Source organism: Sapajus apella, unplaced genomic scaffold, assembly GCF_009761245.1.
Source record: "Sapajus apella isolate SASKATOON/1434 unplaced genomic scaffold, GSC_monkey_1.0 scaffold252, whole genome shotgun sequence".
In the NCBI taxonomy this organism is placed as follows: Eukaryota; Metazoa; Chordata; class Mammalia; order Primates; family Cebidae; genus Sapajus; species Sapajus apella.
Genome location: NW_022437192.1, coordinates 4,531 through 55,541, shown reverse-complemented (window position 1 = coordinate 55,541; position 51,011 = coordinate 4,531). Strand labels below are relative to the sequence as shown.

Below are 51,011 nucleotides of genomic sequence, written 5' to 3'. Positions count from 1 at the left end.
AGCTCCCATGGCCTGCACAGGGCTTTGACCCATCCGAACCTCATCCTGAAAACCGACATACTCAGAACTTTTCTAGTTCTTCGTAGTACTCAGAAACCAAAATTTATCCCAGGACCAGATGCTTCCTCCTCTCAAACCCGCATCACCACTACCCAAAACGAAAGTCTTGATCATTCCTAGTGTTGTCGTGTGAAGGACTGAAGTTAAACCCAGAGGAGGACTGCTCCTGTTTCCTAAGAGATCCCCAAAAAGTAAAAGGGCGAGGATGTTGGAAACACAGACGAAATGACCTACGGAGAGTAAAACGCACGATCTGGGCCAGAGTTTGAGATGATTATGGGTCCCTTCCTCTTCCTCTTCCTTCAGTCCTGCTGGGGACTGGGTAGGCGGATGGGATCAGGTGTCTGTAGGATTTTCCAGCCGCCTCGGTGGGGTAGGTAGAAGGCAGTTTTGCAGGAGGCGTGGGGAGTAGCCCGCTCGACCACCCGGCTGCCCGGCGCGTGGCTGCGCAGCTGGAGGGCGGGCTCTGGTGTAAGGGCGGGAGCGAGCCAACGCCCGGAGCGCGGATTCCAGGGGCGCGCAGTCAGCCCTGGCCCGGCTCCCCCATCCAGTTCCCCCGGTCGCCCGCGAGGCGCCGCCGATTACATAAACAGCCTTCACCTCCCTAAGGAGGGTAAGACAGAGGGCTGGGGACAAGCAGGCCGAGACCCGCAAGCAACGCCCCTCCGGACGTTTATTCAGATCACCCGGGACTGCCCAAGTTCTCTATTTACAGTTCTCACAGCCCTCGTCAAGGTCATGGACTTCGCGCCTTTTATCTTGTTTCCTTTCATTGTGTACAGATTTAACTTCCTTACTAGAAAGGGAGATCTTTCTCCACTGTTTTAAGTTGATTTTATACTTCCTGGCTCTACCAACCCCTGACACTTAGCACAAACCCTGGAATGGGGTAGTTTTTAAATAAATATTTACTAAATTAAAACCATGTGTTAATTTCTCTTTTCCCGCAAAAGACTGATGTCTTGGAAATCCCACTCAGTTTTCGTGGACCAGCTCCACCTGGCCTCCTCCAGGAAGCCTTCCCTGGCAGGCTCCACCTCACCTCCTCCAGGAAGCCTTCCCTGGCAGGGGTCCTGACTCTTCTTGTTGGAAGTGTGCACACCCCCAAAGCCACTACAGCCATCTCCCTGCAGCACTTACTGCAAGTCGACTGTGAAGTCCTGAGAACAGAAGCAGTGTCTTTACTCATTTTCGTGTCACTCTCCCACCCTCCTTGAGCAGTACAGAGCCTGGTTCCTAAAGGGATTTAAATGAAGGAAGGATTCAAAGTAAATGAAAGAATACTTTGTGGCAAGGTTTAAATTTGGGAAGGTCTTCCAACCTGGACCTTAATTTAACCTTGAACTATGACCACACTCTACTCAGCTGTGAGGGATAGGTGGGCCCTCTTTAGGAGCCTCTCAGAAGCACATTTACTTAAAGAGTATCATGAAGTCAAGTGAATACGGAACCCTTGCCAAGAGCCTAGATTTCCATTCCCCCGTCCAAAGTGTTTACTGCCCCTTCACACAGCTATGACAGTACTAACAACAGGTTTACAGAGCTGAACAGTTCACTAAATGGATTCAGATACAGTACATCATTCCATTTGCTTCTCGCAACTGCTTGAATTGGGTGTCATTACATTCCCACATGCCAAATATGGCATGACTGTTCGAACTCAGGTCTTTTAACCCAAAGCACATGCAAAGTTGTCTTGAAAAGATAAAATCCCATAAAATACATGATAGAATGGTTATAACAAATAATAACCTTTCCACGATAGTTCCTTACACAGTCACACACACACGCACGTGTGTACAGACACACACACACTTATCCCCTATATTAATTTCCTAGGGCTTCCATAACACATCACCATATACTGTGTGGCTTGAAACAACAGACACATTCTCTTACAGTTCTGGAAGCAAGAAGCCTGAAGTCAAGGTGTCAGCAGAGCCATGCTCTCTCCAAAGGGTCTAAGAACGCTTCATTGCCTCTTCCAGCTCCTGGTATTTGCTGGTGATCCACGCCATTCTGTGGCTTGCAGATGCATTACTCCAATCTCTGACTCCATTTTCACATGGCCGTCCCATCTCCCCTGTGTCTGTGTCAAAATTTCCCTCTTCTTATAAGGGCCCACCCTTATAAGAAGGCCTGATTTAAACTTGATGGTAAGACTCAATTTTCTTTTTCTTTTTTTGAGACAAGGTCTGGTTCTATCACCCAGGCTGGAGTGCAGTGGCACAACCTCGGCTTACTGCAACCTCCACCTTTCTGGCTCAAGAGATCTTCCCACATCAGCCTCCCAAGTAGCTGGGACTACAGGCACACACCACCATGCCTGGTGAATTTTTGTGTTTTTTGTAGGGTTTTGCCATGTTGGTCAGACTGGTCTCAAACACTTGAGCTCAAGCGATCTGCCTTCCTCAGTCTCCCAAAGTGCTGGGATTACAGGGGTGAGCCACCTCAACTGGCCAAGACCCTATTTTTGAATAAAGTTACATGCATAGGTACTCGGGGCTAGGACTTCAACATGTGTTTGGCAGACACAATTCAACCCACAACTCCATAACCTGTCACCCACGGGAAAGTGAGGACATAAAAAAGAAACAATGGCGTTGGAAAAGAGAGCCAAGGACAACACTTGGGGGAGGCTAAGGTGAGGAGAAAGATAAACAGATAGTGGGGATAGAGGGTGTATTCTCACGGAAGGATCCAATTTGAATATCTGGCCCGGGAGACCAAAGAAAGGAGAAAGACGGTTTCCAAAAGGTAAGAGGAGCAAGCATGGCGGGAGTGGAGGAGTCCTTAGGAGGGTGGAAGAGCTGCTCTCTAGTGAGGGAGAGTAAGAGCCACTCCACTCTTGGGGAAATCCAGTGAAAACTGGGGCAAGTGTCAAGAGACAGAGGCCCATGGCACTGCGCCCCTTCCCCTACCAGAGCGGCCCCTTGAGGAGCCAGGTGTCTGTGAGCTCCCAAAGAATATTCCCACTGAAATTTGAGGTCATGAAGTCATCTTGTCCCCCTTTCCCAGACTTTTTCCTGCTGCCTGTTTTCTACTCATGTTGCTATGAACGCCCACCCAGTCACCCAACCTAGGTGTTCTCCTCAACTCTTTCTTCTTCCTCATTCTCACAGTCCTTGAGGCCCCAAAGTCTTTGATGTTAGCACCTACCACAGGACTCCACCCACCTTCCTCCCGCACTGTCTAGATCGGCCCTCACCTGGATTATGACAATGCCTTTCTCATCTCCCTGCCTCCGGACTTATTCTGCCCAATCCACCTCCCATTACCCAGGCCAAAGTCTATGCTTTTCTAAAATTTTATATTGAAAATCCTCTGACAGAAGATGAATGAATTTTACAGTGACCATCCAAATACCCGCCACCTAGATTTTGTCATCAGCATTTTACTCTACTTGCTTTATCAAATATGTTTCCATTGATCCATTCCTTCGTCCATCTATCCATCTTATGATTGTATGCATTTTAAAGTAAGTTGTAGATATTCAAATGATTTTTAAAAATATAATCTGGTCATGTTAGGACTTTTTGGACTTTCAATAATGCCCGCCCTCCCCCTCCCCCGCCCCGGCCCCAGATTCTCTAAAGGATAAAGCCTGAGCTCCACATTGGCGTGCCTTCAGTGTAACCCTTGCCCCTAACTGTTTCCCATTTTTCACTCTAGAAAGGCCAAATTGCCTAAAATTCCCCATTCACCACACTGTTTACATCTCCCTGACCCACTTTCATTGTTCCTTCTTCTTCACTTGTCCTCAGCCTTCCAGGGCCTCAAACGCCTCCCTCACTGAAAGCCTTTCTTGAGCCCTCCTCCTCTCTGACACTAGTTTAGGCACCTCCTCTATGGGCACACAGCAGTCCCCAGGGAACACCTTAATCACTGCACCAATCGCCACAACTCAAGATGGTCTGTTTCTGTGTGTTCCTCACCTCTACCCCAACTGAGAGCTTCCTGAAAATCCAGGGATCCTGCTTTATTTGCCTATTGTCCTTGGCACCTAGAACAGTCTGTGGCATGTGTGGGTGCTTCATAAATATTTGTTGAGTGAACGCATGACTGGTTCTGTCCTTTCTGAGAGTACCTCCTGCCTTTGTACCAGCTTCTCCCACACAACATGGGGCCAGATCTTCAATGTAGATCCCAGAGGGTTAAGAAGGAAGCAAAGAACACTGAGTGTTATCCGTGTTTTCCAGCCAAAGATCCCCCAGGAACATAACTGCCACTGAACACGCTGGGTTTATTACTCCTTGCAGCAAGGGAGAACGCACCCCATAGGGAGTGTGGGCCATCTCAATAAGAGTGTTAGGAAAAAGCCTATGACAGGATTTGGGCTTTGGCTAGGTGATTTGGGGGAAGGTCTAAGGAAGTGGGGGTTTGCTCTAGATTAAAGCTGCTCAAAAGTAGAGCAGATACTGTGAATGAATATCCAAATAAATATTTTCTGTAGGGAGGGGAGACTAGAATGAGGGGAAAACTGTAATTGGTAAAGAAGTAGCAAACATTTCTTTTAGCCAAGAGAAGGGGTGTTTGGTATTTTGTGGGTGGCACAATGACCTTTTTATGGGTCCGTGCTCAGACAAACTTATGAAGCAGGCTTGCCTTGTCTCACTTAATCAAGGTCTAAGAGTAAACTTGCCTGAGATTGGTATTCTGTAATGTAGTTTTTGCCTAATATGTGAATAACATGGTTTAGCTGTGAGGAATTCTGGAGTTTATTTCCAAGGCAACTACCTCCAGAATCCAGGAGTATAATTTCAGGTCACATGGCCGACAGTTTCAGCCCCCTGCAGTCACAGACCCCTGGTCCAAGTCCCTGGTGGCTCTGAGTTGTGGGGAGGGAGGAGCTGGGGCCTCTTTCAGACTTCTACCTGGACACCCCTTGTTCTGCCAGGGCAAACACTCCGCAGCTTGTTTTCTTGTTTGGCTGTTTTTGTTTGTCATCCTGCCTGGTATCATAGCCTTCTGGTGACTCCTGATTCTACTCATTTGAGCCCTGAGGAAAACCTATTAGATATGAATTCTTTGCTGGTTTTGTGACACTGGCCTCTGACTAGACGGGTTCAGCTCCCTGGACCCCAAGGGCCTTGTTGTCTCTGCTCCCTGCCTTCTGGGGTAATGATCTCACCCTTGCCCTCAGTTTCGGGGTTCCAGTGACTCACTGCAGAATAAATCAACAGCACGGCAGATGCCTGGCACCCGAGGGCTCTGAGGACACTCGCTGAGGATGTGGGGCTGTGACCTTTTGTCCTTCAGTCTGGCGCTTCTGTCTGACTTAGTGGTTCCCCTTTCCTGACAAAGCCTTTAATATTTCCTTCAAATCAGACAGCCCTGAAGTTGCTGCCTCCTGCCTTCATTATTCCTTTCTGTGCAAGGCTGAATTGATTCTGTTCTGAAATGTTTCTCATCCCTGCCCTTCACACACATACTCACACAGTGTGTGGGTTTCTTTTTCACAGCCTCTTGTCTTGTTCTTCCCTTCCTTTTGGATCAAATCTGCTTCTTCTTCTTTTTTTTTTTTTTTTTGAGACAGAGTCCTACTCTGTTGCCCAGGCTGGAGTGCAGTGGTGCAATCTGAGCTCACTGCAACCTCAGTTTTCTGGGTTCAAGGGATTCTCCTGCCTCAGCCTCTTAAATATCGGGGATTACAGGCGCCTGCCACCATGCCCAGCTAATTTTTTTGTATTTTTAGTAGAGATGAAGTTTTGCCATGTTGGTCTGGCTGGTCTCGAACTCCTGACCTTGAGTGATCTGCCTGCTGCAGCCTCCCAAAGTGCTGGGATTACAGGCATGAGCCACTGCACCAGCCAAAAGTCTTCTTTAGCTACGATCTTCCTGAATCCTAGTTTGATTTGGTGCTTCAGGACACATTTCTGTGTATTTGCATATATAGTTTTACACACATAGAAATATATGTGTGTGTGTGTGTATTTTTGAAATAGCTATAGACCAAGGACAGTGGGAATAGTGACAATGTTTTTGTGGGACCAAGTGAGATTGTGGTTAAAAGAAAAAGCTATATCTTTCATAACAGCAAATAAATAATAAATAATGCCTAAAATTAGAAGAGCAAATAGTAATAACATAATCCTTGTATTCACAGATGTGAAGGTGAACACCAAAACAGCTAAAAGAGTTGAAAGTAGCAGAGATGGGGGTGAGGGCTGCCGTTTTAAAGAATTAACCCATCTAATTGTTTAACTTTTTATTTGCATGTGTAACTGCTATTAAAATCTTGAAAATAATCGAATTGTGTTCTGTGTTCCTTTCTTTCCCCGACAGCCACGTCAAGATCTGTTGCCCACTCACTTCCTCAGCCCAGCTTTTCACCCTTGCTTCCTGTCCCGGGACTTCGTTCCCAGGGTCCAGCCTTGTGCGGCCCTCGGGGTGTCTCCTACCTGACTGCCAGAACAGTCTCTACAGCCTGTGTCATCAGAGTGTTTCGCTTCCACTTGAAAACTCTCTGAGGCTTGCCTAATGAACCAGGATTGAGCTTTGCCCTCAGTATGACCAGCTCCATGTCCCTCTCAGCGCCGGCCCCAGGCATGCAGCCCGCACCAGGCTCAGAGGCGCCTCCTCTCGGCTGCCCTGGCTCTGTACTCCCTCTGACCAAAATCCTTCACCTGTATGTGTTTCTTTACTGTGGATCATAATTTATAGTATATAATGTTCTGAGCTGACTTTTTCTTTTAACCATAATGTTTTAGATCTTCTTATGTCAGCCCAAACAGGTCATCTTCACTATATTTAACTGCTACATGAATTAAATTACATAATGTATATAAAAGCATTTTGCATGCCATCTGGCATGTAGGAAGATTCAAGTATTTCCTTATCTCATGTAAGTTCCTGTCACCACAACATAAGGGCAAAACACCCTTTTCCTCCTGTAACACTATAGTTGTAAGATTCCTCCTCAACTCTTATTAAGCTGTGCACTGTACTTTTCAAAAAAATTGATTTTTTTTTTCATTGAGACAAGTCTTGCTATGTTGCCCAGGCTGGTCTCTAGCTCGTGGACAAAGTGATCCTCTTGCCTTAGCCTCCCAAAGTGCTGGGATTATACGCATGAGCCACTGTGCCTGGCCCTATGCAATGGTTTTAAAGAGATCATGAATTTAATTAATGTCACTGTTCTCCCCAATATTTCCTCAGCTTTTCCATCTAGTTCCCTACACATCTCTCCGTTGTGGATATCAACTCCTCTGAGCTCTCCCATACACTCTGCTTGCTTGCTTTAGCCTGAAATGCCCTCTGCCATCCCCTTCCGCCATTCGCTGGGGAAATGTTTCCTTTCTTCCCAGGCATCCCCTATAAAAGCTTCCCTAGGCTGCCCTCTCACAGAGGAGCCCTCAGCCTATGGGCAGCCCCACCCCCTTCTGGTTTGCACCACCCATATCAGTCCTTAACCACAAGATCATTCTTTTGAAAGCAGGCTGCCTTAGTATCTTCAATGTTTAGCATATTGCCTGGCACATAAAAAGTGCCCCATATATGTTTGCTGGATGAGAATCTTCAACTTCTAAACATCTAATCTCATTTTTCTATGTCATATACCACATACAGAGGCAGCTGCCACTGTAGTATAGAGGAAAATGTACATTCTTACTAGCTGTGTGATCTTGGGCAACTCACATCACCTCTCTGAGCCTCAGTTTCTCGATCTGTGTAATGGGTGTAGTGATATCTATAATGAACTAATGATGAAATAAAATATATGAAGATACTCTAAAAATGTAAAAAGTATTACTATTAGTCTTTCTTCAATCTCATTTCAAACTTTCCATAGTTCTGACAAAATCCTTTCCTCACGCCCAGCCCCTTCTGTAAGATCACGTGTCTCCTCCCCACTCCTGGTCCTCATTCCTTTCTGATGTTGTTGCTTTGCCCTCCCATTCCCTTCCTCTGACTTAGTAAGGCTTGCCTTGATCTTGCCTAATTCCTCTTCAGTGTCCACTTCTCTGTAGCCTTTGCCTTTCTCCTTTCAGCGTAGCTCTATCTTCACAGCTTCCTAGAAGCCATCCCAAGGGCTTTTATGGGTTCCTTTTCATCTGCTTCCTTGAAGCTCCTCCCTGCTCCTCCTGGGGTACATGCCACCCCGGGGGCAGGGGAGCCTGGCATGGGTGTGGATAACTCTACCAAGCACTGGTTTCAAGGACGCTCACAAAGGTGCTCAGAGATGGCAGATAAAAGGGCTCGAGATACCATGTGCTGTGCAGGGAGGGGCTGGATGTGGGGAGCAGGAGAGTCCAAGGCAGGTCCCGGGGCCAGTTTTCCTTCCAGAGATTCAGGGCAGGGCAGGACAGAGCTGGAGGGGTGTGTTTGGGAGATGGAGAGGTAACATCTGAGGCTCAGGAGGCAGTCAGAGGGAGTGGCTCCTGAACTAATTGGCAGGCTGGATGCCAGCAGCGTGCCGGTGATGTTTTGGCGACTGGTCACCAGAGGAGAGGAAGGAAGGGAGGGAGGGAGAGTCTGTCATGTGGGCCAAGACCCAGAGGCACATGGGGCCTGCTGTCGGCTGGCTGTCAGCTCGTCAGGCTTTTCTAGGTCACTCTGCGTTGCTGCCTCCCTCGCTGGGTTCCCCTGCTCTGCCGTGTGCTGCCTTTCATGCCTCTGGCTTGGTTTCTCTGACTCACAGTCCTCGTCCGGGTCACTCTCCTCATGTCTCTGCGTCCCTGGCAGTAGGGGCTCTGCCACTGTTGGGGAAGAAGCACTTGAGGCCCAGCATGCAGCTTTGATCTGCATTCTTCATGGCCCCCAGTTTCCTCCCTGTGACTGGAATGTGACACAGGCTCCTGGAGGAGCTAAGAAAGTGTAAAATCCTTAACGATTTGAAATTACAAAATTATTGTTGTGTTAATATGAACTATTCTTGTTCTTTCTGCTTCTGCCACCACTCCTAATGTCAGATTCGCTTGCACTGGGCTGCACAGTTCACAGCGCTGCTGGATGGTCAACAGGCCTCCTGGCTTCACACGTCCAACATGCCACCCCTGACCTTCCTGCCCAGGCCAGCTCCTCACAGTTCTTCCCATTGCAGTCACTGGCAGCCAAATTCGTTAGTGCTTCTTGCCTTCTCCTTTGCCCTCTCGCCCCAATGCAGAAACTCATGTCCAGAAATCAAACCCTTCCCACCACCTCCAACCCCTGCCAGACTCACCTCAGCCAGTACTGAAGAAAGTCCTGCCAGTGACTTCTCTGACTTCCTGCTCCACGCCTATGCTCCCTGTGCTCCAGCCGCATGGCCTTATGTTAAATCCCAAACACATCAGCAGCTTCAGCTTCACAGCCTTTGCCTCTGCCTTTCCTTTCATCTGGATGATCCTTCTTTCAGGTAAGCACTTGATGACTTTTCTTACCACCTTCAAGTCTTTGCTCGAATGGAATCTAATGAAATTGTAACTCTGCCTACTCCATCCAGCACTTCATCCAGCACTCAGGAAGGCCCATCGTCTGAAGTGGTATTTAAGGAGAGACCTGAGAGATGAAAAAGAGATCATGATGCACAGAGAGGAGAGAAGAGAAGGGCATTCCAGGCACAGGTGATAGCTTCACATCAACCTAGAGGCAAGAACAATTTGGGCTAATTTAAGCGAAGTTGGCACATAGTGAGCTGGGAGTGAAGATGGTACAAGATAATAATGAAGACTTAGTCATGGAATAAGCAAGAGTGCAATGGGGGAGACCCAGGGCCACTACTTGCTAACGGCATTCCCCAGAGTTGCATAAGGCAGTCATCCCAAAGAGAGAAAGCTATGCCAGTATTTGTATCTTTCTTCCCAGCTATACATTGCTTCATGGTACCTGCCATATATTCCACTCACTTATTTGTTATGAGCTGTTTTCCTGACTGCAGTGTAATTCCCATGAGGGCAGGTTCCTGCCTGTGTGATCTTCACTGAGTCCCCGGCTTCCAACACTGTATCTGGCACATAGTAGGTCTTTAATCAGTATTTGTTGAATGAATATAAATTACTTTTTCATTCCTAAAACAATTTTTTGATGTAAGTATAATTGTTTTCACTTTACAGTGTTTCTAAGTGTTGTCAATTTTCCTTCATACTGTGTAATTTCTTATCTGGTTTAGTCAAAATGGGCAAAGGCTTCAGTTTTTTCAATTTAAAATGAGGAGTTTGTACTAAGGGATTGCCCATTTGCTGGAGGATGATGCTGGCTCTTTCGTCCAGGGCCTTCCTCGATGCTTCAGTCCAAGTTCTTTTCCCGCTTCCAGCCTCACCTCTTCCTGGGGTCGGGACAACAGAGGTTAAATGGTTTAAAGGCCACTGGGAGACTGTGGATCACAGAAGCACAGGAATTCTTCCATTTCTAGCTGCCTACACTCCATCCATCTCACTGGCTGAGACTCCGATTCTGTTGAGGAAATAGGATGACCACAAAGCCAAAAGAAAGGACAGAGAATATGAAAGAGAAAATGATGAAGGGGAAGGCAGGGAGGAAGGAGAGAAGGACGGAGCAAACAGGTCTCAGTGCATGTTAGGGGACATTCTGCAGAGGAGAGGCAGTCATTGTGGACTGTTGTCCAACTGAAACAAAACAGCTCATCACTTTGTCCTTACCCCCTCTCTTGTGATCCCATCTCAACATCCAAAGCTCATTAAGAATGTTGCCCATTTCTGTAACAGCACTTGCAATGACATGGTTGTCCATTACCAAAATTAGAAATTCGTCTCGGATTTTCCCCTCCCTCATCACCCAAAAGCCACTTCAACATTTCTGTCAATTCTATCTACAAAATGCACTTTAAATTGGGCTGCTCATTTTCATTTTCTTTTTTTGAGATGGAGTGTCACTCCCTCTCCCAGGCTGGAGTGCAGTGGTGCGATCTCGACTCACTGCAACATCCACCTCCTGGTTGAAGTGATTCTCCTGCTTCAGCCTCCTGAGTAGCTGCAACTACAGGCGCATGCCACCACGCCCGGTTAATTTTTGTATTTTTAGTAGAGATAGGGTTTCAGCATATTAGTGAGTCTGGTCTCGAACTCCTGACCTCAGGTGATTCACCCGCCTTCGCCTCCCAAAGCACTGGGATTATAGGCCTCTCTGCTGGCCACCACACCTGGCTGGACTGCTTATTTTCAGCTCCACTGGAGCCCACTAACTCAAGCCATCATCCTTTCTCACCTAAATTACTGGCATAGTTTTCTCTCTTTGGGATGATGGCCTTATACAACTCCGGGAATGCAGTTCGCATGTAGTAGCCCTGGGTCTCCCCCATTGCACTCTTGCTTATTCCACGACTAAAACTTAAGATTTCGCTTGCTCTAGTCTCTGCCTAAGTATTCATTATTATCTTGTGCCATCTTCACTCCCAACTCATCATGTGCCAACTTTGCTTAAATTAGCCCAAATTGTTTTTGCCTCTAGGTTGGTGCAAAGCTGTTGTCTCTGCCTGGAATGCCCTTGTCTCCCCCTCTTTGCATGATGACCTCTTATTCATCTCTCAGGTTTCCCCTTAGATATCACCCCAGAGGATGGACCTTCCTCAGTGTCCCCCATTTAAATTAAGGACTTCTGCTCTCAGTCTCTGTGCTGGATATTTGTCAAGATGTCAGATTTATCAAATAAAAGTACAGGATGTCCATTTAAATCTGAATTTCAGATAAATCATAAGCAATGATTTAGTATAAGTATGCCCCATACAATATTTGGGAGATATTTATATTAAAAGCTTGTTGTTTTATCTGAAATTCAAATTTAACTGGATGTTCTGTATTTTATCTGCCAACCCTACATGTGTGGATTGACTTCATTTTCCTTCTGTTGAAGAGATTGAAAAGTAAAAACTCTATTTTTCAGAATTTTTGGAGCTAGGATTCTGGACATGAATTAAGTCCTTCCAATTAAATGTATGCATATGAGATTTGAAAGGCAAAAGTGAGGTGGTGGCCATTTTCCTGCAGAAGAGTGTGGATGAGCCCCAATAGATATGAGATGTGCATCGGGCAGCTGGGCCAGTGGCCGCTATGCCAGCAGTAGCCGCAGCATTACTGACCTATGGTGATTGACCTTGAAGCCAAGAGTCCAGTTAGGACTTCCTGACTTCTTCTTTTCTTTCTTCTTTTTTTTTTTTTTTTTGAGACAGGGTCTCTCTGTTGCCAAGCTGGAGTGCCGTGGCATGATATTGGCTCACTGCAACCTCTACCTCCCAGGTTCAAGTGATTCTCCTGCCTCAGCCTCTCAAGTAGCTGGGACTACAGGTGCATGCCACCATGCCCAGCTAATTTTCTTATTTTTAGTAGAGACAGTGTTTTACCATGTTGGCCCGGATGGTCTCCATCTCCTGACCTCGTGATCCACCCACCTCGGCCTCCCAAAGTGCTGGGATTACAGGTTTGAGCCACTGCGCCCTACCGACATCCTGACTTCTAATCCTCCAGCCCTTTCAATGATTTTCTTATCATTTAGTTCTTTGCATTAAGTCCCTTGCTTCTTAAAATACCTAGAGTGATTTCCCCTTCCTGCCCGGAGGTTTACCTGATACAATTCTCCTCCTCTTGTACTTCCACAGGTTCACTGTGTGATTGTTTAGGATCTCTGCTGGCCACAGACTCAAAGCTGCCTGAGGGCAGTGTCTGTTAAACATCATTATACCCCAGTATTGCTGTGCATGAACTTCTCAGTTACCTCTGTTTCTTGTAGAGCTGGGCTTTGACTCTAGACATATCACGCGTGCTCAGTTAATATATCTTTAATTGAAATAGGTTCCTAAAAGACAGGAAGGAACCTGCTTCTGCATTCTTGAGGGATGAGGATCAGAAAGTTTTCCCTACTTACACACCAGCTAGACCATCTCTCTGGGTATCAATTTTCTTATCCATATTGTAAGGGCTGGACTACACATTGTTAGTGTCCCTTTCAACTCCAACATTCTACAAATCTATGATTCTTTGAAGTCTTTAATAGAGGTGAGAGGCAGAGTCAAATTAGCTATATTTGGTGCACTTACTAGAGAGCCTTGTACAGGTTAATAAATAACTTGTTTGGAAAACTTATTCTCCCTGATGGGGAAGTGGACATGGAAATTCGATGATCATCTTGAATGTGAATAATGTGAAGGGGGATGTTAATTAGAAAAGAAAACTGAGAGAAAAGACTACTAGACAAAATGAGCCTCAAAATACACAAATCAGGCTGAGTGTGGCAGCTTATGCCTATAATCTCAGCTCGTTGGGAGGCCAAGGTGAGAGGACTGACCAAAGCCAGGAGTTTGAGACCAGCCTGGGCAACACAGGCAGATCCCATCTCTAAAAGCAACCAATCAATCAACTGGACCATGTAAATACCACACTTAAAGCTCCTCAGTGGCATTCCTCTGCTCTTAGAACAACTCCTTATCCTGGTCCCTAGGGTCCTACACAGCTTGGCTCTTAGTACCTTTTTAATCTCACATCAAGCCATTGTCGTCACACTTCATACGTCTTCAAGAGCTTTCCCAGCTCAGAGCTGCATCTGCTGTTGTTGCTGTTGAGAGGGCTCTCCCCCAACCCTTCTCACTGCCGGCTCCCTCTCATCAGTCACCTCCTCAGAGGAGCTTTTTCTAACATCCTATTAAACGTAGTACACACCTCCTCCAGTTAATTCCTCTTATATTACCACTTTGTGTTCTTCAAAGCACTGATTACAATCTGTAATTACCTTGTTAATTTATTTGTTTACTTGCTTATTGTTGGCCTTTTTCAATGGAATCTAAATTTCCAGAGGACAAGGGACTATGCTTGGCTTGTTCTCCACTGTCCCTAACTCCTAGAACAATGCATGGTACATACTAGGTGCTTAGTAAATAGCTGTTGAATAATTAAGTGAATGGATGAGTGAATGCACAACACTTAAAAGGAAACTGCTAAGGGCTTGGTGAACAAGAAGGCTTTGAGAAAATTGAGCAGAGGAGAACAAATAGTGAATGTTTAAGGGAGAATTTAAATGATGGATAGAAATATTAGTGACATTGAGAGGTAGGTTGTTAGAAGGAAAGAGACAAGTGAGCACCTAGGATGAACTTGAAGGATGGGCAACATTTCAGAGAATCTGTTAGCCCTGAGCAGAGATTTAAAAGAAGAGAAAGGAAGGAGGCTTCCAGGAGGGACAGAAAAGAGAAAGTAAGTCTCAAATGAAAGACATTAATATTTAAGGAAAAGAATACTACAGGCTTTGGAGCCAGGAGGTTTGAATTTCAATCCTGGCTCTTGCCATGCTGTTTGAGCCTCGTCAAATTCCTTACCATGCCAGAATCCCAGGGGGCTCACTGTAACATGGCGGGACTCGGTCTCACAGCTGTTACAGGGTTAAATGAGAGAATGGACGATGAGGGTGACATTTCTACATCGTAGTCATGTATTTGAGTGTCAGGATTAATTGGATTAATCTGGCTGGATCTTCTTCCTCTATCTCTGCCTCAAGCCACCCCTCCTAAAACTGCCTTCCCATCAGGGCAAGTTTTACTCAGTGTCCTTGGAGTAGTTGCATAGGAAAACTTCTCTGCTCTAATAGAATTTCCAGTTCTGTGAAAGCACATTGTAAACATCCAAGTCCTTAAAAAAAATGAGTCATTATAGAAACAATCAAGATTGAAGAAAATCTTTGGGAAGCATAGTGAGTGTGAACTGAGAAAAATTCTGATCTCTTTCATCCGGATTTCTTACTTCCAAGGCCTTCTTTTCCCAATCCAGTTTTCTTCCCAGAGGTGCTTCACATTCTTTGCTCAGGTCTTTTCACTTCTCTTCCACTCAAGACAACCTTCGTTTCATTCATAGGTCACTTCCTCCTGGAAGACTTCCTGAAATCATTTCCACTTGTCCTTCAATATGTCAACAGAATCCTCACTCACTCTTCCCCCCTCACTGCACCTTTATAATCTGGTAATGACAGATTTAAGTTGATGATGGATACACCTTATCTGCCGTATTACACGCCCTAATTCGTTAGTGGTAAATTTTGTTGATGAATGGGTACACTTTACCTGCCTTATTACACTTCCTAAGGGCAGGGACCATGACTGTCCTCTCATTAGTTTCCCAAACACCTCTTCATACTTCTCTCTCCCTCTTGAAGATTCTAAAAACTTGCAGGGTTTTGAAAAGCATGAGGATGTTACTAATATGGAGGAGACACAACGAAGGATAAATAAAAGGAGCGAAGAAAGAAGAGGAAGAGAAGAAAAGAAAGGGATGGGTCAAGACCTCCCCCACCTCTAACATTCCCTAGTGCCATGCACGGGTACCAAGCTGTCACACTCCACAACACCACAAGTAGGAATCCTGGAAGGAGTTGGAAAGAGGTGGGAACAGTCATTGGGGAGGCACCTACATTAAGGAAGGAAGATGTGGATCCTAGCAGAGAGACAGGATCCCATCATGATCAGCTGGAGCAAGCAAAGCCAAGCCGACACACATAAAATCACACCCGCCCTTCCAGCTCTCTGGAAATAGAACGAACTTGGAAGGTAATTAGGGGATCAAGTTTAGAGTTGTTAGGGATTATGGAAAGGGAGGGAGAAGTTATTGAGAAGTGAGATGTTCCCTGGCAGAGTCTGTCTCCAAATGCCTTTTCCCTTACCGGTGTCCTGGAACCATTAGGTATGAACTCATTGTAGCCAGGACGTAAAGGCGGAGCTGATCCTTTGTTAGCAGGAATCCTCATCATCTGGTTATGGAAGGCAAACGACAACTAGTCACGAGCTTCCCAGCCAGACTGAGTACCATATGTCTCATATCACATGAGCGTTTCCCAGCACTGTGCCTGGCATATGTCAGTGAGGCATGACTATTGATTGAGAAGGATCTGAAGGTCTAAGCAGAGTCAATCAAATGACCCTCTCACATTGTCCAATCAGTAATGAGCAATTCAACAACTGGCCTAAGTTTATTGAGACTCACTGGGTGCCAGGTGCTGTTCTAGGTGCAGGGAAAGCAGCAGCAAACATGAAGGTTAGTTCTGTTGGATAGAGACAGATGAAAAGTTGGTAAGTAGATTACTGCAGATAGTAATAAATACGAGGAAGATACTAAATCTGGGTACAGAGATAGTGAATGCCTTTGAGAAAGACCACTTGAGATACATGTGGTAAAAGAAGTCCTCTCTAAATGTTACCTTTGGATTGAGACATGAGTGAGAAAATGGGTAAGCCATGTGAAGCTCTGAAAAGCAGAGGCCCAAGCAGAGGGGGCAGCAAGTGCAAAGGTGCCACAGCCGCACCAGCAGCGGCATGCTCAGGGAACAACAAATCGAAGGCGTTGCAGCAGAGCATAAGGAACAAAATGGAGTGACAGCTATCATTCAAGGCCATGTACACCTATCATTCAAGGCCATGGTTTCCCTGTTAGCTAAACACTGAAATCACCTGGAAAGCTTTTAAAAGTCCTGACATCTGGGACCCATCCCTGGAGTGTCCGTTTAATTGGTCTGAGGTGTCACTTGTGCATCAGGAATTTTAAAGTTTCCCAGATGATTCTTTTTTTTTTTTTTTTTTTTTTTTTTTGAGATGAAGTTTTGCTCTTGTTACCCAGGCTGGAGTGCAATGGCGCGATCTTGGCTCACCGCAACCTCCGCCTCCTGGGTTCAGGCAATTCTCCTGCCTCAGCCTCCCGAGTAGTCGGGACTACAGGCACGCGCCACCATGCCCAGCTAATTTTTTGTATTTTTAGTAGAGACGGGGTTTCACCCTGTTGACCAGGATGGTCTCGATCTCTTGACCTCGTGATCCACCCGCCTAGGCCTCCCAAAGTGCTGGGATTACAGGCGTGAGCCACCGTGCCTGGCCCGCAGATGATTCTAATGTGCAAATGAAGCTGTTAAGCACTGACAAGCTCATGAGGGCCATGGCAAGGCACCTGGGTTGGTGACAATTGAGACTCTTGAGGAGACTCAGAGACATTTCTCCAGTACTTCAAGCCCAGATCCAAAAAGGTCTTGAGAGGCTTTGGAGTCGGGGATAAGCCAGGACAATGAAGTAATCCAAAGGAAAAGAGATAACAGGAGACCCACAAGAAGGTCAAGAGAGGCAGAGAATCCAGAAAATGTGACAAATTGGAAGGTGCAACAAGAGAGTGCGAATAGACACAGAGAGCCAGAGACTGGAGGAGAAAAGGCAAACTTGCCTATTAGTTTCCTAATGATACTGTAACAAATTACCAGAAACATAGGGGCTTGACACAATACACATCTGTTACTTTACTATTCTGTAGTTCAGAGCATGAAATAAGTTTTACTGGGCAAAAATCAAGGTGTCAGCAGTGCTTGGTTCCTTCTGAATGGTCTGCTGGAGACTCCATTCCCTCATCTTTTGCAGCTTCCAGAGGCCACCCACTTCCTTAGCTTATGGCTTCCTGCCTCTGTCTCCAAAGCCAGCCATGTCAGGTCCATCACTTCTCATGCTGCTATCTCTCTGGTTCTCCTCATCAGCCTTGGTCCTCCACTTTTAAGGACAGTTGTTATTACATTGGATCCATGTGGATAATCTGGAATAAACTCCTTACTCTAAACTCAACTGTTTAGCAATCTTAATTCCACCGGCGCCCTTAATTCTCCTTTTCCAAGTAAGGTAACATATTCACAGGTTCCAGGAATTAGGATGCAGACAACTTTGGGGGACCATTATTCCTCTTACAAAATAGATTTCAGTCATAACTGTAGTCTTATGCTTGGGTATCTGTGTGTTTTCTGAGCACTGAGCTGGAAGGCTGTTCCAAGATGAATGTACTTGTATTTGTTTGTGCAGGTTTGTTTATCGGGGTGTCATATTTGAGTGTCTCCCTGATAAGTATGAGGGAGGAAGAAGAGGGGTGCCTGGTGGGGGTGTCTAATGAAGTCCTGCTGCTCCATAAAGACTTACTGCTGTTATACTGTTGTTCTTATTAATAACAAAACTAATGATAGTATCTGCCTCTTTGCCTGTTTCCTTTGAGCATGTCCATCTAATGAGCATGTCCATCTTTGAGCATGTCTGTCTTTGAGCATGTCCATCTGTTCCTAAATAACACTGGACATTTATCCCAGTGATATTTGGTGTGTATGAGGCTATTCATACACAGGATATATATCTGTGGTGTTTGTATTACATGAGTGCTTTCATCTGCAGTTTTATGCACATTTGAGCATTTGGACATTGATGGATGCAGACACATGTTATATAACTGTGGGTGATCATAGTTGTAGACATCTGATGTTTGCTTATGCACAAACCCCATGAGTATCCAGTCAGCTAGATCTGGCACTGAAAGGGTAGAGAAGCTAGGAAGAGACAGGAGCAGAGAGGAAGAGGATAGGTGGGGAGAGGAGCAGGTAAGGCGAAAAAGACAGAGATGGAAGTGAGGAATGAAGGCACAAAGGAACATCAGAAAAAAAATCAGGAAGCAGGAGGGAGTCCCAGGGATCTGCCAGCGAAAAAGGTAGGGTTGAGTCACAGCAAGAGCACAAGTCAGAAGATGACAGGGGTAGGCTCCACTTCTGGTCACTCCCTTGCTATGTGACCTCAGCTATTCCAGCTCCTTGAGCCTCAGTGAACTACCAAAGTGGAAACAGAATACCGGGTACATTCCAAAGAAGGAGGGAAAGATAAAAATGACAATAAAAACACACACAGGGAAAAATAGAGAGAAAGGATCAGAAAGAGAGACCCAGGAAGAAAGTAAGGAGAGCCCCTGGGAGCTGGCCAGACGTAGAGCGGTGAGAGCTCTGCTCTGACTCCGGGGCCAAGTGTGGGCGCCTGCTCCCCACCCCTTACCCTAGAGCTTCAGAGTGCCCTTAAGCCCTTAATAGGTAAGGAAGGAAGACGGAAAGGCGAGAGGCACCGGGAATGACAACCACACATCAACACTCAGAGGCTTGCCAAAGCCACACAAACCAGGATCTGTGCTTCCGGCCCCCAGCTCCCAGAGGTAGGCGTGCCAGCCACCTGGAATGACTCACACCTTGGCAATGTGGGCGCACATGCCAAGAGCGAGCCTGGGCTCCCGGCCCATGCGCGCACCACATGCATAAAGTAAAATTGGGGCTCTTGCGTTGGGGGGTCACAGGGGGCTACCCTCCCCCTACAGGGCTACCCCGTCCCCAGAGCGCCCTCTAGTGGCAGCCTCCTAGGCTCGGGGACCCAGGTGTACTATTCTCCCCTCCCTCCTCCCCCAAACCTTACTCGGGAAGCGGGAGAACCAGATGAGGCGTTGCGCAAGACCTGGTGTTTACCTCCCGCAGGAGCCTCCTCCTTCCCTATAAAGCCTGATGTGGCAGAGAGATTGGCCGAGACTGAGACTGGTTGAGGAGAGAGGCAATCCCAGAAGAGGGTCGGAAAGTGGCAAAAGTTAATGCGGGAGACGGAGAGAAGGGCATCTACACAGCAAGCAGCAGGGGCGGCCCGCCATCTGCGCGCTCGAAGGCGGTCGCGGTGGTCGCGGAAAGGGCGGCGTCCAGATACCGGCTTTCCATGGATGCGCCCGAGCTGGGCCCAGGGCTGGTGGAGCGTCTGGAGCAGCTGGCGACGTGTCCTCTGTGCGGGGGCCCCTTCGAGGACCCGGTGCTACTGGCGTGCGAGCACAGCTTCTGCCGCGCGTGTCTGGCCCGTCGCTGGGGGACCCCGCCGGCGACTGGCACCGAGGCTTCCGCCACCGCCTGTCCCTGCTGCGGCCTGCCGTGTCCCCGCCGCAGCCTGAGGTCTAATGTGCGGCTGGCAGTGGAGGTGCGGATCAGCCGCGAGCTGCGACAGAAGCTAGCTGAGCCTGGGGCCCTCGCGGGGAGACGCCGAGGGGGGCGCATCCCCACCATGGGCTCTCTGGACCCGTACGGAGAGGTGAGGCTGGGCGCGCGTTGCGAGTGCGGAGTTGTTGGTGTAAGGGAGAGGTTCCTGGGTTCCCCCGCAAAGCCGGGAACGGCATCTCCGGAGCCGGAGCCCCTGTGGAAGTTTAGGCAAAGGATGGGGTGGGGAGAGAAAAGCAAAGGATGAGGGGGCGAGGTCTGACCCTGGCTCCTCAAGGTGCGAGGCGCCGGGAAGGACGAAAGAGGAGTTGACACTTGGTTCACAGGGGAGGAGGCTGGATGGATGCCTGAGCCTTGTGAGAGGGGCTGGGGAGAAGAGATTGGGGAGGCAGAGAAGGGGTACTGGATAGAACGCGGAGAGCCCTGGAGTTGCCGCGAAGAGCGCGGGAACTGCAGGAGTTTTGACAGGGCCGCTGCAGGCGCCCGGGAGGAGGAGAGCTGGCGGAGGGGAGGGAGCGGCGGGCGCAACGGGGAGCCGACCCAGGTGAGGGCGAGCGGGGGTCTGGGAGGATGGTGGGCGAGGGCAGAATCTGCTTAGAGGAGGGGGAGCAGGAGGTTGGGCCGGTTGGTGGGTGGCGGAGAAAAAGCTGGAGAGGAGGGGACTGATCAGAGGATGGAGGAAGTGGGGAGCGCAGCGCAGATCCAAAAGCCCCTATAGCGTCGTGGGGGTTGGTCGCGGACTCTGGCTCAGGCTAAGCTGTGTGTTGTTTGTTATTGTTATTTCGGCTCCTCCCAGGGCCCCAGGCAGGAGCGCCGACGGGTGGAGGCGAGGTGCGGGAGAACCGTCCTTGCGGCCTCTGGCTCCTCTCCACATCTCAGTCTGAGCACCCACCTAACCCCGCGCCTCTCCTGCGCCCCGGCTTCTTGGCCACCAACCAACCCCATTCCCTTGCCCGACCCCTGGGCGTCTGAGATTCCTGACTGGCTTCTCCCCAGCAGCCAAGCTGGTCTTGGGTCTTGCTTCTGCCCTTTGAAGTCTTCATAGACCTAATTAGTCTGAGTGTAACTGGCACAATTAGGCAAATTGTTTCTCTCTCCCCCCTCCACCTTACCGGCCTACTCCAGCCATTAGCACTGGACAGTGAAGTGGAGGGGTCTGCATCCCCGTGTTTGGAGGAGAGCATCCCGCGCCCTCTCCTGGCTCCCATAGTACTCTGCAGATCTGCTGGGCTTTTAGGGACACACTCAAGCCCAGCTGCCTCCCTGGCCAGGGTCCAGAGACACAAAGGAAAGGGCCCAATAAATGTCACTGGGCTTTTACTGCAAGAGGGGAAGCAGCTTTATTGTAAGGCTTTTATATACCAACTCTTAGCCCAAGGACTCTGGGTGTGTATTTGGTCTGTGTGACGGAGGGTGGAAGGGACAGATGTTTTTCTGGGATGCAATGGGGAAGACAGATAAGGATGGAGGCACTGAAAGAGACAGAGATGGGACTGAGGAGGCAGCAGAGGAAGGCAAGGGCTCTAGGGATAAGAAACAGGCATGGATGAGGCTGGGAAAGGAGAACTGAGAACTCTTGGGGAGTGGAGATGGGGAAGACAGTGGGGATGGAGTTAGGAGGATGAGGGAAAAGTGATGGGGTGAGAGGAAGGAGGGATCATGAAAGGTGAAGGAGGAGAATGAGAGGTAAAGGAACACAAAGGCTAAGGAGGCGAGATCAGCCTGAAAGGTAAGGAGGGACACTGCCAACTCAGACAGAGCTCACCTGGGGAGGCGGGAAAATAGGAAAGGATGCCCACAGAATGAGGCCCAGAGCTCACATCCATGTTTGTTTCTGCCCATCCTAGGATATGAGGAAGACGTGGAGACGGTGAGTTCTGCTTTTACTGTTCTTTCCTTTTCACTAGCAGCTACCATAGCCATCATGTTTCCACTGGGCCCACATTTTTGTTCCCATTAACAGGCAGGTTTTCTGGGGGTACAGCCTCATCCCTTCTTCCTCCAGAGATTCGAGTGAGGTATGTGTGGGGGCATTAGCATCAGAGGGCTGATTTGCTGACCCTTCCCCTCATCTGTCTAGACTGGAAGTCCCAGCACCCAAGTCACCTAATCCAGAGGATGATCTCCCTGAAGATTACCCAGTGGTCAAAAACATGCTTCATAGACTGACAGGTAAGGAGGGAAGGGAGGGAGGGGAATTGAATGAGAGTCTGCGTTAGATTTTCTCCCTGATAGCCCTAAAAAAGATCAGGTCCTTTTTGATGTCTGCATTAGTTTCCTGGTACTGCTGTAATGAAGTACTAGAAAATAGGTGGCTTAAACCACTGACATTTATCTCAGAGTTCAGGAGGTAGAAGTCTGAAATCAAGGTGTCGGCAGTGTTGGTTCCTTCTGAAGGCCATGAGACAGAATCTGTTCCCTGCCTCTCTCCTCCCCTCTGGTAGCCTCACATGTGCTTTGGGTGACAGGTCTGCACATTCTCTTTTGTATGCATTTGTCTCTGTGCCCAAATTTTCTCTTTTTGTAAGTCAGCAATCTGGATTAGGGGCCATGCTAATGACCCTCATTTTAACTTGATTACCTCTGTAAAGATCCTGTTTCTAAATAAGGTCACATTCTGAGGTTTGTGGGACTTCAACCTATCTTTGTGTGTGTGGGGGGGCGGGGGTTGGGGTGGGCACAGTTCAGCCTATAACAATGTCCATCCTCGATTCCTCATATTCCAGCCATTTTCCCTCTTCCTTTTTCATACAGTCAAACAACAGCTCCCTGAAGGTTAGGTGTGTCCCAGGAAATCTGCTTCCACCACCTCTCATCACTCGTCTCTGGAAAGGGACCCCAGCATCTCCTTGACCCTTCCTTCCTCACTCACTCCCAAGAACAAGGGTGCCCTCCATCCTTCTTTAAAATGCCTAGAGAAGATGGTTCACCCTCTTGGTCATCCATCATCTCACCTAGTCCAGATTGCTTCTGGTACCCCTAATTCAGAAATCTTTCTTCAAAGCACCCCATACATACAAGGTCAATGGTTCTTTCTTTCTGGTCTCTGGCTGTCACCACTTGCTCTCCGCCTCTTCCCCACACCCTCTATAGAAATAGGCCTGTCCACCCCCACCTATTCCGGTGGGTGGGTGGTCTGGTTCCTCAGGATACCTTGGATTCCTCCCTGTGCCCCTCCCTGTCACTTGAGGTTCCAGTATCAGTATGCCTTTCTCTTTAAATGAGCCATGCCCATTTTGCTGACCCAGCTCCCATGCTCCACCCCAGATGCTGCAGATTGAGGTATCAGTCCTCACTCCTCCCTTGAAGTCAGATCAGCCTCACTCTTCCTCCCCCAACCCCACATCCTCTCCTTTGATCTTCCTGATGTGCTCCCCCGGCCTGGGCCGGTATGATCCTTCCCCAAGTTCCGTTCTACAGAAGTGGTGCATCGGAGCAACGTCCGATATTGCCCAGGCCTGCTCTTCATATGCCTTCCTTCTTTTAGGTCCTTTTGGGCTGTTGTGGGGTCACTAGCACTCAGTCTTTTACATGCTCTCCGTCGACTATTCTCCACCCTACCCCACCTGTGGTTTAGAAAACTCTCTCATGAGGTCTTCTCCCTGCCTCCCCCTCTTCAGCCGACCTGACCCTGGACCCTGGGACCGCACACCGTCGCTTGCTCATCTCCGCCGACCGCCGCAGCGTCCAACTGGCTCCACCAGGGACGCCCTCGCCCCCTGATGCCCCCACGCGCTTCGATCAGCTCCCGGCTGTGCTGGGCGCGCAGGGCTTCGGGGCCGGCCGCCACTGCTGGGAAGTGGAGACTGGGGACGCAGCCTCCTGCAGAGACTCTTCTGGGGAGGATGAGGACGACGGGGAGAGCCACTATGCAGTGGGCGCCGCCGGGGAATCCGTGCAACGCAAGGGCCGCGTGAGGCTGTGCCCTTCGGCGGCCGTGTGGGCAGTGGAGGGCCGCGGCGGCCGCCTGTGGGCCCTCACGGCACCCGAGCCCACCCCGCTGGGCAGCGCCGAGTCCCCGCCACGGCGCATTCGCGTGGACTTGGACTGGGAGCGGGGCCGCGTGGCCTTCTACGACGGCCGCTCACTGGACCTGCTTTTCGCCTTCCAGGCGCCCGGTCCCCTTGGGGAGCGCATCTTCCCGCTGTTCTGCACCCGTGACCCTCGTGCCCTACTCCGCATTGTACCAGCGGAAAGCTGAGTCTCGTCTCCAGCTAGAAGTCTGGCCCGGCCACTGGCCCTGTGGCTGCTTCTTTTTGGGCGTAGAATTCCCTTCTCATTTCAGGGAGCTCATTCACACGCCCATTGTAGGAGTACTAATACCAACCCACATTTTTTTCTCCCAAAATAATAAGACCTCAGCTGGCCTCCAGGTTTTCACATCCCTGCTCAAAACCAAATCCATTCCTGCTCCCTGGCTCTCAGGATCTTCTCTCCCCAACAGCTACTACAGTACTTCCTGACTGACTTCCCCCTGCTATACTATTCCAGGCCTGCAGTGGGGAACAGGCCCTCCGCAGCAGTACTGGTAAAGTGACTGCGTTTCCTACACAGAGGCTCTGCTAGTCAAATACTTAACTCCCACTCTTGCCTCTCTTAGCTCCAAAGAAGGGCTCAGGACTTTCCCCACAGATCTAAGGACCGGGCTACCCTGCCTGTCCACTGAGGTTTCTCCTAAAACAAGAGGCTTGACCCTGGTCTGGGCCCTGTGACCCTCTAGGAAGCTTCATAACCCTTTTGGGGGATCAGGGGGTGGGGAGGGACAAGCTAGTTCCCCAACCTCCTGTGACTGCTTTCTATGTTCACAGCCTTTTTTCCATAAGAACTTTCTTGAAACTTCTCTGCACACATACAGAAAGAAACCAAAGGTGCTACTTCCCTTCTCCCCTCCTCAACCTGGGAATACTTCAGACATCCCCAAACTCATCCTGTGTATAGTCTCACGCCCTTCCCCGTATGTATAAATGGGCCCATATTTAACACATTTTGTGATTTTGGGTTATTTATTTTGTGCATCTGTGGCAATAAATGAGATCTCAGTGGTGGTATGGATTTGACTGATCTCTGCAATTGTGTATGGCAAGAAGGACTGGAAAATGAAAACCAGATCCCAGTAAGGGGTAGGGAGGGCCAAGAGAACTGAACATCTGGACTGGTAGAGAAATCAAAGCCTAGGAAGTAAGAGGTAAGAGTGTAGTATAGGGGATATACCCCCATCTCTTTGTTCCCTCCCTTTCCCCCCAGGTCCCTGGGACTATATTGGATTTGTCTCTGAAGGTGAAAAACAAAAGGCTGAGTAGATAGTTGGCTCTAAGTGATCAATCTCAAGCCAGCTTTGTCAGAAATCCTAAATCACAGGAGAAGGGTGGGAAGAAAGGATATGATTATTTCTCTTTCCATTTTCCATTAGAGGTGAGAATGGCAAGGACCTCTCTTCTACCTCCTCTTGAGGGCATGAGGAGGGTTAGCAAAAGGAGAAGGGCTGGGAGCCCTGAGGTCTCCTGTAAGACCTCATATCTCACAGGCGAGAACTAAGAATTGGATTAAATATTTTAGTGGGATAGCTCTAAACCAGGATTAGCAAGCATAGCTAGGGTGCGAATTCCTGGAATCTGACAGGGACCCTGGCAGTGAAAGCTGGGATTGTTGAAAACCCAATTTAAGTGTTCACTACTCAAGTTGAGAGTGTAGGGCCAGGATAACTAGATCCCAGGACAGGCAGTTTGGCAGTGAGAACAGAAGGAAGAGACTGGGACCAGGGTGCCTAGATCCCTCGAGAGAAAAGGGTGAGTATTGGGAGGAAAAATGAGGACTAGGGGAACCCAGGAGCCTGGGTTCTGGAATAGCAGCAACTCAGAATTCCAGGATCTCTGTCCACTCTTCTCTTCCTCTTCCCTCTATCAGGCAGAAGAGAGGGAAGGAAGGGGCTGGAGAAGTAGCCACATGGATACATTCAGGGCCAGACAGACACAGGAATGGTGGGGGAGAGAGGAATTTAGTGCTGCATTGGCCCTGGTGGGGGCTGGGAAGGGTCAGGAGGCTGGGGAGGGGTGGTGGGGGTCGGTCCCAGGGATGCACGACGCCGTCCTTTGCGGTGGCCACGTACACAGTGTGTATGACCACAGCCCTCTTCTTCCTCCTCATCACTTTCCGTGGAGCTCTCACCAAAGGCCCGAGGTTTCTCATAAATACAGCAGCCTGGATTTAGAGGGAGGAGCCCAGTTAAAGAGGAAGGGTAAGATGTATAATCAGTTCCATTTCAACTCAATCTCAGTGAAAATTTCTATTTCCTCCTATCTTCCAGGATCCAGCTCCCCCAGGTCCACCCCTTGGGACTCAGGCCCCAGCCTACTTGTCTTCTTAGAGAACCAAGAAGTCAAAGCCCCACTTCTGCCACCTCTGATACTTCTTGCCGGCAGACCTAGGCAATTCCAATTCTAGCCCTTCCCTACCTCTTTCCCTCAACCCTTAACCTTTTTCCCTGATACCAGAGAACCACCAAAAAAGTGACAGAATTATAAGCATCTTGGGGCTTCTGGAAAGCCAGTGGACACGAGTAGATACAAGATATGCCGAAGGGAGCCAGAACTCCAGGGCTACTGTGGGCCAACAATTACTCACATTTTGATGAGCGGCGGCCCATGTGTTCATTGTCCACAGTGTCACTTGTCCATTCCACCTTTTTCTCTGGCTTCCGTTTCCGAAGTTTGATGGTAAGGCTCCGGTTCTCCTAGAAGGTTAAGGATGGGCATACCTCTCTAGTTCCTTCCTACTGACCTTTCCCACTCCCTCCCTGGGAACTTATTCTCTTTTCTTCTTTAGTTCCATAGACATAGCACCAGAGGAGCTGAGACAAGATAAAACAGAACAGGTCTTTGACCTCAGGGAGTCCCTTGAGGAATAAGTATTATTTCCTGTTCTTATACCACCAGTATAAGAGAATTCAATTCCTAACCTAGGGAAGGTCCCAGCAACTCTTCAAAGGAAAATATAATCCTTGCTGTTTCTCCATCTTCCTCCCCAAATCATCCTTGGTAGTATTAATACATGAAAATTATTTTTCAGTCCCCAACACCTAATCTTTGATTTCCTTTCCTTTTTCCAGATCCTGTATTCTGTTTCCCATTAAAAAAAAAAAAAAAAAAAAAAAAAAGACTCTCATTCTCAAGCTCCAGCCCTCTCTACCTCTTAATCACCTATTCCCTTGCATCCTGGCATCTCTAGTAGTGAGTATTACTAATCTATTAATTACTAAACTCCCTTTAATCCAAGAGTATTAAGCCCAATGCAACCTTCTCCCTTTGAAGGCAACTTAACATGTTTTTGGAAAAATGTTTCTTTTTTCTCCATTTACATCTTTGCTCTCTGATTTCTCAAAATTCCTGTTTTCATCTCCTTTTCTTGTTTCCTCATTCCTGTCACTTCCTTTTACATTCATCCATTCAACAAATATTTATGATAAGTATTGATAAGTTGGCCTCCAACCATGTTATCTTACACTACCTTTGATTTCCTCCCAACATCTTCCTGGCTCCTTAACCCTCAATTTCCCATTCGTTCATTATTTATACACATGACCACCCATGCAGCATACATCCATATCCTAACTGTACCTCCCTATTACATGTCTCTTGACCAGCCTCCTGCACCACCTCTGCCACTCCAAACAGCTCCAATACCTTCCGATTCTCCCAGCCCCAGATATCCAACCATACACCTCCCATATCCCCAGGCCCAGCTCCTCCAGCAACTCTTCTCATCCCTGTCCCCTCCCTCCCAGTATCTCCCAGACCCCTAAACAGCACCGCCCCCCGCCTTTCTCACGGGCTCGGTTGTCACGGTAACCGTTGTCTCAGTGACGGTCTCGCTCAGCCCAGCCCCTGCCTCGGCCATGGCTAAGGCTCAGAAGAGGGATGAGAGGAGGAAGGAGGATGAGACACCCTTCCCTTTTTCTGTCTCTGAGGTCTAAGAGAAGCGGTATCGGATTCAGAGTGGTAGCCAGGAGCCTCCACCTTCTTTTTTCCCCCTCCTCCTGGGCCTCCGCTTCTCCACCCCTCGGGATAGCCTGGCCAACTCCACTTCCGGCTCTCTGCTTCCGGGTGTGACGCATTCTGCAGTCCTCCTTTTTCCCTTCCCCGGCACCAAATGCGTCAAAGCGCAGGCGTCGCTGGATTAGTTCCGCCGTAACGTGACACCGCGCAGGCGCTGCAAGAAAGAGAAACAAATTTGGCGGAAGGGGTATCACTGCGGGTGTGGAGGGCGGAGCGAGAGTCAACGGCAGCTGGCGCTCGCACAGCCTAGAGGAAGCAGGAGAGGCGCTCAGATGGGTACAGCCGGGCCAGAAGCTGCATAGTGGGTGTGACGAGGGCGGGGTGTGTGCACCAAGCTGAGTCCCGCCGCAGTCCATTTATCCTGTCTGGGTGAGTGGACGGGCGAGGAAACTTGAGGAGCAATATAGACCCTATCGTGGCCTATTTCTCTTTCCTTGTTGTTTCGTCTGGGTTTCTCTAATGAAAAGGGAACTTGGGAGCAGTTGGAAACACACTTAAGACTCAAGCGATGTGGGTCCTAGCCCTCGCCCTGTGCCTGTAGGTGTTTGAGCAGGGCAGTTTAGTGCACGTTCAATGTGTTTTTTTTTTTTTTTTTTTTTCCAGTCACTGTGCTACGCCTTGAAGATGCAGGCGCGTAAGACGCTCAGACCCTGACTTTGAGCTCCCAGTCTAGTAGGAAAGATAGGCAAGCTGAAAACTGACAAAAATATGAAGTATTGGGGCATTAACAAATGCCAAGTCTGATCTGTAAATCTGAATTTAGTTACTGCCAACATGCTCATTCTCTCTGGGGTGATGAGTAGGATGAAGCAGAGAAATGGTCATAAATTACAGTATAGACCATTTTATAAAGATATATGCACATTTCTTAAGAGGGCAAAAGAAAGTGGTAAAACAAGAACCAGGAAGGCAGACAAGTAGGTTTTAGAGAGCAGATTACAAAGTTGTAGATGTGTGCACTACAGGAAATGGAGTTTTGTACTGCTTGGATCTGAGGGACTGCCAGATGAGGCTTGACAGGTAGGCAGTGGTTGTATGCAAGGACCTGAATACTTTGCTAAGAAACTTGGGCTTAATCCAGTCAGTGTTATGGGCCAGAGAAAGGCTTAAAGTAGGGTAGAAACGTGAATAGGTTTGTTTCAGATTTCAGGAGTGGGTCAGGAAAGTCAACTGCTGCAACAGTTCAAATGTACAGTGGGAAAGACTGCCCTGCCCATTCTCCAGGTTGCTGTCAAACAAGATAGCTATGTTTGAGAGCTCTGAATATATATAAAGGGCCACACAATTATGTGGTAATTATTACTGTAACCCCTTGGTCGCCATTTAAGCCCAAGAATGCAGAACCTGAGTATGTATTTGTTCCCCTTGAAAGTTTTTGGTCCAAACAGAAAACAGCAAGACAGTTTAGCATATCTAGTATAGTCCATTAAGAAAAACCAAACACATATATAGCACCACACATATATAGAGCCACATATATATGTATAAGCACAGATACACTGTATAATTTGGTTATCTCTGTGGAGTAGGATTGCTTGTGACTTTACTTTTTTCTATCTTACTATATAAGAATCTATTATACAGTTGATCCTTGAACAACGTGGGGATAAGGGGTGCTCACCGTTTGAACAGCTGAAAATCCGTATATAACTTTGACTCCCCCAAAACTTAACTACTGTTGACTGGATGCCTTACCAATAACATAAACGGTTGATTAACATGTTTTGTATAGCATTATATACTGCAATCTTACAGCCAAGTAAGCTAGAGAAAACATTATTAAGAAGATCATAAGGAAAAGAAAATATATTTACTATTCACTAAGTAGAAGTGGATCACATTTTCATGTTGAGTAGGCTGAGGAGGAGGAAAAGGAGGGCTTAAATGTGCTGCTATCTTATGGGTATCAGAGGTGGAAGAAAATCCACATAAGTAGACTCAAGTAGTTCAAACCCATGTTGTTCAAGAGTCAACTGTATATTGTATTTATCTCAATAGTAACAAAATATCCACCTATAGTGATCACTTAGTGGTATTACTGGTATCAGATTTTTTGTTGTCCAAATTTATATGCTGAAGAGATCTGGTTAAAATTTCTGTGAAATGTCTCACTACCCAAATTCCTAGTTTTTCTTACCCTAAATTCAGGAACCAAATAGATTTAAGTAGAGTGGCAATACTTATAATTGCTTTTTGTTTACATTAGCCTCATTTCTGACTCTACTTTTTTGTCCTTATTTTTCCCCCTTTTCATTTTCCTGTGTCTCTGTAAACTCATTTAAATTCCTTTTGAAATAAGGTAGATTATAAGTAACATACATATGTCAGGGTCTTATGGAAAAATATAACTTTAATAAGGAAATTCAACTAAAGGCAAGAGTACTCTGGGAACAATGATAATCCCCACATGATGATCTGATTCTCTTCTGGGGGCAAAACATTGCAACCAGACGGGATGGATAAGGCATTGAAGAACCCAGAATCCTTCACTTTCCAAAAGGAGGGAGGGACTGTTGAGTTGCCCACAAAAAAGGTCAAGAGTCTTCCTTCTCCTGGAACCTATGAGGAAAGAAAGGACTTGTTATATTCACCCAAAGAAGAGTTTCTAGTAGCATAAGATAAGATATGCAATTAAATAATCAAGGAAGGACTTTTATTTACGACATCATTGAGGACTAGCTCCCTTAAATAATTCTCCAATTCCAAGACAACTAAAAATGCTGGGATTAAAAATATATCCAATGAATTATAACCTCAAAGCAAAGGTTTCTTAGGACACAAAAAGCACTAGCTGTAAAAGAAAATAAAAAGGGATAAGCTGGACCTCATAAAAACTTAAAACTTCTGCTCATATAAAGATGGTTAAGAAAATAAATAGGGAAGCCACTGTCTGGGGGGAAAAAAATATTTTTTCTTTTTTTTTTTTTGGTAAAATGACAACCAGTGATAGGAAAAAATACTTTTTTTTTTTTTTTTTGAGACAGAGTTTTGCTCTTGTTACCCAGGCTGGAATGCAATGGTGCGATCTCAGCTCACCGCAACCCCTGCCTCCTGGGTTCAAGCAATTCTCCTGCCTCAGCCTCCTGAGTAGCTGGGACTACAGGTGCACGCCACCATGCCCAGCTAATTTTTGTATTTTTAGTAGAGATGGGGTTTCACCTTGTTGACCAGGATGGTCTCGATCTCTTGACCTTGTGATCCACCCGCCTCGGCCTCCCAAAGTGCTGGGATTATAGGCGTGAGCCACCGTGCCCAGCCGGAAAAAATACTCTTAAAAGATATATCTGACTATGAATATTTTTAATCCATTGATGAGATGGTGAGAAAGTAAAGGCAAAATTCACACTGGTAAAAGTTATGCAAAACCAGAAATCCAGACAGTGAAAACTGAAGTCTCAATGAAACGTGACACTATGGTGCCCTTGATACTGTTATGACAGTCACTGAAAGCATAGGAAATGAGGGACAAAATGTATAAGGTCTGACAGGAGATTCCCTGCATAAATTTAGGAGCTGCAAAGAGCTGCCCTTTTTTGTAAAAGTGAACAAAAAAAGAAAAAAAATTCAACTCTATAGAAGGGGAATTTGTCTCAGTAGGCAGAAGGAGAGAAAACTCTCCCTGATAATTTCTAACTATAAGCTGACCCTTACATGGATTTGCAGCTCATATTCATACTATCTGTCTGCTCCAAAAAACATGAAGCCAAGAATTTATTTAAAGTAATTCCAGCTTGATAGTGCTTCAAGGAAAAGAAATGCAAATGCTGAGAATACAGCACTCACTCAAGGTCTCAAAGAATTCCTACAGTTCAAGTTCTAAAAAACTCAAGTTTATAGACAAAATCACAAAACAGAGAAAAAAGGCACCATGAGAGAGCAGAAACAAAAGACAGCAGCATCAGAAGACAAAATCCATGGATTTTATGAGACATAGAATATTATAACCATATTTAATATTTTAAATATATAAAGAATAATAAAAGAACAATTTAAAATATGATTAAGGAACTGAGAATTATTTAAAAATTGAGGAGATTTGAAAAGTAATTAAATAGAACTCAAAGTAATAATAAAAAATGATATTTGAAATAAACTGAAGACAGAGTTAGTGACATGGGAGAGGGACCTGAAGAAATTACCCACAAGGTGGCATAAAGAGAAAAGCAATTGAAAATATGAAAAGAGGGTGAGAGAAATGGAGGACAAAAGAGACACCTCTCTTCTAGTAACTAATTAGAGGTCCAGAATGTGAGGACTGAGAACATGGGGGAAAGGCAATATTAAATGAGATGATGGCTGACAATTTTCCAAGGCTGATGAAAAAAAAAAATTCACTCTCAGTTTCAGAAAGTGCAACAAATCCCAAACAGAATAATAAAAAAAAAAATCACATTTTGATACACTATAGTGACTGAAGGACACCAAAGATGACGTCTTAAAAGAATTCAGAAAGCCCATGTTCCCTAAATCATGCGTGACTAATTCTCTCCAATGTAAAGCTATCTTGACTACAGTTGAAGACTGCAGTATAAGATGCTGACCACTAAACAATACCTGCTTCTTATGTTTTTTGTTTGTTTGTTTTTTGATTTCCTTTTATATATCCTAAAAGTAGGTCAGGCGAGGTAGCTCATGCCTGTAATCCCAGCCCTTTGGGAGGCTGAGGTGGGTGGATCGCTTGAGCTCAGGAGTTCAAGACCAGCCTGGGAAACATAGAGAAACCCCATCTCTACTAAAAAAAAAAAAAAAAAAAAAAAAAAAGTTAAAAAAGTGTAATTTAAAAAATAAAAAACGCCCACAAATCTCCCTGTTACCAGAATTGCACAGAAATGGGACAAAAGGAAACAGCGGTTTAGAACAACAACAACAGAATCACTGATTTGTTTAGTTAGCAAACAGACTGAGCAGAGGGAGAGGAAGGGATGCCCACTTGCAGTTGGTACAGGTGTAGAAGACAGTTTGCCCCTCATCTGCTGAACGCATCTGTCTGGTGTGGTATGCCATTCCTTCATGACCACATCGAGAGCAGCGCCTGTCAACCTGGGAAGAAACTGGTGGGTTACGGAGGCCTGGTCATATCCCCTTACTTCCCACAGGAATCAGGCGATCACTCCTCTCAAACATCAATGCTTTACATCTCTTTTCCCTCTTGGAATTGGGCACACAACTTTCCAGATCTCTGCAATCACTTCCCCGTTTCTTTCCTACCCACCTTATGGAGCCAGTCCTTGAGCTCATTAACTTACCACAGGTCCCTGGAACTCAGGCCCTTCCTCCACCGACATAGGCATGGCTGTCCCCAGCTGGTGGAACACAACTGAAGTCTTCACAACCTTCCCCTCAAAGTCTGCACAGACAAGTAAGAGCTGGTTATGGAGACAACCAGAGGGAGCTGACACCGGAAACCTCCCCTCTCCCCTGGCTGGTTAGGCCAGGAAGCCCTATATCCTTTCCTTCATTTTTCATCTCTAGACCAAACGTACAATTGCCAGATCTCCTGCTCTAGGGTCCCCTCCCGAACCCAACCGATCTTGAGGTCCCCAAGTTTCCGACCCTGGGCCCTCCGCCAGGACCACTGCGTACAAGCCTCTCACCCCGAACGTTGATGTTGAAGCCACAGCGGGTACAGGTAACCGTATCCTGAGCCCCCGGCAGAGGCAGGACCGAGCCGCACTCCGAACAGAAATCCAAGTCCGACTGAAAGCTGGAGCAAGTGCTGGCAAGGTCCATGACGCACGTGCGGTCAGGTCTGAGGAGGGAGTTAGAAGTTATATTAACAAAAAGAGAGAGGAATCCCCCCAACACAGAGGTCAGAACTATTCTGTCCCAGTACCTGGGGGTATATTACCCGAGCTCTCCTCCCATGCACGCCTCCTGCCTCTGCGACCAGGGAGCTGAAACGCCCGGAATGGCTTACCAGCTAGCGTCGGGTACTAAAGGACTTGGAACCCTTTCCTGGGGCCGGCGAGAGGAGCGAGCCAACTCCGTGGGCTAGAGCGGCAGCTCTGCGCCCGCGGCTGAGCAGCGAGCTAGAGCCGGCTAGAGTGTCACGCATTCGGGCTGACGATTGGTTGTGACGTCATAATTAATTGCGAACCGTTTCTCGGGAGCCTTAGAGATGGAGCCCAACCTCTCCGAAGGGTGTTTGCGGTACGAGTTTCACCCTAGTGCTGAGACGTTGAGCACAAAACTGGTAGCCAATGATGCGCTTCCAGCCAATTTTCCCATCAGCACCCAATCCTGGGATATTTATTCTTTGTCTCACATCCTACAGAAACCGAGTCCCGGGGGATATCCCCCTGAAAACCGTATTTTGCCGTAAATCATATTTAAAAATACTGATTTCTTTGGATTAGAGAACTACAACTACCCTGATCCTGAGCCGGTATTTCCCTTTTGCGGCTGCAGAGTAGTTAAAAAGAAAGCTAAGTGTTCTGGGACGTAAAGTTTTAGCGTTCCTTGGGTCCTGCCGGCGAGCGTGGGCTTTCTGCAGAGCGCAACCAAGCTCGTGTGCTTTGGGAACAGTTCGCCTCTTATAAGGGGTAAGTCGGATTCTTGAGGGACAGCAAGTGTTGAGGGTGGAGTCAGGAGGTATCGGGTCCAGCCCTACAGGGTTCTGTGAGCCCCTCTCTGTTGGTGTGGAAACAAGAAACCAGAAATAAAAGACACAAGACACAGAAAGTTTGGGCTGGATGGCGGGGTGGGGGGTGGGGCGTTCACTGCCATCCAGATCGCAGAGTCGGGCAGTGGCCCCGTCCGTATCTGCACATTCTGACTTTTGTTGTGTACAAAGCTGGGGACAGGGTAAGTAGGTGTGGTATTGGTGGTTGGTGGTCAGCGACCGGGGGAAGTGTAGATGGGGCATAGCAGTGATAGGGTGAAGTACATCACATATCATACAGGTAGGGACCCACAAATTTCTAGGAGCCGGGATTAGGCAAGGAGCCTAATGCGTCAGCACTTTTCCATACTTGTTAAGAAAGAACAGACATTAAGATTTATATTCCTTTTTTTTTTTTTTAAGACGGTCTTTCACCATGTGGTCAGGCTGGTCTTGAACTCCCGACCTCAGGTGATCCGCCCACCTTGGCCTCCAAAGTGCTTGGATTACAGGCGTGAGCCACCACGCCCGGCCAAGATTTGTGTTACTCTTACTGATTATCTCTTCTAAGAAAATAGAAACCTGGTGCAGAAGTAGAACATGAAAGTGGACATGGAATGTGACCACTGAAGCACAGCATCACATAGAGACAAATAAGCCCCCGGATGTCTGTGGGTCTACCTGACAGCTGTCAGGCCTACCGCAAGAGCTTGGAGGAGCGGAGTTTTCTCTTAACTCCTCCGGGGAATGAGACGTCTCAGCCATCTTTGGATGCCACCTTCCCTAGCTGGCTAAACAGCGGGCATTTTCTCAGTACCAACACTGTAGCACAGCCGAGGCAGCCCTAGTAGCCCTCATGTGGGCGTAGCGGGGCTGTAGAACATCTTGCCTTAGGGTCATTTCCCTCACAATGTCACCCCAGGTTCTCACTTCCGGACCTGAGACCTGAGAGGCATTAGTAAAAGAATTAAGATCACCTATGAATAAGATCACCTGTGAATAATTAAGATTACCTAGGAATAACTAAGGTCACCTATAAATAATTACTGTGGTTATATCTCTAGTTATTTTCTTCTTTATTATTTATATGGAAATAGGCTGAGGCTTCTGACTCCTGCCTTGGCCCCTATGGGGTCTAGTCCCAGTGGATGAAAGGAAGCAGGGATGAAGTGGGACACTTGAGAAGGGGCTCAGGACTTTGGGGGTGGTGGAGCAGAAAAGCTTGGGACTTCCCCTCCTTGGACTCCTGCTGGATAAATGAGGCTAGCAGTAGTCCAGGGAGCTCATTAAATAGGATTTCATAAGACTTAGGTCGAGTTTGGCTTTTAGTTGTGCCTGCCGCCTATCGAACTCTTAAATCATTATTGTCATCCGTTAAGTGGACAGTTGACATTTCTCTGATCTTTTATAAAACATGAGAAAATCTTGCTATTTTCATTAATCTTTAACTTATATTCTAACTAGAAACTTTCCCTGAAGGGGCAGCTTGTAGTTGTTTCCTAGTTTCCTTCTAGGCCTCCCATCATCACCCACTCTGATAGCTGTACTAAGGTCTTTCATTTAAAAGTTCTGGAGCCATCACTATTTTCTCCTGTGAAGGACAGAAGCTGTAGTCTTTCATTGGAAGAGGCCCCCATCTGCCTTTCTCTGTAATAACGGAAAGAACACCATAGTGAAAGGGTTAAAACTCAACAAACTGCTGAAGAGTGACAAGGCCTATCACTTAACTGTGAAATTGCTTGTTATTTTGTCCGTCTTACAAAGGGAGATGTGCTGTTGAGCTGATTGTCATAGGCAGTTTTTATTCTCACTTATCTGTGTGTCTGCCTCCTTTGACAATGGAACTTGAAATTAGCCTTCCACCCTTCTCAGTTTTCTATTTTTAATTTGAAAAACAGCCAACATCCCCTGTGAATTTCAGTAAAGGAACACAGCATTAAAAGGCATATCCTTTTTCCAACAAAAGCTCACAATCTATTCAATAAAGTGTTTATTGAGCAACTATTCCAGGTTTTGAGCTGAGGCTGCAAAGCTGAAATCTGTGTTCTCTGACATCAATGAACATGAAATGAGTAATTAGAAAACAATAAACGTGTGCTAGTAGGTACAAAATGTGAGAGCCCGGAACATGCATATAAAGGAAACATGTCTGTAAACTTCAAGGAGGACTGGGAAATGATTTAATAAAAAGATAGATACAATGTTATGGCAAATATTTAAAAAGATGTTCAGATATTATGTGTCAAGGATCATCAGAAATCAACAAATCATTAATTTTGAGAACTTGGGATCACAGACTCTAATGTTAAGTACTGTGCTAGAAGCCATGTACAGAGAAGTAAAAGTAAGAAGATCACACTTTTTAAATCCCAAAATAAGCTTACATAGGCAAATAAGAATGTTCCTAAGAGGTCAGTGAGACCAAATATTTGATATCAGGTCCTTTCCAATAATATAGAGGCATCATAATTGTAGATACAGATTACAGTTTTCACTCCTTATGAGCCTAAATTTCAGCATCAAAATGTTAAAAGTGATATATGAATACAGATATCACAGTGTAAGTCATGGTAAATTTTCAAATGAGTTGTAGAAATAAAATATATCAAGTGTTTAGAGGAAGGGAAAATCACAGTGACGGGGTAGACCAGAAAGACTATAGTCAGGAGCTTGACCTGTGAAGGACAGATAGACAGAATTAATTGAGAACTTACCAAGCTCTTTACATTGAATTCATATTTGTTCTTTATAACCCTGAGAGGCAGATTTTTGTCTTACATATCCATTTTATAGATGAGAAAGCTGACAGAATTTACTTGCCCTGAGTCCCATACCTAGGAAGTGGTGGAATTAGGATTCAGATCTAGCCCTGTCAGACTCTAAAGCCCATCCTTTGAACTGTAAATGGTATAAAAGGCACAGAGAGGAAATGCCAGACATCCTTAGTGACTTAAATATGACCTCACAGTACGCTCAGGTTAGACCAGGGATGACACATAAAAGTTGATAGTTTTCATTTGTGTTGCTATCAGCCTCCTCTACAAATAAACCCAGAGTAACCACAAATTCCCATCCTGAGGAGTCCAACAGGGAACAGTTTTATGATGGATTTAGGGTAAAGGATGATTGACATTGGAAGGCAGGCAAGCAGAGGGCCGGGCAATTAAATAACAACAGAATTTCAGTCTGGGGACAGTGGCTCACGCCTGTAATCCTAGCACTTTGGGAGGCTGAGGCAGGTGGATTGCCTGAGCCCAGGAGTTAGAGACCAGCTTGGGCAACATGGGGAAACCCCATCTCTACTAAAATACAAAAAAAATTAGCTGGGTGTGGTGGTGTGCACCTGTAATTCCAGTTACTTGGGAGGTTGAGGCAGGAGAATTTCTTGAACCCGGGAGGTGGAGGTTGCCATGAGCCAAGATGGCGCCACTGCACTCCAGCCTGGGCAACAGAGCGAGACTGTCTCAAAAAAAAAAAGCACAATTTCAGAACAAAAGATTAGAGGGCAGAAATGCTGTATGTGCTGATATAGGCAGAGAGGGCTCAGATCAAGAAACTACAGAAAGAGAAAACTAGAAACCTAGAATCCTCTAGAAAACTAGGACCTAGAATCATCTCAGAACACAGAGGAGGCTTGAGGACTGAGCAGTCTGACACAGATGTACTTGGATAACACCTCACCAAGGAGCGTGTCTCTTCTCATTCACAATCCCTAATACAAGATTCACAGTGGTTCACGCTGAGTCCACAGGAAAAGTATCCTTGTTCATATGAAAGGAGAGATCCTCTTATTAGAAGAGCATTCATTATTTTCCACCACAGGAATGCACTGGTTTCCCATGGGGGAAATGGGAAATGCTCTAGTCCTGCCTATTAGTAGCTTTGTTCTGATACCTCCTACATTTTAATTTACCTTTGTTTTTTTTATCTTCCAGATTGGCCTGGGCTACTTCATCTAAAGATCCTAGGATTGCTGCAGGTCAGCAGTCTCCACTGGAGAAAATGATCTTGGTAAGTAAACTATCTTCATATCATACAGTTTAGAACTACACAGAGGAGGAATCTTAGGTTTAAAATCCTTCTGCCCAAGTGACACATTCTGGTAGTATGTCTACACTGGCAAATGTTTCCCAGCTATAACCATAGCTGTGAAATAAAGAATCATTTTGAAAACTTCCAACACCATGCATTTTTAAAACTAGTTATTGATTTGTGGTAGTGAATACTTCATACTTTCAGAGCTCACAGGCTAACCTGGGAGTGATGGGAATAAAAATAATAATTATTAAGCTAAAGTAAATAAAAAAGCATCTAGCTTTTCCTGGTGTCAGTAGGGAGGGTGGGCTCGGATCTTGTTTAAATGTGTTCTCAAAGGAAAAAGATGATCACTTTATAAATTCCTGACTTCACTTTGACAGAATCTGGGTGGTGTGCATACAACAGCAGCAAGACGGTTGATAACTCAGAAATATCAAGATGAGTATGAAATACTCTGTAGGGAGCAAGCTCTTTCTCTTGACTACTGGCTTGCCAAAGCAGAGTCTTTTTATCATAAAAGAATACTGGAAATGATGAAAGAAGAGACCGGCAATGAAATCAAGAAAAAAATGAAGGGGAAAACAACCCAAAGCACAGAAGGACTAAAACAGTACTGTTTGGTACCTGAGAGAGAGATGAAACACATAGAAAGGCACATACATTGTACAGGACAGGCTAGAAAATCTAAGAACAAATCATTTAGACAAGTACTACAACTCCCCAGTGAAACAAAATTACCAAAAATTATGCCAGAAGGGCATGGCATCCAGAATGCACAGAGAAGAAAGCAGGTAAATGAGAGGGAACAGATGCAAATTAAGGATCACCAGGAACGTATGATTCGAGGGAGAGCACTTACAGAGCAAAGACTCAAGGAAAGAATCTTGAGAAGAAGCCAGAGCCAACTACCTACATATGAGAAGCATGAGAGAGTAAAGAAAGAGGTAAAGGAGTTGGAAAGAGTTATTGCGTATCCTCTTTTTCAGCCATGCAGTAGAAGTCGGATTAAGGTGAATATTCTTATGGAAAAGTCTCAGGATGGAGAGAAAGTGAATACAATTTTGAAACCATATCAAAGAGAATTCTTGACCATGCCACCCTTTTTAAGAAGTCAAATGGGAAAAATAAGAGATTAAAGTTTCAATGCTGTTATGATAAAATTATCTCTCTTATGTGAACCTTTTTTTTTTTTTTTTTTTTTTTTTTTTTTTAATGCTCATTCTTATTTCTTCCTGGGGTTCAGTGGATATTCCCGTTTGTATCAGATATATAAGATAGTTCTGGACTTGAAAATTAGCTTAACTATTTTTAGTTGATTTGCATTTGTTCAAGTTGCATATCCTTTCTAATGTTCAGCACCCCCCCCTTTTATTTATTTATTTATTTATTTTTGAGATGGAGTCTCACTGTGTCACCCAGGCTGGAGTGCAGTGGTGTGATCTCAGCTCACTGCAACCTCTACCTCCCAGTTTCAATGGATTCTCCTGCCTCAGGTTCCCGAGTAGCTGGGATTACAGGCATATGCCACCACGCCAGGCTAATTTTTGTATTTTTAGTAAAGATGGGGTTTCACCATGTTGGCCAAGCTGGTCTCAAACTCCTGACCTCAGGTGATCCACCCACATTGGCCTCCCAAAGTGCTGGGATTACAGGCATGAGCCACAGTGCCCAGCCTCAGTGTCCTCATCTTTAAAGTGGCAATAGTAATATTTGCTAGCATTTTGGAAGGACTATTGTTTTTGTGAAGTGTAGGTATATATTAGTTGTTTCATAACTGTTAGTATCCCCAGTTGGGAAGACTGGGGTTGGGCGATGATGGTGAATAAAGAGCTGTTCTAAACTGCTTCTTTTATTCTCCCTGCTCCCCAGCCCTCCAAGGGTTATTTTGATGAGTTTGCTATTGTTTACTATATTGTCTTTAATATCATACCTTCATCAGAGAACTACTGGCCAGGTCCTAAAAATGTAACTTGCCCCGTACAATTTATTTGTATGAGAAACTTAGAGAGCCTCCTACAGGCTTCCTCGTAGGTGTTGTATTAGTTACTGAAGGTGAATAAAGAGAGAAGTCTCTGCCCTTGACTAGTTTTCAACTAATGGCATAGATCACTCTACAAACATAATGTAGTAAAGGTTGCAATAGAAAGGTACAGGGTGCTGTACAAAGGACGGATTCTAACCTGGCTCAGGTGAGCAAGGTGAAAAGGAGAAAGGTTAGAGAAGGGAGTGTAACAGTCTCTCATGTTCCTTCCAGCTCTTTTTGTTACTTTCTATCACCCACTTAAGCAAGACCTTCCTAATGTTTGGATCCACTCAGGGGTAATCAAACTTAGCCTTTCTCAAACTCGGGCCTTCAGCACTCATTGATAAATCAGAAAGGAAATTTATAAATTTAAGTGAGAATTACACTTGTAAAACGAATGAAATTTATGTTTTCTAATCAGTTATTCTCTTCCAACATACCAGAAAGTTGGAAAAGCAGGAATCCGGAGTTGGTAAGCAGAGATGCAAATAAATGGAAATGGATGTCATCAGGAACATTATGCTTAAGTTGTGATAATTCTGATGTCCACCTTGCTTTACTAGCAGAACACCTTTTACCCTGGATATTGTGAGGTCAGCCACTGTTCAATAGAACTTTCAGTTATGACAGAAATGTTCTATGTCTCTGCTCTTCAGTACAGTAGTCCTCGCTACATGTGGGTATTGAGGCATTTAAAATGTGGCTAGTGCAGCTGTGGAATGGAATGCTTAATTGAATTTCATTTAAATTTAAGTTGCCACATGTGGCAAGTGACTGCTCTGTTGTACAGTATGGCACTGGATAAACATAACTCCTGTGTTCTAGACTCTGGCCGGTCCCACCAGTATCTTTCTGTTTTTGACAGTGTTTGCTGGTATGATAGGTCACTATTCATTTTACATTACTATCAGTTTAGTTTTCTTTATATTTCAGAGGCTCCCTAATCCCTTCAAGAGATTTAAAAATCAAGGTAGACCACTTCTGTGTGAAAATATGAGGGCTAAATTTGCTTTGATTGGAATTAGGAACTGGCCCTCTCTTTGCTAGTTCTGGAATTTGGCCAGGATGCCTATCAAAATCTCATTCCTACCCTCCTGATTTGCGTCATGCAAACTTTGTTGCTGTGTCTGTTCTCTGGCCTTCTATCACTATGTCTTAGCTTTAGATTCTATATCTTGCTTAGAAATGGATCACCAGAATGCAACAGGCAGAAGACTTAGAAGTGCAAATCAGTAGGGTAATGACAAATCCTTTGAACTGACTGGGGCTGAAAAGTAACCTAACATATGACCTATTAGTAATTGTTTACAATGAAGATTTTCAGAGCTGGACACATAAATTGCACAACTCCTCTTCTTCCCCTCCAAATCTAGCATAAAAGCAACTGGTGACCTGAGGGCAATTTCATACCTAATATGACTAAGAATAAAAGTCTGTGTTTCAGGAGCTCAGTTTGTGCAAACCTGAACCCATCATCTCTACCTCACAAATTATATCCACCTTTTCATTTCCCTGCACTGTGTCTGCATGATACGATAATATTCCCAAGCACTATTGCTTAAATCTTTAGTCACACTTAATGCTTTTTTTTGGGTCTTTTTTCTTTTTATTGTGAAATAGGATATACAAATGAAAATGTTTATTTAGAAGAACAATAATAAATGTCCAGGTGCCCATTGCTCAGACTGAGAAATGGAATATTACTACATCCCAGGAGCCTAGTATGCTCTCCCCATTCATATCTCCATCTCCCACCCCTAGAGGCAACCACCATCCTGAGTTTTGTATAATTGTCACCTAGCTTTTATAGATTTTTACTATGTATCCCCAATAGTTGCTTATTTATAGCCTTTATACAAATAGAATTATACTGTATATGACTACTTTTGCTCATTATTTTTGGATTCATCCATGTTGATGTGTGACACTGTAGTTCATTTCCATGACATGAATATGTCACAACTAAATTATATATTCTGTTGGTGTCATTTGGTTTCCAGTTTTTGTTTTATTTTTCTTTTAAAAATATTTAGATAAACAGTCCTTTAACATGTTTAATCTCATGTTCTGGTGCCTGTGTGCCAGATGTATATGTGATATATAAGTTATGGTACGTTTGTTTGAAAAGCCTGATCTTGGAGCCTGTTAGATTTCTATTTCATTGTGGTATGCCTGTAAGCCTGTTCTGTAGAGTCTGGCACATGTTAGCCACTTAATAGATACTTGCTGAAAGAAAGAGGGACATTTGTTAATTGCTGGAGACACAACTGTGTCAGGCAGAGCCAGGACCAAAATGCAGAAATAGATGTTAACAGACTACTTTACCTTCTTACTCATCCTGTCCAGGTACAGTCATAGTCAACCTTTGTTTATGCTTATATTTCAGTTGAGGTACTAAAATCTTTGTTTACTTAGTTGATTTTTAATGAGCTTCCAGTAAATTCAGGATTTGTTTCTCTTTCTGTCACTTTCCCAAAACTTTCACTCCACTGCTTTCTAGAAAAGGTCACCTGCATGTCCTCTCTCCAAGGCACCTGCAGCATGATGATAAAGTTTTATTTCTAAACAAAAGGGTCCCCAGAGAAGGAGACAAGGAGTCTCCTTTTATGTTTTCTTTCTTTCTTTCTTTTTGTTTTGAGGTGGAGTTTTGCTCTTGTTGCCCAGGCTGGAGAACAATGGCATGATCTTGGCCCACCACAACCTCTGCCTCCCGGGTTCAAGCGATTCTCCTGCCTCAGCCCCTCGAGTAGCAGGGATTACAGGCATATGCCACCATGTCCAGCTAATTTTTTTGTATTTTTAGTAGAGAAGGGGTTTCTCCATGTTGGTTAGGCTGGTCTCGAACTCCGGACCTCAGGTCATCCGTCCACTTCAGCCTCCCAAAGTGCTGGGATGACAGGTGTGAGCCACTGCACCTGGAGGAGTCTCCTTTTAGTGCCAGGTTTTAGTACTGGGTTGCTGGAGTCCCTAGAGGGTCAAAGGCTGTGTATAACAGTTCCTTCTTGTCTGCAGGATGAAAGTTTCTTAGCCCTCAAGCACTCTGGGACTTAGTTCTGATAGAGTACTGAGTTTGGAAATGGCAGAGTGGGGACCCAAAACAAATCTCCCAATTCCAAATTCAGTTTTTCCAGTTTTTCAAATGAGATTTTAAAATGTTAAAGTGCTTTATTTATTTATTTGAGACCAAGTTTTGCTCTTGTTGCCCAGGCTGGAGTGCAGTAGGGTGCTCAGCTCACTGCAACCTCTGCCTCCCGGGTTCAAGCGATTCTGCCTCAGCCTCCTGAGTAGCTGGGATTACAGGCACCTGCCACCATGCCAGGCTAATTTTTGTATTTTTAGTAAAGACGGGGTTTCACCATGTTGGCCAGCCTAGTCTCAAACTCCTGACCTCAGGTGATCCACTCACCTCAGCCTCCCAAAGTGCTGGGATTATAGGCATGAGGCACTTCGCCATTAAGTGCTTTATAGCCGTAAGACGCCACATAATGTTATCTATTGTTATTGTCCTTCTATTGGATTTCTCCCCCTACTTTCATACTGTACTATAAGCTCCTGCTAAATAGAGGCATGGAAATCTCATAGTTCAAGTTCAGAATGCCAAAGAAAAATATGAATGAAAAGACAGCAGTTAGGAGACAAGGAAAAATAGCAAACTGGAAAATGTAGGCTGATAATAAAGTGCTCCAGTTTTGCCAAGAACTTGTCTACTGTATGAGCTTGTTTGAAATATTTGGGGATAGGTTACTATGGTAGGCTACTATTGTTTGCATAGTCTGTGTCCCTTCAGTTTCCTTATAAATGTACAATCAGTTTGCAAATCTCTACAAAGAAGTCATTTAGAGATTGTGCTGAATCTAAAAATCAGTTTGGAAATATAATCATTGAGTTATATTAAATCTCTAATCCATGAACTTTACCACATTTATTTAGATTTTTAATTTCTTTCATCAATGTTTGATTTGCACTTCTTTTGTTAAATTTGCTATTTTGTTCCTTTAAAGCTGTTACAAATGGAATTGTTTCCTTAATTTCATTTCTGGATTTGTTATTGCAAGGGTTTAGAAATATAATTGACTTGTATACTGGTGTTAGATCCTTTATCCTTGCTGAACTTACTAGTTCTAATAACTCTTTAGTGGATTCTTTAGAATTTTTTTTTTATTTTATAAAAGATCATGTCTTCTGTGAATATAGCTTTACTTCTTTCTTTCCAATCTGAATATACTTTATTGCTTTAATTATCTTAGCTGTATTGAATAGACATAGTGGACAGGATATTCTTGTTTTATTATTGATCTTAGGAGGAAAGCAACCATTCTTTCACCATTAACTATTGATATGGGTTGGATTTGTGTGCCTGCCCAAATCTCAACACTCTTGACCTTTCTGCTAGGTGAGGCCACTTGGAGAAGACACCTGTTTATGAAACAGGAAAGAGTCCATCATCAGCATTGTAATCCCCAGTGTTGGAGGAAGGGTGTGGTGGGAGTTGATGGGGTCATGGGGTAGAGTTCCCCCTTGCTGTTCTCATGGCCATGGGTTTTCATTGAGATTTCATAGTGAGATTTGGTTGTTTAAATGTGTGTGCCATCTCCCCCTTCCCTCTTTTTCCAGCTCCAGCCAGTTAAGATGTACTAGCTTCCCCTTCACCTTCCACCATGATTGTGTTTCCTGAGGCCTCCCCAGAAGCAGAAGCCTGTGTAGCCTGCAGAACCTGGAGCCAATTAAATCTCTTTTCTTTATAAATTACCCACTTTCATGTATTTCTTTATCGCAATGCATAAATGGAGTAATACAAGTATGTTGTTAGCTGTGGGTTTTTCATAGATGCCCTTTATCCGGCTGAGAAAGTTCCTTTCTATTCCCAGTTTGTTGACTTTTTTTTTTTTTTTTTTTTTTTTTTTTTTTAAGTAACATGATCTCAACACATTGCCCAAGATGGCCTCAAATTTTGACTTCAAGCGATTCTCTTGCCTTAGCCTCCTTGAGCATCTAGGACTATAAACAAATGCCACTGTGCCCACCTCTTGACTGTTTCTATTATGAAACAGTATCACATTTTGTCAAAACCTTTTTCTGCATCTATTGAGATAATCGTGGGTTTTTAATTCTGTTGATATATTAATTGATTTTTGCATGTTAAACCCATCTTGCATTCCTAGGATAAATCTCACTTTGTCATGGTGTATAATTATCTTTGTATGTTGCTGGGTTGTTTGCTAGTATTTTCTTAAAGATTTTCGCATCTGTATTCATGAATAGTGATCTGTAGTTTTCTTGTGATTTTTTTTGTCTGGTTTTGGTACCAGTCTTTTAGAACATTCCTTATAGAATATGTTGGGTAGTGTTCCTTTTTTTTCCTTTTTAGAAGAGTTTGTGAAGAAATGGTTTGGTATCACGTATTCATAGACCAGAGTTTGAGTAGCATGGTGACAAACCTAGGATAACTTTTTTAGACTTTTATGGATGCTCTAGATGGAATGTTTGTGTCCCCAACCCTTCACCCAAATTCATACATTTAAAATTAATCCCCAATGTGATGATATTTAGAGGTGGGGCCTTTGGGAGGTGATTAGGTTATGAATGCAGAGCTCCCATGAATGGGATTACTACCTTTATCAAAAAGACCCCAGACAGTACTCTTGACCTTTCTGCTAGGTGAGGCCACTTGGAGAAGACACCTGTTTATGAAACAGGAAAGAGTCCATCATCAGACATGAAATTAACCAACACCTTTGCTCTTGGCCTTTCCAGCCTCTAGAACTGTGAGAAATACATTTATGTTGTTTATAAGCCAACCAGTCTAAGGTATTCTGTTATAGCAGCCTGAGTGGACTAGGACAGTGGGGGCATGTGGTGTTATATATTGGTTTTTGGCCACAGTTCCTGGCTCCTAGCTCCTATATTCCCCTCTTACAGTCTTTTGTTATAATGTTGGGTGTATTAGGCCTTGGCCAGCCTCAGGAATCAGAATCTCTCTTCTGCCCTCATTTCACCTGCCCCGAGGCAGGGCTCTAATCTTCTGTCCTTCGAATTATAGGTCTTAAGACCCTCTCCAGAGAGGGTCCCACCCTGTACCTTAGGAGAAGGAATGCTGGCATCATGAAGCTTCCATAAAAACCCAGGAGAATTAGGTTCAGGGAGCTTCCAGATAGCTGAACACGTGGAGGTTTTTGGAGAGAGGTGTGTGCAGGAAGGACATGGAAGCTCCATGCTCTATCCGATACCTCACCCTACATGTATTTTCATCTGTATCCTTTGTAATATCCTTTATAATAAACTGGTAAACATAAATATTTCCCTGAATTCCTTGAGCCACTCCAGCAAATTAGTGAAGCCCAAACAGGGGGTGGTCGGAACTCCAACTCAAAGCCAGTTGATCAGAAGTTCTAGAGGCTGGGACCTGCAATTGGTATCTGATATGGAGTAGTCTTGGGGATTAAGCCTCCAGTCTGTGGGATATGATGCTATCTCCAGGTAGATAGTGATGAAATTGAACCGGAAGACACCCAGCTGTCCACTGCTTGGTGTGTGGGGAAAAAGCCCCACACCTTTGGTCACAGAAGTCTTCTGTGTTGATGATTGTTGTGGTGGTGTGGGAGCAGAGGAAAAACGTGGTTTGAAAGAGGGTTCCCTAATATAGCGTAACGAAAACATAAATGTCACAGATACTCTTTCCAGAAAATATGTGCATATGCAAAGACATATAAATATTAGTATAAAATCTTAGTGTACACACAGGTCCTCTGAAGTCTTAGAAATCTAGATTTTAAAAAACCCTAACAAGAGATAAGTTTTGAGCAATCATTTCACCATCCCACAATGCCACTCTACTTATCTGAATATAAACTGATCAGAAAAAGGTTGTACCTCATAGCAGACTATCAAGGGAATAAGTTGAAAGATGTAATTCATTAGTCACTCATTCATGCAACCGAACCCAAGTGTCTATGATGTACCAGATAAGGTTCTAGTCTCAGATTACTGCTCTGGGAATAGACTTTTTTTCATTCTTTTTCCACCCTATCTTCCTGTGTCCCAGCACCTGAACCCACTTTACATGTTAGGAGAATTTCATACTTACAGAGTCATGGTAGAAGGCAGACACCAACTCCTTCCACAAAAGAGAAAAATTCACTTTTCAAACATCTGGCAGCTGGATATGGTATGAGGCTTAGGTTCCACCAGGCAGATAACCACTTGCTGGATTCTGACTTGGCCTGGTGACACAAGCTGGTACTGTGCACACATTTTACTAAGTGTGGTGTGAGTGGTAGCAGCAATGTCCAATTACCAGCAGCAGTAGTGACAGCAGTTCTGTCTGCAGGGTCCATTGTCCAGCTTTAGAGTCTCATTGGTATGAACAGTGACATCTGTGCCTGACATCGGGCAGTAATTCCTATGTGAGACTCCACCTAGGGTGTGATTATAGATTCTGCTCCTGGCTATGTAGCCTTAAACATATTCTCACAGGCCTTCCCAAAATAAGATAAACACCAACCTAATTAATATAGATAGATAGATAGATAAATTCCTTTATGTTTAAATTGAGAAAATAGCATTTACATGTGAACATAAGACCCCATCTCACCCTAGGCACTGTTGATTGCTTCCCAAAGTGGTTCCCAATTTGGCTGATCACCAGGATTCCTTGTAGGATTGTTACAGAATACTCAGGCTTTTCCCCATACCCACCGTCTCAGAAGTAGACCATGAATACTAGGAATAATAAGCTGCAGGTGAGGCTGATGCAAAGCCAGGTGGGAATCCTGGTCTACGTTCTTGGCTACTAAAAGTGTGGTTTGAAGACCATCAGTGTCTGCCTCAAATTTTTTATAAACACAAAATCTCATTCTCAACTCCAGACCACCTGAATCTTAGAAAGTTGTCCAGGTGATTCCTATGCACACTAAAATCTGAGATTCTCAGATTTATACACCATCTAGATGTGGTGTTAGAACTGTGCAGTCTGCTGTGGAGTGTGTTCTGATGAAATGCCTTAGCACTGAAGGTTCAGGGTTCAGTCCTTGTCCTTTTTCTCTTCTATAGCCATCAGTTCCTTGGTGACTCATGCATGCTCTATGCTTTAAATGTCATTAATATGGCATTAACTACCAAATCTATTTTCCCAGCCCAGACATTTCTCCTAAATTTCTTGCATATCCAGCTGCCAACACAACCACCTCACTTGAATGTCTGACATCTGAGATTCAACATTTCCTAAATTGAATGGGTATGGTGCCCCCTCCTTAAATATGCTCCTTTCAGAATTTTCCCCATCTCTGCTGACAACAACTTCATTTTCTACTTGCACAGTCTGAAATTTTGGGGTTCCTCTTTGACTTCTTTTCATACCCTAGACTTAATCTGTTAGGAAGTGCTGTGAAGTCCATATTGAGAATATGTCCGAAATCTAATCACTTCCCACTCTTTTCTCTGCTCACACCACAAGCAAAGCAACCAACGTCTCCAGTCTGGACTACTGCACTGGTGTCCTACAGTTTTCTCACTTTCTCACTCACCCCTCATCTGTCCACTCTGTTCCCAGCAGAGCAGCCAGGGTGATCCTTTTCCCACTAAAACATATGCCCCTCAAGGCCAGCAATTTTTGCATGTTTTTAGTTTCCAGATGTAAAACTAGCATTTCATACAGCCAGCACTCAACAAACATTGGCTACATGAGTGATCACTGTACGGCACCTCCCTATTCTAGAAACAGTATCTTTATTAATGTAGCCGCAGACCACATCCTGTTTTGTGTCAGTTACAGTGAAACAACTGCTCAGGTTGACATCCATGCTGAATGTGTTTTCCTCACAGAGAACAGAAATGCTGTTCTTGCCTCCCACACAAACCCTCTTACATACCACAGCACACAATTATAGTTACCTTTTCAGAAAAAAATGATCCTAGGCTTATGGACCCTATTTTCCAACTAACTGTGAATTAAATTAGGGTCTAGAAATCTATGAGTTTGGATTTGAGCCAGCACTAGGATTCTTACAGCTAAAGGCAGGGAGGGGGGTAGGTGAGCCAAAAATAAATTCCTGTTAGAAACCTAACTTGAGTTTATTTAAGGTGAGAAACTGGGATCTGGTCTCTAATTCCAGAATTTGGTTTCCTGAAAAAGACTGGGGAAAAGATGGAAAGAACAATCCAGGAAACAGCCCTGGAAGAAAAAGAGCCAGATGGGTCTAAAAACTGGTCTTGGACAAGCCAGGGTCAAGAATAAGACCATCCCTCTGACAGACAACACTGTGATTGAGGAGCACCTGGGGAAGTTTGGTGTCATTTGCTTGGAAGACCTCATTCAAGAAATTGCCTTCCTGGAGAAGCATGTCCAGGAGATCTCATGGTTCTTGTGCCCTTTCCACCTCTCAGTGGCCTGTCGTGCTACCAAAAATAGAGTGGGCTTCCTCAAGGAGATGGGCACACCTGGCTATTGGGGTGAATGCATCAATCAGCTCATCCGCCAGCTGAACTTGAACCAGGTGCCAAACTGCAATAAATTTTTATCAATGAAGTGGAAGCATGCGTTTTTGGATATTGGAGAATTTGTATTAAGTATCTTCAGAGAAGATTATTTCCTGCTTTATCTTTAAAAACTGGAAAGGAAGGGTCAAAGAAAAGACAGTAGCTGGCCAGGTGTAGTGGCTCAAGCCTGTAATCCCAGTACTTTGAGAGGCTGAGGAGAGGGGATCACCTAAGGTTGGGAGTTTGAGACCATCCTGACCAACATGGCGAAACCTCGTCTCTACTGAAAATACAAATATTAGTGGGGCGAGGTGGCCCATGCCTGTAATCCCAGCTACTCAGGAGGCTGAGGCAGGAGAATTGCTTGAACCTGGGAGGCGGAGGTTGCAGTGAGCCAAGATCCTGCCATTGCACTCTAGCCCGGGCAACAAGAGCAAAACTCTGTCTCAAAAGAAAAAACAGTAGCTTATGTTCATGGCAAGCACCTCTCATCACAGTCCAGTTCCAAGGAAAAATCACAGCGTTTTCTACATTGGCTGCCGCCTTGTCTGAAATCAGCACATTCCATGGAGGAAGGAGTCCTGGTTTGCTGCATCTCCTATCGAAGGGTTTAATGTTAGTAATTGAGTAACTCTAGCATTTGTAAAGGCTCCCTAAAACTCCTGCAGCAGTGGACAAGCCCAGGAACATAATTGAATCTGGAGATTCCTGGGGCCTTGTGAAAAAGACTTGAAATACACATAGGAGGAAAGGTACAAAAATACATGTTCACTTGTCTCTGCAAAAAAAAATTAAAAAATAAAAAGTGGTCTCTTGATACCACAGAGATTCCTGTGTACTGGGGCTGCCCCATGTCTGGTGAGGACAATGGCAGAAAAAATAACTCCTACTGCTGCCCTAAAGGAGACTGGAGACTTTGAGACCAAAACTCAGACACAAGAATAGAACAGGTGTAGTCCTCTGTCAAAACAAACAATGAAAAAGGTGGGGGCTGAGGGCCAGACCCACGCCTGAGCCTAGGCTGACCTGGCCACACAAAGCCCTTGCCACAGTCCTA

The 51,011-nt window shown here is 45.3% G+C and overlaps 4 protein-coding genes across 7 annotated transcripts; 2 read left to right on the top strand and 2 right to left on the bottom strand.

Annotated features, from left to right (window-relative positions):
- Nucleotides 1-19,036: 19,036 nt before the first annotated feature.
- RNF39 (ring finger protein 39) lies at nt 19,037-25,421 on the top strand. The gene is given in 5 exon segments (XM_032271846.1): nt 19,037-19,325; nt 19,327-19,861; nt 21,615-21,637; nt 21,848-21,939; nt 23,388-25,421. Coding segments are annotated over 5 exon segments (1,260 nt in total). The 5' UTR covers nt 19,037-19,296; the 3' UTR covers nt 23,969-25,421.
- PPP1R11 (protein phosphatase 1 regulatory inhibitor subunit 11) lies at nt 24,752-27,983 on the bottom strand. Of its 3 annotated transcripts, XM_032271853.1 has the most exons (4): nt 27,592-27,983; nt 26,389-26,497; nt 25,874-25,965; nt 24,752-25,664 (listed from the first exon to the last, which is right to left on the bottom strand). In XM_032271853.1, exons 1-4 carry the CDS (start codon nt 27,658-27,660, stop codon nt 25,470-25,472), a joined length of 465 nt encoding a protein of 154 aa, XP_032127744.1. In that variant the 5' UTR covers nt 27,661-27,983; the 3' UTR covers nt 24,752-25,469. The 3 variants fall into 3 exon arrangements, with proteins under 3 accessions (XP_032127744.1, XP_032127746.1, XP_032127745.1); XM_032271855.1 differs by having other exon boundaries at nt 24,752-25,965; XM_032271854.1 differs by lacking the exon at nt 27,592-27,983 and adding an exon at nt 27,381-27,553 and having other exon boundaries at nt 24,752-25,965.
- Nucleotides 27,984-30,142: 2,159 nt separating this feature from the next.
- ZNRD1 (zinc ribbon domain containing 1) lies at nt 30,143-33,878 on the bottom strand. 2 transcript variants are annotated; one of them, XM_032271856.1, is made up of 5 exons: nt 33,736-33,878; nt 33,413-33,567; nt 33,065-33,165; nt 32,749-32,858; nt 30,143-30,377 (listed from the first exon to the last, which is right to left on the bottom strand). In XM_032271856.1, the coding sequence occupies exons 2-5, from the start codon at nt 33,546-33,548 to the stop codon at nt 30,353-30,355; spliced, it is 372 nt and encodes a 123-aa protein (XP_032127747.1). In that variant the 5' UTR covers nt 33,549-33,567; nt 33,736-33,878; the 3' UTR covers nt 30,143-30,352. The 2 variants fall into 2 exon arrangements, with proteins under 2 accessions (XP_032127747.1, XP_032127748.1); XM_032271857.1 differs by having other exon boundaries at nt 33,652-33,851.
- Nucleotides 33,879-34,272: 394 nt separating this feature from the next.
- Nucleotides 34,273-39,893, top strand: LOC116545270 (putative uncharacterized protein ZNRD1-AS1). The gene is made up of 3 exons (XM_032271859.1): nt 34,273-34,360; nt 38,355-38,430; nt 38,838-39,893. The coding sequence occupies exons 2-3, from the start codon at nt 38,422-38,424 to the stop codon at nt 39,591-39,593; spliced, it is 765 nt and encodes a 254-aa protein (XP_032127750.1). The 5' UTR covers nt 34,273-34,360; nt 38,355-38,421; the 3' UTR covers nt 39,594-39,893.
- The last annotated feature ends 11,118 nt before the right edge of the window (nt 39,894-51,011 follow it).

What these genes read in the sequence shown, in the direction of transcription:
- PPP1R11 (XM_032271853.1), bottom strand. Translation starts at nt 27,660, where the DNA reads ATGGCCGAGGCAGGGGCTGGGCTGAGCGAGACCGTCACTGAGACAACG. An exon ending in TTACCGTGACAACCGAGCCC is followed by an intron (nt 26,498 to 27,591) that starts GTGAGAAAGGCG and finishes TTAACCTTCTAG; the next exon opens with GAGAACCGGAGCCTTACCAT. An exon ending in GCTGTGGTCATACACACTGT is followed by an intron (nt 25,665 to 25,873) that starts GTACGTGGCCAC and finishes TCTGCCTGATAG; the next exon opens with AGGGAAGAGGAAGAGAAGAG.
- ZNRD1 (XM_032271856.1), bottom strand. Translation starts at nt 33,548, where the DNA reads ATGGACCTTGCCAGCACTTGCTCCAGCTTTCAGTCGGACTTGGATTTC. An exon ending in CTTCAACATCAACGTTCGGG is followed by an intron (nt 33,166 to 33,412) that starts GTGAGAGGCTTG and finishes TTGTCTGTGCAG; the next exon opens with ACTTTGAGGGGAAGGTTGTG. An exon ending in TACACCTGTACCAACTGCAA is followed by an intron (nt 30,378 to 32,748) that starts GTGGGCATCCCT and finishes CTTTCCTCATAG; the next exon opens with GTTCCAGGAGAAGGAAGACT.